The sequence below is a fragment of the Saimiri boliviensis genome, chromosome 17, assembly GCF_048565385.1.
Source record: "Saimiri boliviensis isolate mSaiBol1 chromosome 17, mSaiBol1.pri, whole genome shotgun sequence".
NCBI lineage: Eukaryota > Metazoa > Chordata > Mammalia > Primates > Cebidae > Saimiri > Saimiri boliviensis.
Window position 1 is genome coordinate 7,495,789 of NC_133465.1, and position 71,256 is coordinate 7,567,044.

Consider the following 71,256-nt stretch of genomic DNA (forward strand, 5'->3'; position numbering starts at 1 on the left):
TTCTTCTTCTCATGACCATTTTCCTTGAAGGCTGAGAGTGAAGCTGGGGTGTTCCCTGTGACCCAGTCTGGGGAGAAGCCAACCGCAGAGAAAGATGCTTCCTTTGGGTGCCCTGGGAGCCAAGTGGACCCTCCAGTCACAGCCCAGCCAGCCCCTTTCCCACTGCTGCCAGCCACAAACCCATCCGCTCCAAACCCCTTTCTCGTTTCCCTCAGGATTTGGGACCAAGGAGCAGCTGTCTGGGATTCATGCCTTGCCTCTTTCATGCCCTCCCCTCTCCCTCGTTTGCATGCTACATTTCTCAGTTCCAAATAACCAAGCCACACAGAGATTCGAGTATTTGTTTCTTCTTTTCCTACTCCATTGAAGAGGCTGACAATTCTAACAATGACAATGAATTAGGGAAGGACGTGGGATCTCCGCCCTCCAGGGTCAAGGACTCAAACTGCCTCCTTTCTCTCTTTGCTCAGCTCTTCCCCATACCCCTGTCTCCATTTTTCTTCCTTTCTTCAAAACCCTCAACAGAGAAGCCAGAGCTGGGCAGCTGCGGGCCACGGGTTAGACAGAGGTGCGCTGGGGTCAGGCCACCTCGCCGGTGATATTTCGTTTCTTCTCACACACCCAGCGGTGCACCTGCAGGCAGAAGTCATCGTTCCAGCGGCCGTCTGGCCGGATTTCAGCACAGTCTTCACTTTCGCCCAGCTCATGCCCGTGCCAGTCATCAGGCTGAGTGACAGCCCAGTTCCTAAGGAGGCAAGAGAAAACTCAGGCTCTAACTTCTGCCCCCAGTCCCAGCAACCCTCACCCCAAGCCCCGAAAAGCACAGCCTTGGAGGGTTTGTGAGTCTGGGGAAGAGAGGACTGGAGAATTTGGTCCCTGAGAGATGAGTCAGGGTGGCTTGGCATGAAAGGCCAGGGGGCTGTCCCCAGAGAAATCTAACAAGGCGGGGAGGGAAGAGACCACTTACTTGTAGTTGTGACTGTAGTCTGTGCCATCCACCCATTTCCAGGAGCCATCGCTGTCCGTGAGACCTATCCAGGTGTGAAAGGGGTTCGTGTGCTGTGCGATGAATTTCTGGAAAAACAGACGACAAGGAAGTTTCTAGTCTCCTGTGCCTTTATCCTCCCTCCACGCAGCCATGGAACCGCGGCCCCTCAGCCCTTCCCAGCCTGATCTGCCCCCAGGCCGAAGCATCAGCTCCCAAGAAGACTGCTTCCTAGCTTTTCCTTGTGTCACTATAGTTAGCGTTCAGTGCGCATTTACTGGTCTGGACTTTATGCTGCCTGTGCAAATCGCATTTAATCCTCAGAAGCCCTCATAGATGGACGCTGCAGCAACCACACTTTGCAGGGAGTTGAAGAGCCCAGAGAGCCAATCCTGTACCTGAGTTAGTGGACACTGTCCTGTTCACAGCCCTGGCCCGGCATCCCCCTTCATTCCCAGCTTATGGCTCTACCCAAGCTCTGGTCCTCTCGCTGTCTCCTGCCCACAGCCTCAAATTCCTGGGATTCTGATCCTGGTCTCTGCTCCTACTGCCTCCCCAGACCCCAGACCCACTAAAGATCCCAGTTTCACTCGCCTCTCAGGTACACTGTCCCCTGGTCACTCTCGCTTTAGATGTAGCTGTCACTTTCTGAGATTTGTCAGGCCCGGGAGCCTCTAAGCTTGGACCCGCTGCCCAGGGCTCCATTATGATCTAGCTATGTGGAATCTGGCACTCGGTGCAAAATAGCAAAATACCCAGGTGTGAGCGAGCAGCCCAGTCAGCCAGCAGGCAGGGGCTTGAGTGAAAGTGGCCTTTGAGGGTACAGATAACTCCCCGGGACTCACATGCACCCGCACCCCCCAGCACAGTGGCCCCTCCAAGTGGCTTTCTCTTACACATACAGCTGTTCCTGGGGACTTAGGTCCCATGGTTTGGTAGGGTAGCAGGGGGAGGTGTGGTCAACTGGTTTTGTGGAGGAAGAGCAGGGATGGATCCATTGAGCAATGTGCACAATTCCCTTTGACAGCCGGCGAAGGGAACAGTATTTGAAGGAAAATTGCCTAATTCTACTCTCAGTGCCTAGAAAACAACTAAGGTTCCAGTTATTCACCTCATCTGATTATCAGAAACTGTTGCATCCCTGAAATTCTGGAATCCCACAAATAGGATATTGGAAACAGATGCTCGGTGCTACAAAGAAAAATTAGCACTGAGACACAGGACTTTTCAGCAAAGCAATTTTTACTTCCTGCTGGCAAGGGTACTCTTGCCAGCAGGAAGGGTACCTTCACTAGCCACGAGAGTACAACGAACAAAGGGAAAAGCAGATATATTTATCCCTTACGCATTTGGGGTGGTTCTTACTGCTGTGTCTGATTTTCATTGGTTGGAGCCAGACCTTACAATTTAAACTAAAACCTGATTGCCTAATAAAACTTTTTTAAACAGGTAAAAGCAATGGAGAGCAAAAAGGCATAAGGAAGGCCGGGCGCGGTGGCTCAAGCCTGTGATCCCAGCACTTTGGGAGGCCGAGGCGGGTGGATCATAAGGTCAGGAGATCGAGACCATCCTGGTCAACATGGTGAAACCCCCGTCTCTACTAAAAATACAAAAAAGTAGCTGGGCATGGTGGCGCGTGCCTGTGATCCCAGCTACTCAGGAGGCTGAGGCAGGAGAATTGCCTGAGCCCAGGAGGCGGAGGTTGCGGTGAGCCGAGATCGCGCCATTGCACTCCAGCCTGGGTAACAAGAGCGAAACTCCGTCTCAAAACAAAAAAAAAAAAGGCATAAGGAAGGAGCATAGGCTGCGAGCTGGGACGTGCCTGTGAGCACGTCCGGCACAGATCTCTTGTTTAAAGTACAAGGACATAGAATGTACTATGTGCCTGTGAACATGTCTAACAGCTACATAGGATAGGGCTTAACAAAGAGTTATTAGCGAGAAGGATTTATTCCTTAACAAGAAAGGAAACTCTGAGGAGGAAATTTTCTGCCTTCCACATAGGAAGAAGCAGCATGAAGGGGCAGCCCTCACAGGCAGGTAAGGCTGCCCCAAGTCCAGAGGAGCCAGCAGAGTTGGAAAGTGCCTGGAGACCGGATATGCTCTGTGCTGCTGCCCGCGGGCAGCCCTCCCTCCCGTCAGCACAAGAAACTGAACAACTGGCAGAGATGACAAATTAGCAGCATCCAGCCCTCGGTGTTAAAGAGGGAGAGGAGGAGTCAAATCGTGCCAGATGATCAGAGAAGACAGTCGGGATCATTCATCCCCCTCTTTCCCGGGTGAATCATAGGAAAGAATGCATTGTATCCATTCACAAAAGTAACAGAGAAGGAAAACCATCATGGAACTTATGCCCCCAAAGAGGAAGATGAGGCAAAGGAAAAAGAACTGGGATATCAAAGGGAGGGGTGAAAAACAGACTTCAAAAAGAAGCCTTTCTTCAGAATGTAAGGGGATGTTGGACAACAATTTCTTTATATGCTTAAAAAATTTTTTAATGACATAAAACGTGAAAGAAGACATCAATAAAAGAGACTATGATGATAAGTAAAGGAACTGAAAAGAAAAGTGTGAGCTATATGTTAAAAAAAAAAAAAAAAAAAAAAAGGCCAGGTGCAGTGGCTCAAGCCTGTAATCCCGGCACTTTGAGAGGCTGGGGTGGAGGGATCACCTGAGGTTAAGAGTTCAAGACCAGCCTGGCCAACATGGTGAAACCCTGTCTCTACTAAAAATACAAAAATTAGCCAGGTGTGGTGGTGGGTGCCTGTAATCCCAGCTACTCGGGAGGCTGAGGCAGGAGAATCTCTTGAACCCAGGAGGCGGAGGTTTCAGTGAGCCAAGATTGCGCCACTGCACTCCAGCCTGGGTGACAGAGCAAGACTCCATCTCAAAAACAAAACAAAAAATTTCAGATAAAACACTTGAGGAACCTAGGAAAGAAAATATTCAGGCATATGGGAGTAAGAGGTATCCTGGTCTCCTCACCTTTCCTGTGGAAGTCATACAAACTTTTAGTTTTCAAAGCAGTCATTTTCAGCCTATTATTTAAAGTCATACAAGTAATCACTGGAATAACTCAAAATAAACTACATAGATTCCAAAATTCCAAAAAAGGAAAAATCAAAAAGAACACCTCTCACAGAGCAATTGTAAGAAAATTAAAAAGCATATAAAGCAGAAAAAAGGTAAATACAAGGTGAAGCATATCTGAAATATATGAGATACTCAACTATTATAAGGAAAGGTACTTATTAGAGTTTTTAAACATCAAAAACAAGACCTGCCAGGCACAGTTTTTAGATTACAGTGGTTCACACCTGTAATTTCAACCCTTTGGGAGGCCCAGGTGGGCAAATCGCTTGAGGCCAGGAGTTCAAGACCAGCCTGGGCAACATGGTGAAACATCGTCTCTACTAAAAATACAAAAAAACTAGCCAGGCATGGTGGGGTGCGCCTGTAGTCCCTGCTTCTCGAGAGGCTGAGGTGGGAGGATCACTTGAGTCTGGGAGGCAGAGGTTACAGTGAGCTGAGATCATGCCACTGCACTCCAGCGTGGGCGACAGAGCCAGACCTTGTCTCAAAAACAAAACAAAACAAAAAAACCTATACAGGAGAAATACCTTAAGCTTAGCTGCCCCATGGCACTCCTCAGGGAATGGTCCCAGATAAGGCCAAGATTAATTTAAATTGGCATTTTTAAGGGTGAGACCCAGGAGTTGATACATTTTTTTTAACTCTTAAAGAGATTATAATGTACAGTCAAGACTGAGAATCATTCCTTTAAAACAAATATTTGAAAAGATAAGAAATGAAAGGATAGACAGAGATACAGCAAGCAAATTCAAGTGGAAAAAAATCAAGGACCGGTATTTATATCTCAGATAAATTCAAGGCAAAAAAGCATTCAGTGGGACACATGTCTACCTCATAATGACGAAAGCTCTGTCCAACAGGAAGTTGTAGTGGTCATGAACTTGTTGCATGCCAAGTCACAGAACACTGAAATCAGGTTTAACTGCATGAAACTGACATTTGTAGAGGTCAAAACTGATTAAATGTTGGCAAGTTCAACCTGATCAGTAAGCAAAATACGTTCATACTCACTCTATGTTGTAAAGCACTAACAGAGCCTGACGCAAAGCAAACACTACATATATTCTGGCCCCTGTATCACATGCCTTAACTACTGCGGCAGGAAAATACTTCCAAGTTCAGGCGAGGCACAGTGGCTCACGTCTGTAATCTCAGCACTTTTGGAGGCTAAGGCAGGCATATCACCTGAGGTTAGGAGTTTGAGATCAGCCTGGCCAAAATGGTGAAATCCCATCTCTACTAACAATACAAAAATTAGCCAGGTGTGGTAGCATGCACCTTTTTCTCAGCTATTCGGGAGGCTGAGGCAGGAGAATCACTTAAACCCAGTGGCAGAGGTTGCAGTGAGCCTAGATCACACCATCGCACTCCAGCCTGGGCAACAAGAGTGAAACTCTGTCTCAAAAAAAAAAAAAAAAAAAAAAAAAAAAAAAAACTTCCAAGTTCATACAGAACAAGGCCCTCACAGACCCCACAGGATCAAAGCAGCACGTAGCAGTTGAAGACACTGGCTAAAGAGGCTGGGTAGATCTGAACTGTGGCCCCATCTCTTGCTCAATTTGTGACAAGTTACTTAACCTCTCTGTCCCTTAGTGCTGACATCCCCCACTCCCTGGAACTGGGAATCATACGAGTGTCTGTGCACTGGGATTGTGAGGTTTGAAGAAATGAATGTATGAAAGCACATAGTAAGTGCTCAGTAAATGTTACCATTATTACCCTCCTTTTCCTTTTTTTTTTTTTTTTTTTTTTTTGAGACGGAGTTTCGCTCTTGTTACCCAGGCTGGAGTGCAATGGCGCCATCTCGGCTCACCACAACCTCCGCCTCCTGGGTTCAGGCAATTCTCCTGCCTCAGCCTCCTGAGTAGCTGGGATTACAGGCACGCGCCACCACGCCCAGCTAATTTTTTTTTTTTTTATTTTCTTTAGTAGAGACAGGGTTTCACCATGTTGACCAGGATAGTCTCGATCTCCTGACCTCGTGATCCACCCACCTCGGCCTCCCAAAGTGCTGGGATTACAGGCTTGAGCCACCGCGCCCGGCCTACCCTCCTTTTCCAAAGCTGTCCCATCTATTCTAATGCGTTGATTCTTCTCCGTAAACTTTGCTGTCTGGCAGTGGCCATGGGAAGTGGAGACAGAGCACCTTGGAGGGAACCAGTAACCCTCTGCAGGTGAGTCACTGGGCTCCTCCCTGCTCGGTTCCCTTGATCCAAGTGACCAGCACTCGAAGGCCAGCACAGCAAGAAGGGACCGTCGGCGCCTTCCCTGTGTTCTCCGGCCTGTCCTGGCCCCTTTGCTCATCCTGTCCCATACCCCGTCTCCTGACCTGCTTCGTGTCACCTGGTTGCCTGGCTCCTGTCTCTTTGCCAAGCTCCAGGCTACAACCTCCCACCTCTTAGAATCAGTGGCTGCCTTAAATCAGAAAGCTGAACATATTTAAAAAAACAAAAACAAAAAAGAGTCCAGGCGCGGGGGCTCACGCCTGTAATCCCAGCACTTTGGGAGGCCGAGGTGGGCGGATTATGAAGTCAGAAGATTGAAACCATCCTGGCTTACATGAGGAAATCTCGTCTCTACTAAAAATACAAAAAGTTAGCCAGGCGTGGTGGCATGAGCCTGTAATCCCAGCTAGTCAGGAGGCTGAGGCAGGAGAATTGCTTGAACCCAGGAGGTAGAGGTTGCGGTGAGCCAAGATCGTACCATTGCACTCCAGCCTGGGCAACAAGAGTGAAACTCTGTTTCCGAAAAAAAAAAAAAAAAAGAATCAATGGTTGTTTGACTGAACCTCCCAGAGCTCCACTACAATTCTGCTTCTGGACTCTCTTTTTAGGTTAAAAGGATAAAATAAGCGTGATCCGGCCTCCCACAGCCTGCCTTCCAAGGGCGGCCTGCCTTCGGGAAGCGTGGCCTCACCTGCTCCTCCCAGGAGTTGATGACCGCCAGGTGCGCGTTCTCCAGCTGGCAGTACTTCTCCGCCTCGGCCCAGGCCTTCCCGGAGTGAGAGAACCAGTAGCAGCTGGCTTGGTGCTCCACCCAGTTGACGGGGCAGCAGGTCCTTTGGGAGCCTGAGGGGTCACGGGGCAGGGGGGTGAGATCCAGCCAGAGGGGCGCACCCTGGGACTGCAGATGCCCCACCCCTACCGTTGCTATGGAGGAGCTCCATCTGGCAGGTCAGGAAGCGCAGGTCCATGGGGAAGTGCTTCAGATGCAGGAGCAGGGAGTCGTGATCTAAGACAGACGGGGGAAAGTCCCCTCCTGCCCGGCTCCAGCCTGTGGCTGGGGAAGCACATCCACCCCACAGACTCTGCCATGCATAGACCACACCACACCACACCACACACACCACACACCACACACCACGCACCAGACTCTACCATGCATAGACCACACCACACACACACCACACACCACGCACCAGATTCTACCATGCATAGACCACACCACACACCACACACACACCACACACCACACACCACGCACCACAGACTCTACCATGCATAGACCACACCACACACCACACACACCACACACCACACAGACTCTACCATGCCTAGACCACACCACACACACCACACACCACACACCACAGACTCTACCATGCATAGACCACACCACACACCACACATACCACACACCACACAGACTCTACCATGCCTAGACCACACCACACACCACACATACCACACACCACACAGACTCTACCATGCCTAGACCACACACACCACACACACCACACACACCACACACCACACACCAGACTCTACCATGCCTAGAACACATCACACCACACACACCACACACACCACACACCACACACCAGACTCTACCATGCCTAGACCACACCACACACCATACACACCACATACCACATGCCACACAGACTCTACCATGCCTAGAGCACACCACACACCACACAGAATCTACCATGCCTAGACCACACCACACCACACACCACACACACCACACACCACACAGACTCTACCATGCCTAGGCCACACCGCACCACACCACACCACACACCACACAGACACATATACCATGCCCAGACCACACCACATACCACAAAGACACATATGCAATGCCTAGATCACACCACACACACACACCATACCACACAAACACACACCAGATACATATATCACACAGATCACACAGACCCATCACACACACATTTAGGCCACCCAGACCACATACACACACACACACATATACACCACCCCACACCACCCCACATGCACACACAGACACATCATACCAACACATACACCCACCACACACATATGCATACCCCCCACATAGAGACACACCACACACACACATACACCACATACATCAAACCACACACACCGTACACACTACAGATACCACACCACACAGACCCATCACACACACAAATACCACACACACACAGATCCATCACACACACAAACACACCAAGAGATGCACCACACACATCACATGCAAACACACACACACATGGACCCATCACACAACACCACACATGCACACATAACACACACATATACACACTACGCATGCATCCATGGCACACCACCCCACACGTACAGAGACACAGACACGCACACACTACACACACACCGCACACACACACACACACGCACATGCACACACACACCGCACACGCACACACGCACGCACATGCACACACACACCGCACACACGCACGCACATGCACACACACACCGCACACACGCACGCACATGCACACGCACCGCACACACGCACGCACATGCACACACACACCGCACATACGCACGCACATGCACACACACACCGTGGGCTCTCTGACCTGCTTTCAGGTCCTGCTTCTGTTTCTCCAGCTTGGCTCCCAGAGATGTTATCTTGTCACCCACGCTGCCTCCTGAAAGTGGAAAGCCAACTGTTTCCCTGCTCAGCCTCCGTCCGTCCTCATGCTCCTGGGGCACCAGGGGGCCAGCACCTCATCCTGGGCGTTGCGGGCATCCACCTCCTGGCCTCCACCACCCCGCCCAAGCTCCCTGCACTGCCACAGCGGCTCAGGCCACTCTCCTGCCTAAATTCCTTCAATGGGTTCCCATTTTCTCAAAATAAAGCCTCGCTCTGTCACCTCTCTGGACACCGCTTATCTGCCTGTCCCTCCGATGGGCTCCTGCCACACTCCATCTGCTCACAGACCCAAGACGTGGTGCCTTCCTGGCCTCCAGATGTTGCAGATCCAACCTCTCCACCTGGCACCAACCTCCTCCGTCCCCACCGGCCTCCCTCTTCTACATCCTCCAGGGCACCTGGACGCCCTGCCCAGCCTGCACCCAACAGCGCCCAACGCAGCCCTGACGCAGACTCCGCACTGAACCCAGCAAACCCTGTGCGGATAAACGAGAGCGCGGCCATCCAGCCCCTCACCGTGGCTGCCTAGAGCATAGATCTCCATCAGGGTGCTTGAGGAAAAGTTGCTGAAAGCTTCCTCCAGGGTCCGCAGCTCTGCTTGCAGCCGTGCACCTTGTCAGGTGGCAGCGGGGGCAGGACGAGGGAGAGGGGCTGTGTCCCCATCACTGTCCATGTGACCAGCCCCTCACGGCCCCCACATTCGCCCCACCCCCATCCCTTCCCCTCCCATCACCCCCATCACTGCCCACCACTGCCCGTGTCTCTTCCCCCACTCCTTGCCCATCCCTGCTGGTCCCTGTGACCCTCACTTTGGGACCCAACCACGCAGATCACCACCAGCAGCAGGATGTTGGAGCCCAGGGCAAGCAGACTGAAGCGGACTGTGGAGCAGAGACGCTGTGGCAGGAGCTGGGCAGGAGGTGGCCCTGTGAGAGAGGGGCATCAGGAGCTGGCAGCCAGGGCGCCGGGAGTCAGAGGGTAAAGGCAGGGCCCCGAAGCCTGAGGAGGCATAACCTGGGTGGGGAGATTGGTTGGGGCCATGGGGGAGTCATCACAGGCCTTGACCCCAGCATTTGAGTATTGCACGCGCGCACACACACACACACACACACTTACACCCTCGCACCCATATTGCCATGTTCAGACATACACACGCAGCTACCCGGGTGCACACACCCATGCTCATGACACAGGACATTCATGACACAGGACATTCACATCAGCTGTGTGCAAAGCCCCGATCCTGGAGCTGGGGCACTGGAAGACGCAGAGGGGGCTGGGACAGACCCATCCCTGCGTAGGCACATAGCCAGAGAAGGGGATCTGTGAATGCTCTTCCTCCCAGCCAGCCGGTGGCAGAGGCCTCCAGATCACCTTGGGCCTTAGTCTCAGCTCTTCTAAGGCCCCTGTCCCCTCAGATTGGAGACTCCAGAAGCTGGGTCCTGTGTTCTTACTAAAATCCATACTGGAACAATCCCTCCCCTCCCCAAATTCCATTGAGATCCTTAAGTCTGGTCATTCTGCCATAGCCCACTCTCCAAGGACAGCCCTCCAGGCCCACCTGCTGTCTTCATCCCACCACTCAAGGCCTCCTCCCCAGGGGCCTCGGCCCTCATCCCCCAGAGACCTCAGTCCACTCTGAATTTGCTCCCCTCAGCCACAGGCCACCTCTCAGGTACCGCGCCCGCGCCTTGATCCATCCACACCCTGAAAGCACTCACCCACACATTCACATACCCTCACAAGCTCACACACATTCACAAACCCACACACACTCGCTCTCACAAACTCACACACACTCACATGCCCTCACACACATACACATACCCTCACAAACTCACACACACACATATCCTCACAAACACACACACACCCTCACAAACTCACACACACATGCCCTCACACACACACACATACCCTCACAAACTCACACACACACATATCCTCACAAACTCGCATACACGCATACCCTCACAAACTCACACACACACATACCCTCACAAACACACACACACCCTCACAAACTCACACACACTCACATGCCCTCACACACACACACACATACCCTCACAAACTCACACACACACATACCCTCACAAACTAACACACACACATACCCTCACAAACACACACACACATACCCTCACAAACTCACACACATACCCTCACACACACCCTCACAAACTCACACACACTCACATGCCCTCACAAACACACATACCCTCACAAACTCACACACACACATATCCTCACAAACTCGCATACACACATACCCTCACAAACTCACACACACATATCCTCACAAACTCACATACACACATATCCTCACAAACTCACACACGCACATACCCTCACAAACTCACACACACACGCTCACAAACTCACACACACGTAACCTCACACACACACCCTCACAAACTCACACACTCACATGCCCTCACACACACACACCCTCACAAACTCACACTCACATGCCCTCACAAACACACACACATACCTTCACAAACACACACACCCCTCACAAACACACACACACCCTCACAAACTCACACACATGCCCTCACACACACACACCCTCACAAACACACACACACCCTCACAAACTCACACACACATACCCTCACAAACTCACAGACACCCTCACAAACACACACACACCCTCACAAACTCACATGCCCTCACACACACACACACCCTCACAAACTCACACTCACATGCCCTCACACACACCCTCACACTCACACACACACATATCCTCACAAACTCACATACACACATACCCTCACAAACACACACACACATACCCTCACAAACTCACACATACACATACATACATACACATACCCTCAGACTCACATACACATTCACATACCCTCAGACACACATTCTTGCTTCACTCAAAAACACACATTTGCACACACATGAACACAGGTTCTGTTGTACACACTCACATGTGCACACATATGCTAATACACACATGCGTACACCCTCCCACACACATGCACACACCTCCTGACACACTCACACACGTACACTCGGCACACGTGCTCCTGCACACAGCGCTGGGCTCCCCCCCTGCTGCCTCCAGTTCAACGCCAGTGCCCTAGCCCTGAGCTCCTGTCTGCAGCAGCCGCCTGCAAACAGAATACCTGCTCTTCTTGGCCTCGGACACTGACTGTGTCCTGTCCCCTGTCTTCTCATTTCTATCACCCCGCCCAGCACCACCACATACTGGGGAGACTGAGTCAGGGGCCCAGAATCTTCCTCCCCAGGTCACTGTCCTGAGTCAGACACTGCCCCTGTAAGCGACTCCCACAACCCTTCGCCTTTTTCAGCTCACATGATGACATTCCCCCAGCCCCCGCCACCCAGGCTGCTGGAGAGAAACGCAGGGACTTGGCCACAGCCCTTCAGACGGGCCCTCACTGGCGTCCCTCAGTCCATCAGAGTGAGCTGGCTCTCCCATTAATTTCAGGAATCGTGGCCTCTCTCCAAGCCTCCTGCTCGAACTCGACATTCTCTCACCCTCAGAAGATTCAGCAGCATCCAACATCCTTTCTGAGTGTTCACTATGTACTGGGCACCGTGTGGACGCTGGAGTTGCGGAGGAGAGTGAGGCTGACGGGGCCCCCGCTGGTGGGAAGGCCTGCCAGCCCACTGCAGGGAGAGGAGATGCTGCTGGTGTTCCCGAGCGGTCCCGGGACCACCTATCCCTCCTGTCCCCTGCCCTGCCCTGCCTGGCCCAGCACCAGCCCTCCTTCAGTTGGTTGGCCAGCCTTAGGAATGAGGAGTCCCTCCTCCCAGCCCAGCTAACCAATCTCCTTCATAAGCTCCAAGCCCCTGCCCCTCCTGCCTCCATGGAACCTGGCTCTGCCGCCCGTACCCACACATCTGACACTCCTCCATCCCTGGCTCTTGCCTTCTGCCTAGAACTGCTCAGATCTCTTTCTCACCTTCAAATCTTTTCCCACCAGCCTGGGCAACACAGCAAGACCCCATCTCTACAAAAAATTTTAATTAGCTGGGCACAGTGGTGCACACCTGTAGTCCTAGCTACTTGGGAGGCTGAGGTCGGAGGATGGCTTGAACCCAGGAGTTTGAGGCTGCGGTGAGCTGTGATCCTGCCACAATACTCCCATCTAAAAAAACATTTCCAAGACACCTGGGTCTTTCAGTGGAGAATTACTAGAGAAGGATCCAGAGAAGGGCTCTTGGGAGACGGGGGGAGCAGGAAACTTCTAGGATCTCTGTGCGCCTATTTCCCCCACCCACCCCAACTCACCCCACCTCTACACACACACACACACACACACACAAAATCACACACAACATACACAACATGCACACGATATACACCCACATAACACACACTCACAGAACATACACAACATACAACACACACACAAGATACACACACACAGAGTCCTAGCTGAATCTGCACATATGTGCACAGTCACACACGGGGCACATGTGTTCTTGGGTTGGGGGAAGAGCAGAAGGTTATCTTCCAGATCTCCCCCCGCCTCTGGGCACACACCTTTCCTGGGGTCCTGGTGTAGAAAGGAAGGTGAGGTCAGGGGGCAAGCAGGGGTGTTGGGCCCTCCTCAGTCCCCGTTCAGAGCGGATGCGGCAGAGACCTCAAAGGGCCGGAGCCACCACGAGCCGTGCCAGAGTGGAGCAACGCCACGGAAACTGTACACTTGCCTTTCCAAAATGGATGTACTCTCCTGGGATTCGGCCCGCGAGTGCCTGGCCCCTCACCTCGCTGGAACGGCTGGTCATTTTCCTCCGAGCTCAGCTGCTGGATGTCTTGAAAGTCCTTGGCCATGACGGGCCCGGGCTGGAGCTGGACTGGGCTGGGGTTGCTCTGGGGGCTGGGGCAGAGGTGCAGATTCACGTGGAGGCTGACGCTGGGATGGAGGGCTGGGTGGGTGGCCTGGGTTGGATCTGAGGTTGGCAGGGGGTTTGGGCTGAGGTTTGAAATCCCACTGGTTCCTGTCCCTTCTCAGGAGACCACTTGGGCCTTGACCTGCCCAGGAGACCCCTCCACACACTCATGGACCAGACCACCCAGCAGTTTCCCACAGGGTCCTCACCGTCCCTGAACCGAGGTTTCCTTGTTCCCAAACACCCCCATCCCAGCTGCCTCCCCAGCCTCAGTTACCTGCTAAAGGTGTGGAGAACGGACACCTGGTTCCCACAGGCAGCCCTGGCCTTGGGCAAGGAGGGGTTAAAGCCAGGAGAACTGGGGCAGGTGGCACTCAAGGAGGAGAGGGAGAATGGAGGAGGGGCTGGTCAGGGCAAGGCCTGCGCCCGAACGTCTGGGTGTCCCAGCTCTAACCTGGGACCTCCCGGCCTGGGACTTTGGACGGTAAACACAGGAGGAAACAGAGCTGTAACTCACCTGGAGAGTGGGGGCAGGGGCCAGGGCCACCTCTGTTCTTATCCCCAGAGAAGGGGGTCCCCTGGGCTGCCCTCCTCACCTCCACACACCAGTCACCTCACTCACTGCACCGTTTGGAAGGGGTGACAGGTCAGGAGGAACTGGGGTACAGTTTTCTATTTCCCTTCTCTCCCTCCCCCTTTCACTTCCTGCCTCTGAATTTCCCGGAATTGTGGGTGTCTCCAGATATCCCTGACCAGGATCACAGGGACCAGTTCTCTGCTCTTGCCCAACCCCGCCTCTGAGCCACAGACCCCAGCTTCCCGTGGGCTCGGCCACCAGACACCCAACTCACTTCACTCTCCTGGGGAGTAAAGTCCCTCAAATCCAGAGGCTGCGGCAGGAGGAGGAAAGGGCTTTGCAGGCAAACAGTTCTCCCTGCAGCAGGAGGAATCCAACTTCAGAAAGCCCCGTCGGCCCAGACCCTGCCCCGGCCCAGGCAACACAAACACTGTCCTCAGGCCCGGCCACTGCCCTAAATTCCGCACGGCGTTTTCTCATGTACCACACGCCCCGATGAGACAGGGACTTTTATTATTCCCATTTCATGGAGGAGGAAGTGGAGCCTCGGAGAGTTGAGGCAACTTGCTCTGGGTGGAGGCCCAGGTGGGTAGAGAAATTGGCAAAGCAAAATGGAGTCAAGAGGGGAAAATAGGCCGGGCACAGTAGCTCACTCCTGTAATCCCAGCACTTTATAGGGCCGAGGCAGGCAGATCACCTGGAGTCAGGAGGTCGAGACCAGCCTGGCCAATATGGTGAAAACCCGTCTCTACCAAAAATACAAAAATTAGCGGGGCGTGGTGGCAGGCGCCTATAGTCCCAGCTAGTGGGAGGCGGACACAGGAGAATCACTTGAATCCGGGAGGTGGAGGTTGCAGTGAGCCAAGATCATGCAATTGCACTCCAGCCTAGGAGACAAGAGCAAAAACTCCATCTCAAAAAAAAAAGAGAGGGAGAAATAGGGGTGTGTATCGATCATAGTTTATTTCCCCTAATAATGAATCTGGGTTGTTGCAAACACTACCGCAATTAACGCTATGACTAACGTCCTCACGTGTTCCCATGTGCAGCTAGGTGAGAATTTCTCTGGAAACCGTATCCAGGTCAGGTGTGGTGGCTCATGCCTGTAATCCCAACACCTTGGGAAGCTGCAGTTGGGAGGATCACCTGAGGCCAGGAGTGCAAGGCCACAGGGAACTATGATCACACAACAGCATTCCAGCCTGGGCAACAGCAGGACCCAAAAAGGAAGAGAAAAGGGAGAGAAAGAGAGAAAGAAAGGAACAGAAGGGAGAGAAGAAAAAAGAAAGAGAGAAAGGAAAGAGGGAGAGAAAGAGAAAGAAAAGAAGAGAAGGGAGGGAGGGAGGGAGGGAACGGAGAGTGACATTGCTCGGTCACAGAGTATGATCATACCTAATTCCACCGCGGGCTGCCAGACCGCGCTCCCGCCAGCATCCCAGTTGTTGCCAAGCTGATGCCGTATCCTTGTTCTTTTATTTTGCATTTCTGGCTAACAGTGGGTTTGAACATTTCTTCATCGATGTATTCATCATTTGGGTTTCCTCTTGCATAAATGACCTTTTCATATCCTTTCCCCGTTTTTCTGTGGGCTTCCCTGAATTCACTTTGTTGATAAGCCAATAAGCCAGAATTTCCTGTATGTTCGACTTGTTCAGAAAACGAGACCTTTTGAAAATTAAAAGTATATATATTGTTAACTCCAAAAAATGAATAGATGCTATGAAACATAAAATTTAGAAAATCTTCCAGGAAAAAAAAAAAAAAGACATAGGTTTTTTTTTTTTTTTTAATGATAAAACAGTTAAATTGGAAGAAATTATTTTTTATCTGGTCTCAGGCTATGGAATATATTTCCCACTAGGGAAACTCTACACAATCTCGACTCCCCCCAACCTTCTTTTTTTTTTTTTGGAGACCAAGTTTCCCTCTTGCTGCCCAGGCTGGAGTGCAATGGTGCAATCTCGGCTCACTGCAACCTCCGCCTCCTGAGTTCAAGTGATTCCCCTGCCTCAGTCTCCCGAGTTACAGGCACACTCCACACACCCAGCTAATTTTTGTACTTTTAGTAGAGATGGGGGTTTCCCCATGTTGGCCAGGCTGGTCTCAAACTCCCGACCTCAGGTGATTTGCCCGCCTCCGCCTCCCAAAGTCCTGGGATTACAGGCATCAGCCACCACACGCAGCACAGACTCCCCTTCTTAACCCACTCCTCCTCAGGGGCGGAGACTGACTGATTGGCATGCTTGGCTCCACCCCTTGGGGGCTCCCTTTACTATCTTTTGCCCACAAGGAGCACACCTTGTATTCTACTCTCTGCCTGCAACATAGAGCTGCTCCTGCTTTGCCAAACTCTGCCTGTGACTGGGTGGAAGCATCTGCTTAACTCGAGGTATTCTGATCTAATATTTTAAGTCAAATCCTCCTCGTTGCTTATCAGCAATTATGCCAACATCTTGATAGCCACTAATCTCTCTACTGTGTCTTGATTCTCAATGGATTTCAAACGTAAGAGGAAAAACAAGGGTTCTTTTTCTACTAGCCCCATAAAACCTCCGAAATAACACAAACAATAAGTTCAAAGAATGAATATTGAACTAATAGGAGTTCTAGAAGATAAATAAGAGGAAGAAAAGGGAGAAAAATTATCAAAGAAATAATACAAGGATGTTACTTAGAATTAAAACGGATAGGTCTCAGCCAGGCACAGTGGCTCACACCTGTAATGCCAGCACTTTGGGAAGCCAAGGCAGGGGGCATCACGAGGTCAGGAGATCAAGACCAGCCTGACCAACATGGTGAAACCCTTTGTCTACAAAAAATACAAACTTTAGCTGGGCATGGTGGCAGGTGCCTATAATCCCAGCTACTCATGAGGCTGAGGCAGGAGAATTGCTTGAACCTGGGAGTTGGAGGTTGCAGTGGGCCAAGATCACGCCACTGCGTTCCAGCCTGGCAACAGAGTAGGACTCCACTTCAAAAAAAAAAAAAAAAAAAAAAAAAAAAAGAATAGGTCTCCAGATTTAGGTATTCTAGTAATAGCCCAGCTGAGCTCATTCATTCAAAAATGACCCAAAGTATGCCACCATGAAATTTCAGAATGCCACAGATAAAGAGAAAATTCTAAAAACCGCCAGGGGTGGGGGTAAATCACCTACAAAGAAACAAGAATCAGAATGGATTTCACTTTTCAGCTGTTACACTGAACACAAAGAGACAACAGGATGATGTCTTCAAACTTCCAAGGAAAATTTTTTTCAACCTAGAATTGTAGAGTCAAACCATCAGTGGCATGAGAGGGTAGGCTAGAGAACTGTCAGATACTCCAGTTCTCAGAGGATTTATTTCCTACTGCTATGTCAGGAATTACCATAGAAAGTGAGGAGATAATCCAAAACAATACATGTAGAGGAACATCTCAACATAGCCCTTTTCATTATTAGAAAAGAAAATTTTATTCAGCTCTTTCTATACTTTTTGCTTACAGGCTGACTTTTTTTCTTAAAATGCTAACTGGTGAAATGCCAGAGCCTGGCCAAGATGGCGAAACTCCATCTCTACTACAAATACAAAAAAAAAATCAGCCATTCGTGGTGGCAGGCACCTGTAATTCCAGCTACTCAGGAGGCTGAGGAGAATTGCTTGAACCTGGGAGGTGGAGGTTGCAGGGAGCTGAGATCGTGCCACTGCACTCCAGCCTGGGCAACAGAGCAAGACTCCATCTCAAAAAAAGAGAAAAAAACAGCCAAGATGGAGTCACTTTTGCCTCCACACCAACTGTCCATGGAAACAAGCGGGTTTTGTTTTCCAGAAGAAGTGGATGTTCTTTATAAAAGCAGATGAGATTTTAAAACAAAAACAAAAAGCAGGCTGGAAGGAAGAGAAGGAGGCATTTGGAGAAGAGTTTCTACAGGTGACAGGCCCTCGTCCTCCCCTCTCCCACCTCAGGGGGCAGGAGACGCCCACAAGACTCCCATGAAGTGAAGGCTTTCAGGAGGACCCTCTCAGAAGTTTAGCTATGATTTCAGAAGTAGGTAAAGGGGGCCGGGCACGGTGGCTCACGCCTGTAATCCCAGCACTTTGGGAGGCTGAGGCAGGTGGGTCACTTGAAGTCAGGAGTTCGAGACTAGCCTGGCCAACATGGTAAAACTCCTTCTCTACTAAAAAGACAAAAATAAGATGAGCATGGTAGCACAAGCCTGCAATCCCAGCTACTCGGGAGGCTGAGGCAGGAGAATTGCCTGAACCAGGGAGGCAGAGGTTGTAGCGAGCCAAGATTACGCCACTGCACTACAGCATGGGCGACAGCCAGACTCTGTCTAAAAAAAAAAAAAGAAGAAGAAAAAGAAATAAGCAGGCCGAGCACGGTGGCTCACGCCTGTAATCCCAGCACTTTGGGAGGCCAAGGCGGTTGGATCACGAGGTCAAGGGATAGAGACCATCCTGGTCAACATGGTGAAACCCTGTCTCTACTAAAAATACAAAAAAATTAGCTGGGCATGGTGGCGCGTGCCTGTAATCCCAGCTACTCAGGAGGCTGAGGCAGGAGAATTGCCTGAACCCAGGAGGCGTAGGTTGCGGTGAGCCGAGCTCGCGCCATTGCACTCCAGCCTGGGTAACAAGAGCGAAACTCCGTCTCAAAAAAAAAAAAAGAAAAAGAAATAGGTAAAGGGAATGTTGTGTCATAACTGGAGTTTTCTGAGGGCCAGAGACCTAAGAATGACCTTGCTCAAAGAAAGCCTGAAAGAGCCACCCCTAGCTAAGGTGAAGGGTGTTCCTGCTCAGCAACCCACAGCTCATGGAAGACTGGAAGAGATTTTTCAAGAGTTCCCGTAACCTCACAGTGTAAAGCAAAGCATGAGTGCTACTGATTCTCCCGCTGACTCCTTCTGCTCTCTGAGGATGAACCTTTACGGGTGAGAGTGAGAGTGCTACTGATTCTTCTGCTGATTCTTCTACTGATTCCCTTTCCAAGAGAAAGTCCTGGGCTGCCCTAGAAGGCAAAACGTCAAGCGAAAGAAACCCACCCAGAAGGTGGACACGGTGAAGACCACCGTAGGGACTGAAAAGAATGCATTCCCCCCATAAGGCCATCCACATAAGCCAATCATAAATTCCTGCTAGAGCTGGATCCTGCTCACACTGAATAAATGGTAAAGAATTCTGTGGCCGGGCGCTGTGGCTCACACCTGTAATCCCAGCACTTTGGGAGGCCGAGGCGGGCAGATCACCTGAGATCGGGAGTTCAAGACCAGCCTACCAACTTGGAGAAACCCCATCTCTACTAAAAATACAAAATTAGCTGGGTGCGTTGATGCTTGCCTGTAATCCCAGCCACTTGGGAGGCTGAGGCAAGAGATCGCTTGAACCCAGGAGGTGGAGATTGCCATGTCCCAAGATCGCGCCATTGCGCTCCAACCTGGACAACAAGAGCGAAACTCCATCTGAAAAAAAAAAAAAGACTTCTGTGTTCACCGCAGCACGAAAGTGAAGGAACGTAGTTGCAGTGATAGCGGTGGTTCAGTATTCCATCTATTCAAGTCAACCAAAAAAGAATATGGAATGTGGAAAAATATAGAACCCAAGAAATATGGGCTGTGAGTTCAATCCCATCTGGAGAGCATGGATTTAGCAACTAGAAAGGATAGAGAACTTCTCCCTGTGGCTCCAGGAAAATTATTCTAGTGATGAATAGCCCAGACCCCACATCCAGTGTCAGAACTCTGTCCAGCAGGTAGCCCCAGGCAGCGCCTGGCAACCCCAGCGGACACTGATGTGAATGCTTTTCCTTCAGTAAAGTGTATTCCAAACCTAGGAAGGTGTGAAACTAAATATACAGGCGGTGAAGTAAATCCAACATGTAGTATTAATACATCTGTGCTAAATTTAAGAGCAATCTATATTTGGTATTATAATGTGTAAGAAAATTCAGCATACTAAGAGATTTGGAATTAGCTGGAGATAACAAATCAAAATATAAAATGAAGTACTTGATTTTAAACTCGTGGTTTCTTTTTCAGTTGAAAGGTATGAAATAATTTGATGAGGTTTGTGAACAATATTGGAATGTTGGCGAGACCTTGAGATTCTTTATGAATATTAATTTGCCTTATTTACTTAGTTTTTGATTATTAAAATCAAATCCCTAAAATACACCAAATGTGTAAACTCAATTTAAAATGTTTTTAGGCATTTAACTGCATGGTGAGTGAAACTGATTATTTAAGAGAGTTTTGTATCTTTGATTTTCATTATTATGCATTAATCAGTGAGAAAGTAAAGTTGGTGGCTCCTATTTAGCACAATTTCTTTTTTTTTTTTTTTTTAGCACAATTTCTTAAAAGAATAATTACTGCAGGCCCAGTGGCTCACACCTATAATCCCAGCACTCTGGGAGGCTGAGGCGGGTGGGTCACCTGACGTCAGGAGTTGGAGACCAGCCTGGCCAAAATGGTGAAACCCCATCTCTAATAAAAATACAAAAAATTAGCCAGGTGCAGCGGTGGGCACCTGGAATCTCAGCTACTCCAGAGGCTGAGGCAGAAGAATCATTTGAACCCAGGAGGCAGAGGTTGCAGTCAGCCAAGTTTGTGCCATTGCACTCCAGCCTGGGTGACAAGAGTGAAACTCTGTCTCAAAAAATAATAATTATTATTATGTTTTTTTGTTTGTTTGTTTTGAGCTAGAGTTTTGCTCTTGTCACCCAGGCTGGAGTGCAATGGCGCGATCTCGGCTCACCACAACCTCTGCCTCCCGGGTTCAAGCGATTCTCGTGCCTCAGCCTCCCTGGGATTACAGGCATGTGTCACCACGCCTGGCTAATTTTGTGTTTTTAGTAGAGATGGGGTTTCTCCATGTTGGTCATGCTGGTCTCGAACTCCTGACCTCAGGTGATCCACCCGCCTTGGCCTCCCAAAGTGCTGGGATTACAGGCATGAGCCACCGCGCCTGGCGAATAATTACGTCTATAAGCTGAACTTACAAGAAGCTTAAGGAAAACTAGGTTTAAAATGTACTTTAACAAACTGACTATTATTATTTTAAGGAAACAAAATAGGAACAGTCCATTCAGTACACAAATACCAGCATGAACATGAAAAACTCTCCCTGACTTTAGGATCCACATGCCGAAGGGCGGTGTCCAGGGGCCGCCTGAGAGAGCGCTCACCCGTGCCAAGACCACCTGCAGCAGAGCCATCCTGGACTCCCCTTTTGCCAGGCAAGTGCACAGGGCAGAAACGGACAGGCCCCCAGTGCCAGTCTGAGAGGCCCTGAGGCCAAGAAGGTGGGCTTCCTGCCCTGTCCACCCATGTCCCCACATCAGGAAGCTCTGTGTCCACCCCCTGCCACTCCTTCCTCTCTTTCTTCTCTGCTCTCTTTTTCTCTGTGGTACTCGTCACCATTTGATAACGAATGTCATATATTTAGGTTATTAACTTTCTGCACATACAGGCAGGCACCGTGACAGCGGGGACTTTGTCTCACTCAGTCCTAAATCCCCAGCACCCAGAAAGGTCCCCGTGCTTGGTCTGCTCCCAATCAATCTGTGCTGCATGAAGGCACGGATGGCCTCTGCTCCTGCTCTGTGTCTCTCTCCCTGTCTGAACTGCCAGCTCCCTAACCTCAGGAACGACCTTATTCAACATTCAATCTCCGTGCCCAGCACCAACCCAGAAAAAAAAAATAATAACAAGAGTCTAATCCACATACAAGTGACTCCCTGTGGGAAGCCAGGCAGGCCCTTTGGAATCAAACAAATGTGATTTTCAATGCTGGTTCTGCCACTTACCAACCATCATGGAACCCTGGACAAGTGACCCAAGGTTTCTGTTCTTCAGTTTCTTCAGCTGGAAATGGGGATGACGATACCTGCCTCACTCTGTTCTTGTTGGAATTAAATGGGTTCATGTAAGGCAAAGTGTCTAACGCTGACCGTTTTGGGTCTTTTTTGTTTTGTGGTGGTGGTTGTTGTTTTTGGATAAGCATAGCCCTCTCACTGTAGGTACTCAATGAAAATCAATTCCTTTACTCCTTTTAACCTCCTCCGATTGCTGCAGAGAAAGCTCGGCTTCCCTCCCGCCGAGCTGATGCTTGACTGACATTTACTGCCCTGGGGAGTGACAAGAGTCACTGGGGTGGGCTGGAGGGCCTGGCATCTGTGCTTCGGAGGAAGGCCCCAGCTTCCTGCAGCTCAGGCTGGCGGATGGGAGCAGAAGAATCAGTTCCTGGTTGGGAATTTGGAGACATCAACAATTTGGGGAACTTCAAGGACAGGAAGCAGAGAACGAGACGTGATAGAGAGGAGAAACAGCAGCCGGCCCTTCTAGACAGCCCCTTCCCACTCCCAAGTCACAGAAACGAGGAACCCAGGAGAGCCAACAGGAAGGGACAAAGCCCCCAGATTCCCAGGTCCCACCCAGGCCCATGCTCCAGCCTGGTCCAGAGCTCAGTCCTGAACTCAGCCCCCAAGCCCCACAACTCCATCAGCCCCAGACCCACTAGCCACCTGTCCCAGGCCCAATTCCAACAGAGAAGGGGTGAGGCCCTGGAGAAAATGAGGCTCCCCAATGTTAAACGCGCTCTCTGAATGAAGGGACCCCCCCCCCCAGACAAGCTTTGTGTGAGCAACATGGCTGTTTACTCACCAGGTGCAGGCAGGCTGAGTCCAAAAAGAGGGTCGGGGAGGGCGGTGGGATATGAGTTGGTTTTGTAGATTTGGGGTAAGCAGTGGACAGTTGCAACAGTTACAGCTCACGGCGGTTTTTGCAAGCTGGGAGGGGGTCGTAGGGTCTGGAGTCATGAGGCTGACCTATCAGTTGAGCAAGGTCAGTTACAAAGTCCAGTTGCCTTAACAGTTGAGGCAGGGATAAGGAAAAATAGAAGAATGTCTCAGAGTTAATGAGGCACTGCAAGCGTTGGTCATTCTCCTTTGTGGTTTTCCAGTTACTTCAGACTTTCTAGTTCCAGGAACACATCTGGAGGTCCCAGAGGTCACCATGCAGTCAGCCTAAAAGACCCTACACCCGGCTGGGCGCGGGGGCTCAGGCCTGTAATCCTAGCACTTTGGGAAGCCGAGATGAGTGGATCACCTGAGGTCAGGAGTTCAAGACCAGCCTGGCCATCATGGTGAAACCCTAGCTTAAAAAAAAAAAAAAAAAAAAAAAAAAAGACCCTACACCCGAATCACAGGAGAACTCCCCTGGCCTCTCCACCGTCTGTCTCCACTTCTCCTGGTCTCTGTCTTCCTCCGTTTATCTGCCTCATTCCATGCTTCAGCCGTTTTCTCCACCATAGGCTCTCTCTCTCTGCCTCCCTCTGGCTCATTCGCTCACATATTGCACAGCAGGTCTGCGCTGGGGAAGAGGGAGAAGGCTAGTGAGTAAAAGCAGAGGAAGCAGAGGACAGGGCCAGAGAGAGAGGAAGGGGCTAGATCACGGGGCCTCGGGGGTGTGGAAGTCCTGAGGACTTTTCTCCTCTGTGAAATGGGGAATCACTGATGAGTTAAACAAGGCGACAATGGTCTGATACACATTTTTAAAGTCACCTTCAGGCCGCTATATGACGATGAACCGTTAGGGGTGAGAGTGGGCAGGGGATGTTGGTGCCAAAGTCCCAGAAGAGGGGTGACGATGGTGTTCGGGACCGGAAATGGCTGTGATAACAGTGAGGAGATGTCAGATGAAAAGCAGGTTATGGCCGGGCGCAGGGGCTCACGCCGGTAATCCCAGCACTTCGGGAGGTGGAGGCGGGTGGATCATCTGAGGTTAGGAGTTCAAGACCAGCCTGGCCAACATGAAGAAATCCCGTCTCTACTAAAAGTACCAAAAAAAAAAAAAAATTAGCTGGGCATGGTGGTGGGCACCTGCAATCCCAGCTACTCAGAGGCTGAGGCAGGAGAATTGCTCGAATCCAGGAGGTAGAGGTTGTGGTGAGCCGAGATCGCGCCACTGCACTCCAGCCTGGGTAACAAGAGCAAAGACTCCGTCTCAAAAAAAAAAAAAAAAAAAAAGTACTTTTTGGGCCAGGTGCAGTGGCTTATACCTGTAAACCTAGCACTTAGGGAGAGAGAGACAAGAGAATGGCTTGAGGCTCGTTTTGAGACCAGCCTGGGCAACGTAGTGAGACCTTGACCTACAAACAATAAAAAATAAAATTGGAAAAAAAAAAAAAAAAAGGGGGCCGGGCACAGTGGCTCAAGCCTGTAATCCCAGCACTTCAGGAGGCCGAGGCGGGTGGATCACGAGATCAAGAGGTCGAGACCATCCTGGTCAACATGGTGAAACCCCGTCTCTACTAAAAATACAAAAAAATGAGCTGGGCATGGTGGCACATGCCTGTAATCCCAGCTACTCAGGAGGCTGAGGCAGGAGAATTGCCTGAACCCAGGAGGCAGAGGTTGTGGTGAGCCGAGTTCGCGCCATTGCACTCCAGCCTGGGTAACAAGAGCGAAACTCCGTCTCAAAAACAAAACAAACAAACAAACAAACAAACAAAGGGCAGGTAGATCTTGGAGGAAGAACCATCAATTCAGCACTGGCTGGGGAGGGCCTCTGGGCAGGGAAAGCAGGGCTTCCCGAAGAAGCTTTGGATGCGGCTGAGAAAGTGAGAGCAGTTTGACTGAGCCAGGAAGAGGGGGCTGGAGTGGGTTAAACGCGCAGTGTAAAAGAGGAACTAAAAAAAGCTCAGTTTGGGGTAGACTGTGTTTGAGGTCCCTGTTAGACCCTGAGGTGAGATGCAGGAAGGCAGCTGAATACACAGTCTGGGCAGCGACACACTTACTCCACGCATTAACCCCAATGCCTGAGCTCCACTGACCTGAAGAGACAGTCCTGCCCCTGCCCAGCTGGCCCCTGGTCCCTGGTCACACTGGCCTCAAATCTGTGTCTCCTTCCCAAGTCACTGGCCCCCAGGGCCACTGTCCCTCGGTCTCCACTGGGTGCACTGGAAAGGCAGGGTGAGGTACAAGAAGCCCCATTAAAGCCATGAAATCACCAGGCGCAGTGGCTCACGCCTGTAATTCCAGCACTTTGGGAGGCTGAGGCGGGCAGATCACAAGGTCAGGAGCTTGAGACAATCTAGCCAACAAGGTGAAACCCTGTCTCTACTGCAAATACAAAAATTAGCTGGGTGTAGTGGTACATGCCTGTAATCCCAGCTACGCAGGAGGCTGAGGCAGGAGAATTACTTTTGAACCCGGGAGGCAGAGATTGCAGTGAGCTGAGATCGCACCACTCCACTCCAGCCTGGCGACAGAGCGAGACTTCATCTAAAAAAAAAAAAAAAAAAATGACATCAGCAGCTCAAACACCAGAAAGTCCCAGCTTTTGCAACAGCTCATAAGGACTGGCGCTTCCTGTGAGCAGTGACAGCCTGCAGGATTCTAAGCTCTGCTTTGCTTTGTTTTGTCCTTGAGTGGATCACACCTTCCTAATCTACCGTGTTCTGCATTTATCTACATCCGCAGGGTTTGTGGGCTTGTCGCTACGGGCCTAATTCTCCCTGCCTGGTTTATAAAATCCATGTAACCCAGGATTTTTTTTTTTTTTTTTTTTTTTTTTTTTTGGTGTGGATACTCTATGTCAAAAGATATGCATGCTTTTGAAATGTCACAATGCCCTGGGAGCTGGAATCTGGAACTGAAGGGGGAACGGGTCCCTTGTCCCCCTCACAGGGCTTGCAACAGGAAGAGTGGCTCACTCCTTCAGAGTCCTGCTGCTCAGACCTCTGGGGGTGCATGTAGACCAGCAGGTTGTGGGGCTCCGACCCCTTGGCAGCGTCTGGGGGTGAATGCTTACAGCTCCTGAAGCCCCAGTGGGCGTGTGTTACAGGGTCCTCCTTTTTGGAGGGAGGTGGGGGGATGGAGTCTCACTCTGTCATCCAGGCTGGAGTGCAATGGCGCCATCTTGGTTCACTGCAACCTCCGCCTCCTGGGTACAAGCAATTCTCCTGCCCCAGCCTCTGGAGTAGCTGGGATTACAGGCACGTGCTACCACATCTGGCTATTTTTTTGTATTTTTAGTAGAGATGGGGTTTCGCCATGTTGGTCAGTCTGGTCTCGATCTCCTGACCTTGTGATATGCCTGCCTCAGCCTCCCAAAGTGCTGGGATTACAGGCGTGAGCCAACGTGCCCAGCCACAGGGTCCTCTTTTAGTTTTGCCATCTGTAGGTGGCATGTGTAATCAGCTCTATTAGACCCTCTGTCTTACCACAAGCACAGAGGGCTTTCTGTATCCTGAGGTTCTTGCCTTGGTGTACTGGAAGAATCGGATCACATGTGGGCTTGGAGAATGAGTGCAAGGTTTTTTTATTGAGTGGTAGTTCTCAGCGGGGTGGATGGGGTGGCCAGAAGGGGGATAGAGTGGGAAAGTGGTCCCCCACCCCGCCCCCAACCCCCCCACCCCCGCCGGAGTCAGGCTGCCCAGTGGCCGGGCTCTCCTCCAGCTGCCTCAGTCAAATTCCGCACCGTTCTGCTGGTCAGTGGCCTGCTGGCCTCTGCCTGTCAGTGTGCTCTCACGCTGGTGCGTTCCTCTCCACGTCCAGCCTCTGTGCTTCTACCCGCTAGGGTCTCAGGGTTTTTATAGGCACAGGATGGGGGTGTGGCAGGCCGGGATGCTCTTGGGAAATGCAACATTTGGGCATGAAAACAGAAATGCGCCGGGCGCGGTGGCTCACGCCTGTAATCCCAGCACTTTGGGAGGCCGAGGAGGGTGGATCACGAGGTCAAGAGATCGAGACCATCTTGGCCAACATGGTGAAACCCCGTCTCTACTAAAAATACAAAAAAAAAAAAAATTAGCTGGGCATGGTGGCGCGTGCCTGTAATCCCAGATACTTGGGAGGCTGAGACAGGAGAATTGCCTGAACCCAGGAGGCGGAGGTTGCGGTGAGCCGAGATCGCGCCATTGCACTTCAGCCTGGGCAACAAGAGCGAAACTCCGTCTCAAAAAAAAAAAAAAAAAAAAAAAAATAGAAAACAGAAATGCCTGTCCTCACCCAGGTCTGTGGGCACAGGCCCCGGTGTGAAACCCTAGCCAGAGACCTGCCCTTCTCTACCCAGCACATCCCTGCCCCACTCCCATATCAGAACCAAATGGTTTTCTGTCGTCTTTACATGATCACAAGGGTCTATGAGGCCAAGCACAGTCAGAGGAGCCTGGGGGTGGCATCATGTGCCCACAGGATGGCAGCTCTTGCCTGTGTCAGAAGCACAGAAGTGAAGGGACCCTGCCTTCAGAAAGACCACAGTTAAGTGGAAAATATACAGGTTCACAAGCTCGGAGTGAGTGGATCCCAGAAATAAGGCGTCCAAGCATGCCATTCTGGAGAAATGCTTCAACCGCCCCCAGAAAAGCCTCAGTCCAGAGCCTCATCCTCCAGACTTCCCACCCACACACCTGCCTGTCAGAGGAGAGCAAATGCCAGGAGAGCCTCTGGCCACAAGTATATGGTATCTGATATATTTGTTTGTTTTCATATAAAATTAATTGTGAATTAAATATTCCTGGATGATGAGGAGTTGCCTAATGGGTACGAGGTACATTGTTTGGGGGATGGATACCCGAAAAGCCCTGAGCTCACCACTCCATATCAATGCATATAACCACATTATGCTCGTTTCCCATAAATTTATAAAAATAAACAAATAAAGCTAAGAAGCAACGCTTTTGAAATAAATACTACTTGAGTTAAAATGAACTAACCAAGAAAAAAATGCTCCAGGCTGGGCGTGGTGGCTCACACCTGTAATCCAGCACTTTGGGATGCCAAGGCAGGCAGATCATGAGGTCAGGAGTTTGAGACCAGCCTGGCCAATACGGTGAAACCCCATTGCTACTAAAAATACAAAATTTGGGCTGAGGCGGCCGGACGCGGTGCATCATGCCTGTAATCCCAGCACTTTGGGAGGCCGAGGCGGGCAGATCATGAGGTCAAGGGATGGAGACCATCCTGGCCAACGTGGTAAAACCTGGTCTCTACTAAACACAAAAAATTATCTGGGCATGGTGGCACATGCCTGTAGTACCCGCTAGTTGGGAGGCTGAGGCAGGAGAATTGCTTGAACCAGGGAGGCAGAGGTTGCAGTGAGCTGAGATGGCATCACTGCACTCCAGCCTGGGCGTCAGAGCAAAATTCCATCTCAAAAAGAAAAAAAATGCTCCTGACACAGGATCAAGTAATGCTGTAATACCAGGTTAACATATGTTAAGAGCTTATTATATGCCAGGCATCATACCCAGTGCTCTACATCCATTATCTCAATTAAGCCTCATAATAGGCCTAGGGGAAAGGGTCTGCTGTTATACCCATTTACAGATGAGCAAACTAAGGCCTCGAGAGAAATTAAGCAACTTCATTGAAGTCACTCATGAGGATGGGTGCGGTGGCTCACACCTGTAATTCCAGCACTTTGGGAGGCTGAGGCAGGCAGATTGCTTGAGCCCAGGGTTCCAGACCAGCTTGGGCAACACAATGAGACCCACCTCTACAAAAATAAAAAATCAAGTCAATCATAAGTGAGTGGCTCCGCCAAGATGCAGACTGCTATGATCTGAATGTTGGTATCCCCCAGAATTCATGTGTTAGAACCCAATACCCAGTACGATAGTATGAAGAGGTGGGGCGGTTGGGATGTGATTTAAGTCGAGGTTTGCCCTCATGGATGGGATTCGTGGCATTATAAAAGAGGCTGGAGGGAGCCGCTTTGCCCCTTCCCTCATGCCCCTTCCACATCGAAGTTGCTGTCTGTGGCTGGGCGTGATGGCTCATGCCTATAATCCCAGTACTTTGAAAGGCCGAGGTGGGCAGATCACCCGAGGGCAGGAGTTCGAGACCAGCCTGGTCAACAGGGTGAAACCCCATCTGTACTAAAAATACAAAAATTAGCTGGGCGTGGGGCACACGCCTGTATTCCCAGCTACTCAGGAGGCTGAGGCAGGAGAATTGCTTAACTTTGGGAGGTGAAGTTTGCAGTGAGCTGAGGTCACACCATTGTACTCCAGCCTGGATGACAGGGCAAGAGTGCGCAGGCCCCGCCAGCGGGAGCCCCGGCGCCGGCACCATGTCAAAGAGAAAAGGATTGAGTGCAGAAGAAAAGAGAACTTGCATCATGGAAATATTTTTTGAAACAAAAGATGTATTTCAATTAAACGGCTTGGAGAAGATTGCTCCCAAAGAGAGAGGCATTACTTCTCTGTCAGTCAAAGAAATCCTTCAAAGCTTAGTTGATGATGGTATGGTTGACTGTGAGCAGATCGGAACTTCTCATTATTATTGGGCTTTTCCAAGTAAAGCTCTTCATGCAGGGAAACGTAAGTTGGAGGCTCTGGAATCTCAGTTGTCTGAGGGAAGCCAAAGCATGCAAGCCTACAGAAACGCACTGAAAAAGCTAAAATTGGCCGATGTGAAACGGAAGAGCGAGCTGTGCTAGCAAAAGAACTTTCTTCACTTCGAGACCAAAGGGAACAGCTAAAGGCAGAAGTAGAAAAATACAAAGATTGTGACCCACAAGTCGTGGCAGAAATACGCCGAGCAAATAAAGTAGCCAAAGAAGCTGCTAACAGATGGACTGATAACATATTTGCAATAAAATCTTGGGCCAAAAGAAAATTTGGGTTTGAAGAAAGTAAAATTGATAAAACTTTTGGAATTCCAAAAGACTTTGACTACATAGACTAAAATATTCCATGGCGGTGAAGGATGTAAATTTTTTTTTTTTTTTTTGAGACGGAGTTTCGCTCTTGTTACCCAGGCTGGAGTGCAATGGCGCGATCTCAGCTCACCGCAACCTCCGCCTCCTGGGTTCAGGCAATTCTCCTGCCTCAGCCTCCTGAGTAGCTGGGATTATAGGCACGTGCCACCATGCCCAGCTAATTTTTTGTATTTTTAGTAGAGACGGGGTTTCACCATGTTAACCAGGATGGTCTCGATCTCTCGACCTCGTGATCCACCCGCCTCGGCCTCCCAAAGTGCTGGGATTACAAGCTTGAGCCACCGCGCCCGGCCAATGTAAATTTTTAAACTATTATCTAAATAAGTGTACTGAATTTGCCTGTAACTATATGTATCCTTTTGTTAATGTTAAATAAAATGTAAAATGCAAAAAAAATAAAAGAAGAAGAAGAAGAAGAAATTGGTGTCTGTGACGAATGGTTCTCATCAGGCAGCGAACCTCCTGGTGCTTGATTCTGGCCTTCCCAGCCTCCAGAATTGTGATCAACAAACTTTTGTTGTTGATAAATGACCCATTCTAAGGCATCTGGCTGTATCAGTACAAATGAACCACAGACCCAGTTCCATCCGACTCCAGAACCAAAGCTCTTGCTCCTCTGCACCCCTGGGGTACATTCCTGGCATCGCAGACCTGCCTCTGTTTCGGCAGTACAAGACACGAAAGGTCCAAACCCCCTGCACCTACCTTTGAGCTCCACACATGACCAGCTCCAGCCTTCTCGTGTGCTGAGTCTCTGGAATCCCAGGCCAGGCATCCATCTCATGCCCTTCAGCTCATCTTCCAGGATGTGACTTCAGAGGAGAGTAAACTCCTCCTCCAGGAAGCCTTCTCTGACTTACCAAGTAGAGCTCACCAGGCCCTCTCGGGCACCACCTCCATGCAGGAATATTCTGTCATCTTTGTTTGGGGACACTGTCTATCTCCCCTGCTGCACCAGGCCAGGCAGGACCTGGTCATTTCTGTGTCTCTAACATCCTGTCCGTACAGCACGCAGCTGGCCCAGACTCCTCAACTTTGCCCTTAGAGTCATGACAGAGGAAGGCTAGGGTTTTGGTGTAAACACTGGAAAAGTCTCAAGAAACAGCTCACCAAAAAGTAAGGAGCAATGCGATTCATCCATCAGCTTTATAATCATTTGCATTTGGTAAGCTGTTAGGGCTCTCCAAGAGGATTTGCATTCTCTCCCTGTTAGGGCCAAGTAGAAGTCACCATTTAGGGGGTAGACAGGGTTTCAACAGAGGCCCCCCTCAAGGGCTCTCTTCAGCCCCATCTCCACTGCTCCCCACTTACCCCCAGCACCTGTCCAACATATTCTATTCAGTGGATGACCCCATAGAATCCTTGAGATCCCAGGTCCCGGGGAAGTGAGGCTTTTCATGGTCTTGCTCAGTGCTGTGACCCTGCAACATAGAAGAGCATTTGGCACAGAGTAGGTTCTCAAGAAACATTAGTTAGGCTAGGCACAATGGCTCACACCTGTAATCCCAGCACTTTGGGAGGGCAAGGCAGGTGGATCACTTAAGGCCAGGAGTCTGAGACCAGCCCAGCCCACATGACAAAATCCCCATCTCTACAAAAAATATTTTAAATTTGGCAAGATGTAGTGGCATGGGCCTATCATCCCACTACTCAGGAGGCTGACGTGGGAGGATCTTTCGAGCCCAGGAGTTCAAGGCTGCAGTGAACTATGATTGAGCCACTGCATTCCAGCCTGGGTGACAGAGCCAGACTCATCTCAAAAAATACAAATAAAGAAATTCTGGCCGGGTGCGGTGGCTCACACCTGTAATCCCAGCACTTTGGGAGGCTGAGGTGGGCAGATCACAAAGTGAGAAGTTCAAGACCAGCCCAACCGACATGTTGAAACCCTGTCTCTACTAAAAATACGAAAACTAGCCAGGAGTGGTGGCACACGCCTGTAATCCCAGCTACTCGGGAGGCTGAGGCAGGAGAATCGCTTGATTCTGGGAGGCAGAGATTGCAGTGAGCCAAGATCATGCCACTGCACTCCAGCCTGGGCAACAGAGCGAGACTCCTTTGCAGCAGGAGCTGCTGCGGGAAACAGATGTCACGAACACTGAATGGAGGAGGAAGTTTATTCCAGCCCTGGAACCTGAGCGATACTTGGTCCAAAGCTCAGCTCATCTAACAAAGGAAGGTTCCAACTTTATATAGGCTTATACTTTAGATATTAAACATGGAAGAATCTCGGGTTTACAGTCTTAGGACTGTCATATGAAATGGTTCCAGTTTACAGTTTTAGGACTCACATGTGAAACTCTTGTTACAGTTTTAGGACTCAAATGAGGACTCTTGCTCCTCTGCACCCCTGGGGTACATTCCTGGCATCGCAGACCTGCCTCTGTTTCAGCAGTACAAGATACGAAAGGTCCAAACCCCCTGCACCTACCTTTGAGCGCCACACATGACTATCTCCAGCCTTCTCATGTACAGGTTTCGGGTTTGATCTTGTTTTAAACAAAAAGTGTCTTCCGGAGAGTTTCCCCAAGACCAAGCCTGCCACCTACAAGAAGGTGAAACAGGAGGCGCCAGTCCGTCAGCCTTTGTTTCTGTAGAAATGCGGTGTGATAGTCAAAGGAGAAGTTGATCTCAGATGCCTGGGTCTCCTTCTTCACTGTCTCAAAATAAATAAATTCTGACACGTGCTAAACCATGGATAAACCTTGAAGATATTACAGTGAGTGAAATAAGCCAGTCATCGCACGGGGATAAATATTGTATAATTCCATTATTAAGGTAGTCAAGTTCAGAGAGACAAAAAGTAGAATGGTGATTGCCAGGGGATGGGGTTGTGGGGCAGGGAATGGAGAGTCACTGCTCAATGGGTTCAGAGTTTCAGTTTTGCAAGATGAAAAGAGTCGTGTGGATGGTCGTACAACCATCAATGTGCTGCATGCAACAGAAACGCATGCTTAAAAATGGTTAAATTCTACGTCATGTGCATTTTACCACCATGTTTTATGCAAAAGGCAAAGTTTTAAAACATTACTGCAATAGGTGTTAAACCTTATTTCGTATTTCTAGAAGTTTACTCTTTCACCACTTAAGAAGTTGGGTTTACGCCGGGCGAGGTGGCTCATGCCTATAATCCCAGCACTTTGGGAGGCCAAGAGGGGCTGATCACCTGAGGTTGGGAGCTGGAGGCCAGCCTGACCAACATGGTGAAACCCGTCTCTACTAAAAACACAAAATTAGTCAGGCGTGGATGGCGCATGCTTGTAATCCCAGCTACTCGGGAGGCTGAGGCAGGAGAATCACTTGAACCCAGGAGGCGGAGGTTGCAGTGAGCCGAGATCGCGCCATTGCACTCCAGCCTGGGCAACAAGAGCAAAACTCCGTCTCAAAAAAAAAAAAAAAAAAAAAAAAAAAAGTTGGGTTTTTTTTGTTTCGCTTATGTTCCCAACATCGGGATAGCAGCGCCACCGTGTGGTCACAGCTGTAAATGCCAGTCTGCAAGGACAGAGACTCCCCTGCCAGCCAACTATTTTTTACTACAGGTTGAGCAACCCTAATTCAAAAACCCAAAATCCGACAGGCCCCAAAATCCAAAATGTTCTAAGCCGCAAGTGGAAAATTTCACATCTGGCCTTCTGTGACAGGTTTCAATCAAAATGCCATTGAAACTGTTTCATGCACCAAATTATTTAAAATATTGTATAAAATCACCTTCATAGACTGGACAACATAGCAAAACTCTGTCTCTAGAAAAAAAATTTAAAAATTAGCCAGGTCTGTGTGGCATGCCTGTAGTCCCAAACTACCGAGGAGGCGGAGGCAGGAAGATCACTTGTACCCAGGAGTTTGAGACTAGAGTGAGCTATGATCGCACCACTGCACTCCAGCCCAAGTGACAGAGCAAAACCCTGTCTCAGAAAAACATTTTTTAATTTAATGCTTTGCGTGTAAGGTATATATGAAACTTAATAAATTTTGCATTTAGACTTGGGTCCCATCCCCAACATATCTCATTATGTATATGCAAATATATTCCAATTTTTTTTTTTTTTAATTCAAACTCCAAAACACTTCTGATCCCAGGCATTTTGGATAAGGGATACTCAACCTGCATTATGTTTCTAAGTAGCTGAAGTGAAACATTAAACAGTAAAGAGATTTCTTTCTCTTTTTTTTTTTTTTTTTTTTTGAGAGTCTGGCTCTGTGGCCCAGGCTGGAGTGCAGTGGTGCAGTCTCAGCTCACTGCAACCTCTGCCTCCTGGGTTCAAGTGATTCTCCTGCCTCAGCCTCCCAAGTAGCTGGGATTACAGACTTACACCACACCCAGCTAATTTTTGTATTTTTAGTAGAGACAGGGTTTCACCATATTGGTCAGGCTGGTCTCAAACTCATGATCCACCCGCCTCAGGCTCCCAAAGTGCTGGGATTACAGGCATGAGCCACTGTGTCTGGCCGAGATCATTCTTCTATAGCTAAGAGTACTAAATCATTCAGCTCCTGAGAACCATTTGACAACTCTTGCCTCTCATCTTTTTTTTTTTTTTTTGCCAACTTTTAACTCATTCTAGCTTGAATCACAAACACTTTCTAGTTCACATCTTAGAGTGGAAAAAGGCTTGTGAATCCTCTAAAGATGCTGAGGCAGCTCGGCATGAGAAGTTGAGAGCTTCTGTTTCATGGCCAGATGTATTCAATGGAGTTCAGAAATCAGGACAATTGCGTTTTTAAGCCCCAGATTTAAAAGACTCTTTGAAAAATAGCTCTTTGAGGTTTACTTTTGACAGAAAGACTAAATGTAATCCACAGCCTCTCTGCCCTAACAGATTTGTGTGTTCCTTCTTGTTAGGCCTCCAAGTCCGGGCCTGGCCATTTTAGCCTTGGTGACCTGCACCACCTCTGGAAAGTCCCCAGGAGCCAGAAAGTCTAAAGTAACCACAAATGACCAGGTGGCCACAGAAAGAAGTAAAACAACTTGTTCCTGCCTCAACTAATTGCTCTGCAAACCTGTACCCATTGTTCCTGTTCAGCCTTGCAAAAATTTCCCCCAGACATTGGGTTTCTCAAGACCCCCACCACGTAACTATGTAATCTACTGCACCCTCCCCTCTGACTGCAACCAATACTCCCCACCCTTATGATCATGCCTGTTTGTAATAAATGACCCCCACCTTGTGATCATGCATCCCGTGACGCCTTTCCCTTCCCCAAGGTAATTACCACCTCTAACTGACCACTTGCTCCAACCTGTAGAACCGACTCCTGCCCCACCACCCTCCGCTGACGCTCTTTTCAGCCTCACCCTGCCTGCACCCAGGGGAATAAACAGCTATGTTGCTCACACAAAGCCTGCCTGGTGGTCTCTGCACAAGTAGCACACATGACACTTCTCTTTCTCTCTCTCTCTCTCTCTTTTTTTTTTTTTTTTTTTTTTTTTTGAGACAGAGTTTTGCTCTTGTTGCCCAGGCTGGAGTTCAGTGGCACAACCTTGGCTCACCACCACCTCTGCTTCCCAGGTTCAAGTGATTCTCCTGCCTCAGCCTCCCGAGTAGGTGGAATTACAGGCATGTGCCACCATGCCTGGCTAATTTTGTATTTTTAGCAGAAACGGGGTTTCTCCGTGTTGATCAGGCTGGTCTCAAACTCCTCACCTCAGGTGATCCGCCTGCCTCAGCCTTCCAAAGTGCTGGGATTATAGGCATGAGCCACTGCACCCAGCCGGATTTTTTTGAGATGGAGTCTCCCTCTGTCATCTAGGCTGGAGTGCATTGGCACAGTCTTGGCTCACTGCAGCCTCCACTCCCCCGGGTTCAAGCAATTCTCCTGCCTCAGCCTCCCAAATATAATAGCTGGGACCACAGGCATGATACCACACCCAGCTAATTTTTTGTATTTTCAGTAGAGACACTACATCTGAGACTGTAGCCTGTTTCTCATTGAGTTTTCTAGAGGTATGTTTTTGGAGTAATTTCTCAGGCCAACCAGGGTCAGTGGAGAATCTGTCCTCTTTTGGCAAACTGCAGTCCTTCATTTTCCTGAGTCCCCTGGCAGGGTGGGGGGAATTCTGCCTCAGGACCCTGAGGGGTCTTTGGGGTAGGGTGGCCTTGTTAATGCAGCCACTAAGAACAGGACTTCATTCAAAGCCATAATGGAGTAACCAGAGTGATCTTCAAGTAAGATTACACCATGAGATCATTGTTGGAGGAGGGCTCCTTGTCAAAGACAGGAACACAGGATTCCCAGCGCACCACAGCGCGTCCGCTCACCACTGCTTGTTAGGAACTGCTGTCTCACTCTGTGGGTCACAAGTTAAAAGAACACAGTTTCTGTGTGCCTGCAGTTTCGTGGTCTTCCTTTTGTTACTAAGTTATTTTCTGGAAGAACAGCAAAAATATCTTCAGGTTGAAAATGGAACTTTGCAAGTGCTACTGAAATTCCACAGAGAATGAAGTTGCGGTGGCGAGTATCTTACCCTAGAAACATCCTAACCTGTATCCGAAAATATGTCCTTTTATTTTTTTAAAAGATCAATAAAATCAAGAGAAGCGGGGGGGGGGGGAAAGGCGGGGGGCCGGGCCGCCCCTCCCACGGTGCGACCGCTCACCCACCCCCTCCCCGTCCCCCCCAGCAATGGTCGGAGGGGGTCCGCACGTGGTGGCCAGGCTGGTCTCAAACTCCTGACCTTGTATCTGCACACCTCAGCCTCACAAAGTGCTGGGATTACGGGCGTGAGCCACCACGCCGGGCCCGGCAGCTCGATTTTGCAGGCTGCTCTTGGTTAGAAAAGAAATCATCTGGGGGCTGCTTTTTGTTAAAAGGGATGCCTTACGGAAGACTCTCTTATTCTCACCAACTGCCTAAGTAATTTCTTTTTAGCTCCTCTATTACTTTGCCAGATCCACGGTGACTACAGCAGAGCCAGAGCAGGGGGGGGGGCCTCTGGCTGAGTAGGACCCGTTTGCTGCAGCAGCATCTGGTGGCAATCACAGAAACAGGAAGGCAGTAGAGGCCAGACACAGTGGCTCACACCTGAAATCCCAGCACTTAGGGAGACTGAGACGGGCAGATCACCTGAGGTCGGAGGTTCGAGACCAGCCTGGCAAACATGGCAAACCCAGTCTCCACTAAAAAATACAAAAATTAGCGGGGCGTGGTGGCAGGCGCCTATAATACCAGCTACTCAGAAGGCTGAGGCAGGAGAATCACTTGAATTTGGGAAGCAGAGGTTGCAGTGAGCTGAGATTGTGCCACTGCATTCCAGCCTGGGTAACAAGAGTGAAACTCTGTCGCAGTAGAGAACGGAGCCTGTTGGTGGACTTAATGAATTCTCAAGAAATCTGTCTGCAAAAGGTCTGTGTTTTTTTTTATTTTTTGAGACAGGGTCTGGAGTGCAGGGGCAAGGCCATGGCTCACTGCAGCCTCAACCTCCCAGGCTCACGCAATCTTCTAACCTCAGCCTCCCAAGTACATGCCACTACAGGCCAATGCCACCACACTCCCCAGGTCTGGCTCTTTTAAACTGCGTAAGTCTCCATATATTCTCCAAGAAATTGGGCAAGGGACTTCCCATTAATCTGGGCTTATGAGGACTTGAGCAATAACTTTGAATATTAAAAAGAGACATAACCTCACTTGTAACCCAAGCTGGTGAAGCCAGTCATGTGCGTAGCAATTAACGGGTCTTGTTTCCCCTCCTCCATTGCGTGGTAAAGAGACTGACCATAAACCTCGAAGTAGGAGAGAAGAAGTAGGCTTCCAGCCTCCACCGTGCTGCGACTGAAAGACCTTAGTCAAGTCACTTAGGACTCACCCAGGCTGGAGTGCAACGGTGCAATCTTGGCTCACTGCAACCTCCACTTCCCGAGTTCAAGCGATTCTCCTGCCTCTGCCTCCTGAGTAGCTGGGATTACAGGCATGTGTCACCATGCCCGGCTAATTTTTTCTATTTTTAGTAGAGACGGGGTTTCTCCATGTTGGTCAGACTGGTCTCGAATTCCCAACCTAGGCGATCCGCCCGCTTCAGCCTCCCAAAGTGCCGGAATTACAGGTGTGAGCGATCACGCCCGGCCTAGGACTCAGTTTCTTCATCTATAAAAAAAAAATTTCTTTTGAGATGGAGTGCAGGAGACCAGCTCGGTCGTGAAGACCCCAACCCAGGCAGCGCTGAAGGAATTAAGAAACAGACACAGAGATAGAGCTCAAAAAGGAGCGGGACAACAGGGGGCCTCAGCATTCCCAGCTGAGAGCCTCGAACAGAGTCTGACTCACACATTTATTGACAGCAAGCAAGTGATAATCATTATTTAACTAAAAGGATTCTTCACGGGGAACAAAGCATTCTTTACAATGGCAAGAAACAGGCTCTGGCTCGCTTATCTACGGCAGCTAGAACATGTCGCTCATGCTATTGTCTATGGTTCAGCTCACTGCAACCAGGTTCAAGCAATTCTCCTGCCTCAGCCTACCGAATAGCTGAAATTACAGGTGCCCACCATCACACCCTGGCTAATTTTTGTATTTTTTTTTGTAGAGACAGCATTTCACCATGTTGGCCAAGCTGGTCTTGAACTTCTGTCCTCAGGTGATCTGCCCACCTCGGCCTCCCAAAGTGCTGGAATTATAGGCGTGAGCCACTGTGCCCAGCCCATCTGTTAAAATTATAATCATCTCACCTACCCAGTAAAGTCATTGGAAGGATTGAGACAGAGTGTACGCAAAATACTGAGCAACTAACAGACCCTCAAGTAAATGAGTTACAGCCTTCCTTCAAGACAGGCACCAGGCCTGTAATCCCAGCACTTTGGGAGGCTGAGGTGGGCAAATCACCTGAGGTCAGGAGTTCGAGACGAGCCTGGCCAACATGGAGAAACCCTGTCTCTACTAAAAAATACAAAATTAGGCCTGGCACGGTGGCTCACGCCTGTAATCCCAGCACTTTGGGAGGCCAAGGCGGGCAGATCACAAGGTCAGAAGATCAAGACCATCCGGGCCAACATGGTGAAACCCCGTCTCTACTAAAAGTACAAAAAAAAAAAAACCTAGCTGGGCGTGGCAAGGCACGCCTGTAATCCCAGCTACTTGGGAGGCTGAGGCAGGAGAATTGCTTGAACCCAGGAGGTGGAGATTGCAGTGAGCCGAGATCGTGCCACTGCACTAGAGCCTGGGTGACAGTGTGAGACGGCGTCTCAAAAAAAAAAAGAAAGAAAGGAAAGAAGCGGAGGCTGTTGGCCCAGGCGGAGAAGAAGGCTGCCGGCAAGGAAGAGCCCACCTGTCCTTGCGAGCAGGGTTAACCCCGTCAGCACCTTGGTGGAGAGCAAGAAGCTTCAGCTGGGGGTGACTGCACGTGACTCCCATTGAGCTGGCTGTCTCCCTGCCTGCGCCGTGTCCTACACTGGGGGTCCCTTATCGCATTACCCAGGGGAAGGCAGGATGGAGATGCCTAGCCTGCAGGAAGACCCCAGGAAGACTGTCACCTTCACACAGGGACACCAGGAAGAAAGCAGCTCTGGCTAAGCTGGTGGAAGCTATCAGGACCGATTACAATGGCAGATATGACGAGATCCGCAGTCACTGGGGAGGCAGTGAAACCTCCTTTGCAAAAGTTATAATTCAGGAAATGATGACAGTGAAAGAAATCAGACCTAACGGACTCCATCTTGCTTCTAACCTTTAAAGCTGTCCTTGTTCATTCCTGGGCATAGGCTGAACTAACTTTAGGAAGGAATTTAGTTCATGCTTTGACTCTGAAACCAAATTGATAACGGCCCTTTCCCGAAAAGTTCTCCTTCTTGCTCAGGGTTCAGTCTGCCTTTGCAGGACCAACAAATTAGCTACAAGATTAGAAATCACAGTTTGGGGGTCACTCTGGCTCCAAGAGTCTGACCTTCCCCAAATCGCTCCTGGGAATAACATCACTGCCGGAAAACCTAAGAGCCGCGCTGGAGATATTTTGCAGACCCTGCACCGATGGAGCCGCTGACACCACCCAGACCCCTAATCTGACCCAACCAGTTCTGCTGTCGCACCCAGGAACAGAAGACAGCAAGGAAATCTCACTTTGACCCCCTAGGATTCCATCTCCAACCTGACCAATTGTAGGGTCCAGCCCTACAGGGTCCCGTGAGCCCCTCTCTGCAGGTGTGGAGATGAGAAACTGTGGAAATAAAAGACACAAGACGCCGAGAAAGAGGTAACAGAGTTTGGGCCCGGGGGGTCCACTGCCAGCGAAAGCGCAGAGTCCGGCAGTGGCCCCGAGTGCCTGGACACTCGGACTTTTATAGAGTACAAAGCAGGGGCAGGGAAGGTGGGGTGATGCAACGGTGGTCAGTAACAGGTTCAGGTAAACCACGTGTCTTGGAGGACAGGGGCCCGCCACTTTGAAGAAGCCGAGGCCAGGAGAAAACCTAAGGCTCAGCACTTTTTTCCTACTTGTCAAGAAATAACAAGGTCACTAAGATTTATGTTACTATTACTAATTCTTGTCTTCTAAGAAAAAGAGGACTGAGGTGCAGAGGCAGAACTTGAAAGTGGACGTGGACGTGACCGCTGAGGCGCAGCGTCACACAGAGACAGTTGAGCCCCCGGATGTCTGTGGGGCTCCCCAACAGCCATCAGGCCCACCGCAGGAGCTTGGGGGAGTGGAGTTTTCTCCTCACTCCGCCAAGGAAGGAGACGTCTCGGCCATCTTGGGCATCTCCTCCCCCAGCTGGCTAAACAGCAGGCGCCTTCACAGCGCTGACGCTGTGCCACAGCCAAGGCGTCCTCCAGCAGCTTATGCGGGTGTGACAGAGGGCTCAGAGCATCTTGCCTTAGGGTCACCTCTTTCCCAGTGCCACTTCAGTCCCATCCTTCTTGACCTGAGACTTAATAGTAAGATTAAAGATCATATGATTATATAGATGCATATGTTTATGATTACATATGAATAGCTATGTGATCATTTATGATTATACATAGGAATAACTATGTAACTATATCTCTAGTTATTTTCTAATTCTGTATTTAAATGTGAACAAGCTGAGGCTTCAGACCCTTGCCTTGGCTCTTGTGGGGTTTCCCCCCGACAACCAATCAGCATTCCCCACTTCCCAAGCCCCTACCTGCCAAATCATCTTTAAAAACTCTGATCTATATCCTGAGAACAACATGGGAAAAAGAAAAAAATAATAAAAATTTAAGTTTAAAAAAACCTCTGACTTCTGGAGACTGATTTGAGCGATAGTCAAATTCTGGTCTCCTGCACAGCCGGCTCTGCATGAATCGCTCTCTCTGCGTTGCAATTCCCCTGTCTTAATAAATCGGCTATATCTAGGCAGCGGGCAAGGTGAACCTGCTGGTGATTACGGCAATGCCCGGGGTCCAAAATCTGTGGCTCAGACATCACTAAGCTAGAAAAGGCAAAGGCTAAAGAACTTGCCACTAAACTCGGTTAAACATCCACTGTTGAGTTTTCTGTACATAATTTTTTAAAAGTCTCCTTCAAAAAAAATATTGGTCCAGCGAGATGGCTCATGCCTGTAATCCCAGCACTTTGGGAGGCTGAGACGACAGGATGGCTTGAGCCCAGGAGTTTGAGACCAGCCCAGGCAACATAGTGAGATCCCCCTCTCTCTCTACAGAAAAAAAAAAAAAAAAAAAAAAAAAAAAATTAGCCAGGCTTGGCAGTACTGCCTGTAATCCTGTCACAGGGCAAACCCCAAAATTAGAGGTCAGCCCAGGGGGTCACATGGGTTCTTGGCTTTACACAGGAACTCAAGAGGGAGCCAACAGCTCACGCCTGTAATCCCAGCACTTTGGGAGGCCAAGGTGGGCAGATCACCTGAGGTCAGGAGTTCGAGACCAGCCTGGCCCTGAACCAGATGAGGCAAACATGGTGAAACCCCATTTCTACTAAAAATACAAAAATTAGCCAGATGTGGTGACGTGTGCCTGTAATCCCAGCTACTCGGGAGGCTGAGGCAGGAGAATCACTTGAAGCCGGGAGACAAAGTTTGCAGTAAGCTCAGACTGCTGCCATTATGCTCCAGCCTGGGCAACAAGAGCGAAACTCCATCCAAAAAAAAAAAAAAAAAGAAGAGGAAGCCAACACAACAGAGTAAACTGAAAGCAAGTTTACTAAGAAAGAAAAAGAGAGTTTACTAAGAAGGAGAAGGGAGTGCCTACACCATAGGCAGAGCAGACCCAAGGGCGGAGGGCCACTAGTTGGCTATTTTTATGCTTATTTCTCTTTTTTTAATCTTTTTTTCAAATGGGGTATTATTTCTTGATCATATGCTAAACAAGGGGTGGATTACTCATCGTGTTCAGGAAAGCGGCAGGCATTTCCTGGAAGGAGGGTTCCTCCCCTTTCAGACCACTTAGGGTCACTTCCAAGTGTTGCCATGGCATTTGTAAACTGTCACGGCTCTGGGGGGAGTGTCTTTTAGCAAGCTTATTGATTATAACGAGTGTATGAAGAACAGTGAGGACAGCCAGAGGTCACTTTAGTCATCGTCTTGGTTTTGGCAGGTTTTGATCCGATAATTTACCACATCTTGTTTTAGCAGCCGGGTCCTTGTGACCTGTACCTTGCAAAAGCAGTCCTGCCGAACTCCCGTCTGGGTCCCAGCTACTCAGGAGTCTGAGGCAGGAAGATCACTTGAGCCCAGGAGCTCAAGGCTGCAGTGAGCCATGATTATACCACTGCATTCCAGCCTGGATCACAGAGCAAGACCTTGTCTCAATAAATAAATAAATAAATAGGCTGGGCGCGGTGGCTCAGGCCTGTAATCCCAGCACTTTGGGAGGCCGAGGCAGGGAGATCACCTGAGCTCAGGAGTTCGAGACCAGCCTGACCAACATGGAAAAACCTCGTCTCTCCTAAAATTACAAAATTAGCCGGGCATGGTGTGTATGCCTGTAATCCCAGCTACTCGGAAGGCTGAGGCAGGGTAATTGCTTGAACCCGGGAAGCGGAAGTTGTAGTGAGTCTAGATCATGTCACTGCACTCCAGCCTGGGCAACAAGAGCAAAACTCCGTCTCAAAAAATAATAATAATAAATAATAAATAAAGGCACAAAGATTTCCCATATATTCCCTGCCCCCACCCCCTACAAACACACACGAGCACACACACACACACACACACACAACCTCTCTCTGTAGATTTGTTGTTAGTGTTTGTCTGTGTAGGTTGTATCTCTGGTATGTAATTTATGTTTTAATTGTTTGTAACAAGTTAATTTGTTTTTAAACATGCAATAGGCACTTTCCCAACCCCAGAGAGTGCTGATAATGAAGAGTTAGTTTGTTGCTAAAACCAAGCCAAGTTTTCATTTCACCAATGGGAGTGTTATCCTCTGTGTTTTGAGGTCATTAAATGTTTGCAATAAAAATACAATTAATCATTTAGTGTACCTAAATGATGCCTATGTTGAAGGATTTATAACCTCCCATGAACATCAAACCGTATTACTCAACTGAGCACCATCCTCTCGAGGAACACTGAAGAATCTTTATTTTGTTTCTAAACAAAATAAAGGATAATAACTCCAGTTATTAGATCAGTGAAAGGAAAATAAATCTCTGGGCCGGGCACAGTGGCTTGCTCCTTAAATCCCAGTACATTGGAAGGCTGAGGCAGGTTAAGGTCAGGAGTTCAAGACCAGCCTGGCCAACAAGGTGAAACCCCATCCCTACCAAAACTACAAAATTAGCCGGGCGTGGTGGCTGTCACGTGTGCTGCTCACGTAAAGAGACCACCAAACAGGCTTTATGTGGGCAACAAGGTCATTTATTTTGTGCTTGGGTGCAAGCAGGCCAAGTCCAAGAAAGGAGTTAGGCAAAGGGGGTAGGAGAGGGGATTGATTATATAGGTTGGGGCAAGTGGTCAGCTAAAGGTGGTCATTATCTTGGGGAGGGATTATCTTGGCATCACGGGATGCATGATCACAAGGTAGGGGTTATTTATTACAATCAGGCATGATCATAAGGGTGGGGGAGTAGTAGTTGCAGAGGGGAGGGTGTGATGATTACATAGTTACAAGGGTCGGGGGCTTGAGAAATCCAAGGTCTGGGAGAAATTTTTGAAAGGCTGAGCAGGAATAACGGGTACAGGTTTGCAGAGCAATTAGTTGAGGCAGGAACAAGTTATTTTACTTCTTTCTGTGGCCACCTGATCACTTGTGGTTACTTTAGACTTTCTGGCTCCTGGGGACCTTCCAGAGGTATACGTGCAGGTCACCAAGGCTAAAATGGCCAGGCCTGGACTTGGAGGCCTAACAGTGGCGCACACCTATAATCCCAGCTGTTCTAGAGGCTGAGGCAGGAGAATTGCTTGGACCCAGGAGATAGAGGTTGCAGTGAGCTACATGCCTCTGCACTCCTGCCTGGGCAACTCCATCTGAAAAAAAAAAAAAAAAAGATAAAGAAATCTCGGGACCCCAAAATCACTAAGCCAAAGGAAAAGTCGGGCAAAGGTTTGCCTGACTTTTTATTCCTCCCGTTTTATTCCTGAATCTGAATAAGATAGCTACAAAGATAAAAAAGCCTACATACCTCCCTCACAATTTGCCCACACTGAGCCAGACTAAATTGTGTATTCAGTGAAAGGCTGATCAGATCAAAGACTTAAAAGGATGCAACCTTATGTCTCTTATCTGGAAGCCCCTCCCCCCTCCCCTTCTGTCTCATGTCTCCCTAAAATGTATGAAAGCAAGCTGTACCCCAACCACCCTGGGCATATGTCATCAGGCCCTCCTGAGACTGTGTCATGGGTGCGTCCTTAACCCTGGCAAAATAAACTTTCTAAATTGGTGGAAAACTGTCTCGGATATTATGGATCCACAGATAAAAAGTGTTACGGTCAATTGAGCGTTTTGGATTGTGGGTTTGTGTAAACTGTTCTCTACTCCACAAAATCAGGAAGTGTGGCCCTGCGCTGGAGAGCGGGGATCAGCCCAGTCACCTGAGCAGGGAAGCCCCCAAGCCCAAGGAAAAGAGAGGGAGCAGAGAGAAAGAGAAGCTGCCAAGCCCACTGCCCTGCCCAGAGCCATCCACCAGCCTGGAACTCCTCTGCAGAAAAACCAACCACAGAAAATACAGCTAAAGCTTTTGATGGCAAAGGCTTCCCTTTGCCTTGTGGATGATGGAATGCAGATCGCTATGACTTAGAGGAATTTATTCAAAGGAAAGAAGGAATTTCCTCCATGGAGTGACCTAGAAAATGCAGAGAAAAACAAAGGGGGTGGGAGTCAAATCACTTCAAAGTAGCCATAGAAGAATGGCCCAGAGCAGGTCTTTTTTTTTTTTTTTAATTTTTATTTTATTTTATTTGAGACGGAGTTTCGCTCTTTGTTACCCAGGCTGGAGTGCAATGGCTCGATCTCGGCTCACTGCAACCTCCGCCTCCTGGGTTCAGGCAATTCTCCTGCCTCAGCCTCCTGAGTAGCTGGGATTACAGGCACGCGCCACCATGCCCAGCTAGTTTTTTGTATTTTTAGCAGAGATGGGGTTTCACCATGTTGACCAGGATGGTCTCGATCTCTCGACCTCGTGATCCACCCGCCTTGGCCTCCCAAAGTGCTGGGATTACAGGCTTGAGCCACCGCGCCCGGCCGAGCAGGTCTATTTTTTAAGACAGAGTCCCGCTCCTTCACCCAGGTTGGAGTGCAGTGGTGCAATCTCGGCTCACTGCAACCTCCACCTCCAGGTTCAGGCGATTCTCCCGCCTCAGACTCCGGAGTAGCTGGGATTACAGATGCCTGCCACCACATCTGGCTAATTTTTTTTGTATTTTTAGTAGAGACGGGGTTTCACCATGTTGGCCAGGCTGGTTTCAAACTCCTGACCTCAGGTGATCCACCCGCCTTGGCCTCCCAAAGTGCTGGGATTACAGGTGTGAGCCACTGTGCCCAGCCTGGAGCCGGTCTTAAAAGGACAAAAGAGCGAACTTCATTTCTAATTCTCCAGCTCGGCGCAGCTGTGAAAGCAGTGATACCATCTTACCCTGGCCCTTTTTGCCAACTCTGGAATCTTGCCAATGAGGAACTTAATCAATCAAATATGGGTTCTAAAATAGGAATTCATTAGCACAAATCTTGCAGGATGCATTCCTCACCTGCAGGATTTTATTACATAATAATTCTAATCTTTGTATGAAGAGAAATGTTTATTGGTGGATTTGGTTATTTTCTGGCAGCACAGGGGTTTTTTTTGTTTTGTTTTTTGTTTTTAGATGAAGTCTCACTCTGTCACCAGGCTGGAGTGCAGTGGTGCCATCTCGGCTCACTGCAACCTCCGCCTCCCGGGTTCCGGCAAATTCTCCTGCCTCAGCCTTCGAGTAGCTGGGACTACAGGCGCATGCCACCACCCCCAGCTAATTTTTGTATTTTTAGTTGTGGGAAGTAGAAAAGTTCCTCTTTAAAGTTTCCTTTTCTTGTTAAAGAATACATGTGCTTAAAAAAAAAAAAAAAAAAGATAAGTGTGCTAATAATTTTGTTAAGCCCTATCCTATGTAGCTGTTAGACATGCCATGCTTACAAGCACATAGTACATTCTATGTCCTTGTACTTTAACCAAGATATCTGTGCTGGACGTGCTCACAGGAATGTCCCAGCTCTCCATTGCTTTTACCTGTTTAGAAAAGTTTTAAGCTGTTAGCCAATCGGGGTTTAGTTTAGATTGTGAGATCTGGCTCCAACCAATGGAGACCAGACACAGCTGTAAGGACGACCCCAAATGCATAAGGAATAAATATGTCTGCTTTCCTTTGTTCATTGTACTCTTGTGGCAAGATGGCTAGCTAGAGTACCCTTCCTGCAGTCCAGGAAGTAAAAATTGTGTTGCTGAAAGATCCTTTGTCTCAGTGCTGATTTTCCTTTGTGGCACTGAGCATCTGATTCCAACATAGCAGAGATGGAGTTTCAGTGTGATGGCCAGGATGGTCTCAATCTCTTGACCCCGTGATCTACCCATCTCGGCCTCCCAAAGTGCTAGGAATACAGATGTTAGCCACCGTGCTTGGCAACAGCACAGGTTTTTTGGGGTTTTTCTCCTTTTTTTTTTTTTTTTTTTTTTGAGACAGAGTCTTGCTCTGTCACCCAGGCTGGAGTGCAGTGGCATGATCCTGGCTCACCACAACCTCTGCCTCCTGGGTTCAAGAGATTCTCCTTCCTCTGCCTCCCAAGTATCTGGTATTACATGTGCCACCACACCCTCCCTGGATATTCTGTGACTTGAAAACCAAAATGTAAAGCCAATCACTTCCAACACTTTTTATATGACATAGGAGGGAAAAGGGGAAGAAAAGAAATAATTAATTAATATATACATATTTATAACAAGCAAGAAAAGATACCCATGTTTGCTAAAGCACTTATTTCTACTGTAGTTGATGTAAATTCCTTCTTTTTTTTTTTTGAGATGGAGTCTCCCTCTGTTACCCAGGCTGGAGCACAGTGGCATGGTCTTGGCTCACTGCAACCTCTGCCTCCCGGGTTCAAATGATTCTCCTGCTTCAGCCTCCCAAGTAGCTGGGATTACAGGTGCCTGCCACCATGCCAGGCAAATTTTTGTATTTTTAGTAGAGATGGGGTTTCACCATCTTGGCCAGGCTGATCTCGAACTCCTGACCTCGTGATCCACCCACCTCAGCCTCCCAAAGTGCTGGGATTACAGGCGTGAGCCACCACACCTGGCCAACAGCACAGGTTTTTAAAGATGACCACATGCTTTGTGTGCACATCAGATACAAAGTTGATGAGCAAAGAATCCTATGGCCAACATAAGGATTTGCTTCCTGGGCAAGCAAAGCCTGCCACTGGAGATTGCTTCTGTGTCTGTACACAGGTAGGGGCTGGTCTCTGGAAATACATTGTTCTTTCTGTGACTTTTACCCACCCCCCAACCCTGAAAAAGTGATTGCACTCTCACTAATTGCTATCTTGGGCCCTTGAAGGAGGTGGCACTCTTCGGCCCCAGGAGGTCATTCTTGGTGTCTCTGGTCATAAGTGTTCAGAGCGAGATAGGAGACGTACAGTCCACAACGTCCTCCCCACCTGTCCTGAGAGATGCATGTCTGGCTATTCCCCACCTGTCCAGGCCTCTCTTGGCATTGCTGGTCCAACCCCTCCACTATGGAGATCTGCCTAAGTGTCTCCTCCACAGACCACCTTGAGGTACTCTGGGATAACCTACAGCCAAAGCAGCTCTGATGAATCAGCTGTAGGTCATACCAGAGAGCCTCAAGGCGGTCTGGGCAGGAGACACAGCTTAGGCAGATCAGCCTGGCCAAGATGGTGAAACCCCATCTCTACTAAAAATACAAAAATTTGCCTGGCATGGTGGCAGGCGCCTGTAATCCCAGCTACTTGGGAGGCTGAAGCAGGAGAATCATTTGAACCCGGGAGGCAGAGGTTGCAGTGAGCCAAGACCATGCCACTGCACTCCAGCCTGGGTAACAGAGGGAGACTCCATCTCAAAAAAAAAAAAAAAAGAAGGAATTTACATCAATTACAGGAGAAATAAGTGCTTTAGCAAACATGGATATCTTTTCTTGCTTGTTATAAATATGTATATATTAATTAATTATTTCTTTTCTTCCTCTTTTCCCTCCTATCTCATATAAAGAGTGTTGGAAGTGATTGGCTTTACATTTTGGTTTTCAAGTCACAGAATACTCAGGTAGAGTTGTGACTGAACTAGAAGAGAAATTAACCCACCCAAAGACGGATGAGGCGAGAGATGGGAATTTTCCGTCTTCCCTTTTTGGGGCACCTCTGATACCATGTTGTACCATGTTAGGTGGTAGCATGATATTACTGTTATTATTGTCTGTAAATGAGAATGGGTGGAAGAGTGATCATCACAATGAGTCATTCTTGCATATCCTAAATAAAATCCGTTTGGCCAAAATGGTCTTAATTCCTTTAATGTATTGCTAGATATTATTTGCTAATATATTATTTAGGATTTTTGCATCTATATTTATATCTAAAATAGGTAAGCAATGCTTGTGTAGTTTTTATTAAGCTGTGGAATTAATAACACCCAGGCTTTTTTTTTTTTTTTTTTTTTGAGACTGAGTCTTGCTCTGTTGCCCAGCTGGAGTGTGCAGTGGCATGATCTTGGCTCACTGCAACCTCCACCGCCTGGGTTCAAGCAATTCCCCTGCCTCAGCCTCTGGAGTGGCTGGGACTACAGGCTCACGCCACCATGCCTGGCTAATTTTTTGTACACACACACACACACACACACACACGCACGCGCGCGCACAGAGAGACAGAGAGAGAGAGAGAGAGATGGAGTTTTGCTCTTATTGCCCAGGTTGGAGTGCAATGGTGCAATCTCAGCTCACTGCAACCTCTGCCTCCCAGGTTCAAGCGATTCTCCTGCCTCAGCTTCCCAAGTAGCAGGGATTACAGGCGTGCTCCACCATGCCCGGCTAGTTTTGTATTTACTTTTGTAGAGATGAGATTTCACTATATGTTGGTTATTCTAGTCTCGAATTCCTGATCTCAGGTGATCCACCCGCTTGGGCCTCCCAAAGTGCTGGGATTACAGGCTTGAGCCACTGTTCCTGGCCTATGCCCTGGGTTTTTAAGAGATAATTTGGAGCCAAGAGAGTAATTTCTAATGTTCTTGCCACAGAAATGCTAAATATTTCAGGGAATAGGTAGGTTAACCAGCTTGATTTAATCATTTCACACTGTATTCATACATCGTAACATCACATTGTACTTGATATATTTATACAATTATAAATTGTCAATTTACATTTTAAATAAATAAACAAACCTAAACAACAACAATAATAATAATTTAGAGATTCTTTTCTTCTCTTTCTCTGTGCTCTGGAACAGTATTTGCATAATCTCCTCTAAAAGTTTGTTAGGCCAGGCACAGTGGCTCACACCTCTAATCCTAACACCTGGGAGGCCGAGGCAGGAGGATCGCTTGAGCCCAGGAGTTCAAGAGCAACCTGGGCAACACAGCAAGACTCTGTCTCTACAAAAAAATTAAAAATTAGCCAGGGCATGGTGGCATGCGTCTGTAGTCCCACCTACTCTAGAGGCTGAGACATAAGGATCGCTTGAGTCTGGGAGGTCAAGGCTGCAGTGAGCATGGCAGGGCCACTGTACCCCAACCTGGGCAACAAAGTAAGACCCTGCCTCAAAAAAATTTTTTAATTAAATAAAAATAAAGGTTGGTTAGCGTTTTCCTGTGCAACCATCCAAGTCTCTGAAAACTTTCTGGGTTTCCTTTATAGACATGTTTGTTTATATTTTCTCTCTTCTGGAGTATTTTTTATAAATAATGTTTTCCTAGGAAATGATTTCACTTTTTAAATTTGTTTTTTAAAAACAACGAATAAATTGGCTTATATCCACATCTTCCCTCATTCTCTCTCTCAATTCTACCGACTAACTTTCGTTTGAGTCTTTTTGCTGCTGTTGTTACCCAGGCTAGATTGCAGTGGCACAGTCTCAGCTCACTGCCACGTCTGCCTCCCATGCTCAAGCGATCCTCCTACCTCAGCCTCCTGAGCAGCTGGGACTACAGGGGCAAGCCACCACAGGCGGCTAATTTTTGTATTTTGTTGTAGAGACAGGGTTTGCCATGTTGCCCAAGCTAATCTCAAACTCAAGCTCAAGTAATCCACCTGCCTCAGTCTCCCAAAGTGCTGGAATTATAGGTGTGAGTCACTGCACCTGGCCTGTTGTAGTCTTAGTTCTGTGGTAAATATATTAAACATTCGCTGCCTTCCTTTTGCTAAAATTTCCTTTTTGCTAGCCCTTAGTTGAGTCAAGTTTATCCTCCTGTCATGTCCTCAAGAAGGGTTCGTGAGAACTGTATTTCCTAAGATTGTGCATTCTCAAAATTGTCTGTGGTTTAGAGAACAAAGAGAAGCCACAGACTAGGAGAAAATGTTTGCAAAACACATACCTGATAATGAGCTTGTATTCAAAATTTACATTAAACTCCAACAATTCAACATCAAGAAGACAAGCCACACAATTTTAAAATGGGCAAAAGATCTGAAGAGATGCCTCACCAAAGAAGGCATACATAATGGCAAATGGCATCTGAATAGATGCTCAGCATCAGATGTCAGGAGGGAACTTAAAATTAAAGTAACATTTGGAGGGTCAGGCATGGTGGCTCACACCTGGCAGGCCAAAGCGGGAGGATCACTTGAGCCCAGGAGTTTGAGACCAGTCTGAGCAACACCGGAAGACCTCCCCACTTCTCTACAAAAAAAACTCTTTAAATTAGCCAGGCTTAGTGGCACACACCTGTGGTTCCAGCTACTTGGGAGGCTGAGGTGGAAGAGTTGCTGGAGCCCAGGAGGTCAAAGCAGCAGTGAGCAGTGATCGCACCACTGCACTCCAGCCTGGGCAGCAGAGTAAGACTCTGTCTCAAAAAAATAAATAAATAAATAAAACAGTTGAACTCTACTACAAACCTATTTAAATGGCTCAAATCTGAAACACTGACAACACCAAATGTTAGCAAGAATGTGGAACTGGAGAAACTCTTATTCATTGCTGATGGGAACACAAAATAATATACCCACTTTGGAAGACAGTTGGGGAGTTTCCTATAAAGCTAAAAATAGGCTTACCATGCAATCCAGCAATCATGCTCCTAGGTATTTACCCAAATGAAATGAACTCTTCTCTCCACACAAAAACCTCCACACAAATGTCTATAGCAGCTTTCCATAATTGCCAAAAATTGGAAGCGACCAACAGATCCTTCAGTACACGAAATGATAAGCAAACTATGGTACCTCCGTGCAATGGAAAATTATCCAGCTAAAAATGAATTGCACTATCAAGCCATGAAAAGACATGGAGGAAGCTTAAGTGTATATTGCTACATGAAAGAAGTCAGTCCAGGCTAGGCGAGGTGGCTCATGCCTATAATCCCAGCACTTTGGGAGGCCAAGGTGGACAGATCACCTGAGGTTTCAGACCAGCCTAACCAACGTGGAGAAACCCGGTCTCTACTAAAACTACAAAATTAGCCGGGCATGGTGGCGCATGCCTGTAATCCCAGCTACTCGGGAGGCTGAGACAGGAAAATTACTTGAACTCAGGAGGCGGAGGTTGCAGTGAGCCAAGATCGCGCCACTGCACTCCAGCCTCGGCAACAAGAGTGAAATTCCATCTCAAAAAAAAAAAAAAAAAAAAAAGTCAGTCTAAAAAAGCTATAAACTATATACATCCACTGTATAATACTATATTCTGGAAAGCCAAAACTATCGAGATGGTAAAAAGATCAGTGGTTACCAGAAGGAGGAGAGAGGGGAGAGGGAAAAAATTGTTATGGTCTTTTAATGAAATCCTTGACTCATGTTTTCTTTCCTTGAATATCTTGCTCTGTCTCTGTAGAAAGTAGAAATGTTCCTCTTCAAAGTTTCCCTTCTTGTTAAAGAATAATAATAACAGGCCGGGCGCGGTGGCTCAAGCCTGTAATCCCAGCACTTTGGGAGGCCGAGGCGGGTGGATCACGAGGTCGAGAGATCGAGACCATCCTGGTCAACATGGTGAAACCCCGTCTCTACTACAAATACAAAAAAAACTAGCTGGGCATGGTGGCGCGTGCCTGTAATCCCAGCTACTCAGGAGGCTGAGGCAGGAGAATTGCCTGAACCCAGGAGGCGGAGGTTGCGGTGAGCCGAGATCGCGCCATTGCACTCCAGCCTGGGTAACAAGAGCGAAACTCCGTCTACAAAAAAAAAAAAAAAAAAAAAAAAGAATAATAATAACAATAATAAACATTAGAAATCGTCTCTTTTAAAGACTTTCTTCAAAGCCTTTTTGCTTTTTCCTAGTGACTGTTAAGCCCTATCCTGTGTAGCTACAGCTGCTAGATATAAAGGAATAAGTATATTCTATGTCCTTTAACTAAGATATTTTATGTTCTTTAACAAAGATATTTGTGGTAGACATGCTCACAGGCATGTAGTATAGTCTATGTTCTGGTTTTTTTTTTTTTTTTTTTTTTTTTAGATAGAGTTTCACTCTTGTTACCCAGGCTGGAGTGCAATGGCGCGATCTCGGCTCACCGCAGCCTCCGCCTCCTGGGTTCAAGCAATTCTCCTGCCTCAGCCTCCTGAGTAGCTGGGATTACAGGCACGCGCCACCACGCCCAGCTAATTTTTTGTATTTTTATTACAGACGGGGTTTCACCATGTTGAGCAGGATGGTCTCGATCTCTTGACCTCGTGATCCACCCGCCTCGGCCTCCCAAAGTGCTGGGATTACAGGCTTGAGCCACCGCGCCCGGCTAGAAAAGTTTTAAGTTGTTAACCAGTCGGGCTTTAGTTTAGATTGTGAGGTCTGGCTCCAACCAATGGAGATCAGACACAGCAGTAAGGACAACCCCAAATGGGTAAAGGATAAGCATGTCTGCTTTTCCTTTGTTCACTGTACTCACGTGGCAAGATGGCTAACAGCAACACCCTTTCTGCGGAAGGTAAAATTGCCTCGCTGAGAGATCCTTTGTCTCAGTGCTGACTTTTCTTTGTGGCACCAAGCATCTGTTTCCAACAGTCTCTTCCGTCATTCAACATGGGTCTGTAGACATCCAGGGCTAGCCTAATTTTTATCCCCTAAAAGAAAAACAGAGTTGATCTTTTTTCCTGGCTGTTCAAAAAGTTCTTTATTTTAAAAACTCTGTAACTTTACTAGGCTAGATCTCAACAGAAACATTCTCAATCAGTTTTTCCTGACATCTAGCTTTCTCTTTCAGCATAGATTCAAGCCTCTTTTGTTTCAGGAAAGCTTTCTATTCTTTTTAAAGTAGAGACAGAGTCTCACTATGTTACCTGGTCTGGTCTCAAACGCCTGGCCTCAAGCCATCCTCCTGCCTTGGCCTCCCAAAGTGCCAGGATTACAGGCATAGCCATCATGCCTGGACAATTTCAATAAAACTTTTTTGAATTATAGCTTTAGCTGTATGTTTTATCTGTTGTTTTGGGTTTCTTTTTTAGAGGTTTCAACTATGAATATATTGCATATTGAATTTCCTTTGCATCTCATATAGATATATATGTATACATAATTTTCTCGTGTTGTTTTTAATCTACTGTATTTCCACTTCATTAGTTTACTTTTCTCATTTCTATTCTTTAGTCCTTCACAGTGTTTTACATAGTAACTGTTCTCATTTATGCTCCCTCCAATTTCGTTTTTCTTTTTCTTTTTTTTTTTTTTTTTTTGAATCAGAGTCTCACTGTGTTACCCAGGCTAAAGGGCAGTGGTGCATTCATACCTCACTGCAACCTCAAAGTCCTGGGACAAAACCATCCTCCTGCCTCAGCCTCCCAAGTATCTGAGACTACAGGCATGTACTGCCATACCTGGCTCATTTTTAAACTTCTTGTAGAGAGCAGGGTCTCATTATGTTGCCCAGGCTGGTCTTGAACTCCAACACTCAAGTGATCCTACCACCTAAGACTCCCAAAGTGCTGAGATTACAGGCATGAGCCACTGTACCCGGCCTCCTTTTTCATTACTCTGGTGTGTGGTTTTTCTTCCGGTTCTGAAATTGAGCTTCCATTTCATCTGTTCCTGTTGTCCCATAATCTCTTTTATGAGCTCTTACATTTCTGCCTTATTATCTTCCTGCATCAGGGTAATTACCTTTTTTTGGGGGGAGGGGGTGGGGGAGTGTGAGTCTTGCTCTGTCACCCAGGCTGGAGTGCAATGGCACAATCTTGGCTCACTGCAACCTCCACCTCCCGGGCTGAAGTGATTCTCCTGCCTCATCCTCCCGAGTAGCTGGGAATAAAGGCATGTGCCACCGTGCCCAGCTAATTTTTGTATTTTTAGTAGAGACAGGGTTTCACTGTGTTGGCCACACTGGTCTTGAACTCCTGACCTCAGGTGATCCGCCCACCTCAGCCTCCCAAACTGCTGGGAATATAAGCGTAAGCCACCACGCCCAGCGAGGGGGATGACTTAATTAATTTTTTTAGTTCACAGCAAAATGTTTAGTCACAGTTTTCAACTGCTCCATGGCAACATTTTTTCTGGTAAGTATTCTTCATCTACTGCTGAATTTTATTCCTGTTTTCCACATTTTTTTCTTTGGCATATCTTATCAATGCTGTGGGAGTTACTTTTTTAGACTCATCATTGAATGGACTGGATTTGTGGGGAGGAATATTTGCCTGGTGGCCTGCCCAGCATCGCCACTCGAAGGCTCCCTCCTTGGCTCTGAAGGGACGGGCTGCTTTCCTTACACAAGGCTCAACCGTGGGATTGAGTAGCTCCAATCCCTCCACTTCACTGGACAGTCAGTGAACAGAACACTGCCCTCAGCCCCGTTTCTTCCAATGTCAGCTACTTGCTATCCCCAGGGATACACCAGGGAGCCTCTCACCTTCAGGAGTGTATTTTTGCTGTGGCTTCCAGAGAGCTGCGGCCCCTTCACCCTCGGACACATTCCCTGCTTCCCCTCCTCCTCATCACAGTTTCTGCGAGTCGGTGGGTATGTCTGTTTTCGGGTTTGCCTTAAAAGGAAATCTTCCGTGTTTTTTTTCATTCTCCTTATTTCTTTCATGTGATTTTTCAAGCAGAGTTTAAAGCTGAATTGTGCTGGGCACAGTGGCTCACACTTGTAATCCCAGCACTTAGGGAGGCTGAGCCTGGGAGGCTGAGGCGGGCGGATCACGGGAGGTCAAGTTCACGACCAGCCTGAGCAACACGGAGAAACCCTGTCTCTACTAAAAATACAAAATTAGCCAGGCATGGTGGTGCGTGCCCGTAATCCCAGCTACTTCGGAGGCTAAGGCAGGAGAATTACCCGAACCCGAGAGGCAGAGGTTGCAGCGAGCCCGGATTGTGCCATTTCACTCCAGCCTGGGCAACAAGAACAAAACTCCATCTCAAAAAAAAAAAAAAAAGCTGACTTGCACAAACTTGTTCATAGCCGCAGTCCCACCCCGAGTCCTGAGGAGGTGAAGACAGAGTTGCCTCCAGCAGAGGTGGGTCTGGGACAGCAAGACCCATCTGCAGAGAAGGAGGCCGTCCTAACCACATTTGGGGTCCTCCCAGGAATCTCAAAGATCAGTTCTGCCTCTGCCCTTTACAGGAAGTGGTTTTATGAGTTAATACATTCTTTCTGTCTCTGTCACTTCCAAACAGGGAGTTCTGATTCATACAGGAAGTGGCTGCGCCCTCTGCTGATCTTGCCTCCTGGGCTGGGTTTCTCCAGTCAGCACTGCTGTCCTGGCGCTTAGCACACTATGGCTGCTGTCACACTTGGGGAGCAGAAGCCTGGCCACCAGCTGTGGACAGGCATCACAGATGCCAGGACATGGGGACAGTCCCCTTTTGAATGCTCCATCCTGCCACCATCCTGCCACGTCAGTGTCCACTCTCCATGCTGACCTCCCCTCTTCCCCACCCTCCTCCCTCAGCTCTACATTCCCAGTCCCCCACGGACACCACGTCCAGGCCTCGATGCTGCTCCCAAGACTGCAGCTCAGTGCCCAGAGCCACACATGGACCAGTGGGCTGGGCCCACAGAAAAGCATTTTAAGGATAGAGGGGTTTGTGGCAATAATAAGAGATTCAGTTCACCTGGAAGATCTGATGACTGTAAAATTATATGAATTCAATAAAATAACTTCAACAGGCCAGGCGCGGTGGCTCATGCTTATAATCCCAGCAATTTGGGAGACCAAGGTGGGTGAATCATGAGGTCAGGAGATTGAGACCATCCTGGCCAACATGGTGAAACACCATCTCTACTAAAAATGCAAAAAATTAGCTGGGCATGGTGGCAGACGCCTGTAATCCCAGCTACTCTGGAGGCTGAGGCAGGAGAATCACTTGAATCTGGGAGGTGGAGGTTGCAGTGAGCAGAGATCACACTACTGCATTCCAGCCTGGCGACAGAGCAAGCCTCCATCTCAAAAGAAAAAAAAAAAAAAAACTTCAACAAAAAAGGAAAAACCTGATAGATTCATAGAAAGAATCTGACAAATTCACCACCAGAATGGAGAATTTCAACATATCTCCCACGATTATTGAAAGATCAGGCCAGGCACGGTGGCTCAAGCCTGTAATCCCAGCACTTTGGGAGGCCGAGGCGGGTGGATCACGAGGTCAAGAGATCGAGACCATCCTGGTCAACATGGTGAAACCCCGTCTCTACTAAAAATACAAAAAATCAGCTGGGCATGGTGGCGCGTGCCTGTCATCCCAGCTACTCAGGAGGCTGAGGCAGGAGAATTGCCTGAACCCAGGAAGCAGAGGCTGCGGTGAGCCGAGATCGCGTCATTGCACTCCAGCCTGGGTAACAAGAGCAAAACTCCATCTCAAAGAAAAGAAAAGAAAAGAAAAGAAAAACAAAGAGGCCAGCCACAGTGGCTCATGCCTGTAATCCCAGCACTTTAAGAGGCCGAGTGGATCCCTTGAGATCAGGAGTTCAAGACCAGCCTAGGCAACATGGTGAAACCCTTGTCCACTAAAATTACAAAAAATTAGCCAAGCATGGTATGGTGGCACATGCCTGTAGTCTCAGCCACTCTGGAGGCTGAGACAGGAGGATTCCCTGAGCCTGGGAGGTCAAGGCTGCCGTGAGCCATGATGGTGCCACTGCCCTTCAGCCTGGGCAACAGAGTGAGACCCTGTCTCAAAAGAAGAGAGAGAGAGGAAAAAAAAGAAAAACATAAAGACTAAACATCCTTCTTAAAAAGTTAGAAAAAGAATAACCCACAGCCAATGGAAAGGAAAAAAAAGGCCAAGAACTAAAATTAGTTACATAGAAAACAAAGACTCAGTAGAAACCATCAGCGAAGCCAAACGTTACTTCTTTGAAAGTAACACAATCTGAAAACACTGATCAAGAAAAAGAATGGAATTTAAAAAGAGGCATAATCCAGATACAGCAGAGATTAAAAAGAAAATGGAATATTATAAACAATACTGAGCCAATATTTTTGACAATGTAAACAAAATGGACAAATTACTAGAAAAAAAATACAACTTTCCAAAAATTACTCAATACGAAATAGAAACCTTGAATAATTTGTAACAGCAAACATTGAAAACAACCTAAACGAGCTTAAAGATAAAAACTGAAGTGGTAGGAAGTATAGTGTAATCAAACAATGGAACACTTTTCTTGCTTTATACTGAAGTGAAAATATATCTCCATATATATATATAGTGTGTGTATGTGTGTGTGTGCGTGTGTGTGTGTGTGTTTGAGAGAGAGTCTCACTCTGTTGCCCAGGCTGGAGTGCAGTGGCATGATCTCAGTTCACTGCTCCCGGGTTCAAGTGATTCTCCTGCCTCAGTCTCCAGAGTAGCTAGGATTACAGGCATGGGCCACCGTGCCCAGCTAATTTTTGTTTTGTTTTGTTTTGTTTTGTTTTCTCAGTAGAAATGGGGTTTCACCATGTTGGCCAGGCTGGTCTCAAACTCCTGACCTCAGGTCATCCTCCCACCTCAGCCTCCCAAATTGCTACGATTACAGGTGTGAGCCACCGCTCCCAGCCAACTACATGTATTAACATAAATAAATCCCAAAAGCAAAATGATGAGTGAAGAAAAGCAATTCATAGATTAATGTTAAGTAGAATATCACTTAGAGTTTAGAAACATGCAAAACAATGCTACTCACTGGTAATGGGCACGTATACAAAAAATTAGAATATAAGAACACAAAAACTTGACAGCCGTACTCAGCAACTTCAGGAGTTTTCTACACAGCGCGAGAAGGGACGGGGATTGGAATTGGAGAGGGAGCCATTGCTAGTTTTAAGTGTGGGTGCCTCATTTTTCAACTGTATCAGAAATACATATGGCCAAATATAAAGACATGAAATCTAGATGCTAGGTATATGGCTTTTTTGTTTGTTTGTTTTGTTTTGTTTTTTTGAGACAGTCTCACTCTGTCACCCAGGCCGGGATGCAAACTTGGCTCACTGCAACCTCAGCTTCTGAGGTTTAAGCAATTCTCCTGCCTCAGCCTCCCGAGTAACTGGGACTACAGGCGCACGCCACCATGCCCGGCTAATTTTTTGTGTTTTAGTAGAGATGGAGTTTCACCATGTTGGCCAGGATGGTCTCGATCTCCTGACCTCGTGATCCGTCCGCCTTGGCCTCCCAAAGTGCTGGGATTACAGGCGTGAGCCACTGCGCCTGGCTCACCTGGCTAATTTTTGTACTTTTTTGTAAAGGCCGGGTTTTACCATGTTTCCCACGTGGGTCTTGAACTCCTGAGTTCAAGTGATTTGCCTGCCTCAGCCTCCCAAAGTTCTGGGATTACAGGAGTGGGCCACCACGCCTGGCCTGGCTGTTGATCTTCTAAAATCTGTTTCTCTACACTTTTGTGTAGGTCTGAAATATCTTAAAACATTAAATTTTTTTTTTGAGACAGGGTTTTGCTGTGTCTCCCAGACTGGGGTGCAGTGGTAATGTCACAGCTCACTGTCTTGAACTCCTGGGTTCAAGCAATCCTTCCTCCTCAGCCTCCTGAAGTGCTGGAACGACAGGTGGGAGCCACCTCACCCAGCCTCGTCATATTACTTTTTAAATTAAAAAATAATAGAGGATGAGGAAGTGAAAAGAGTGAAAGGAGTTTTGCTCTAAAGACAGCAAAGAAGGGCCGGGTGCCATGGTTCATGCCTGTAATCTCAACACCTTGGGAGGCCGAGGCGGGCGGATCACCTGAGGTCAGGAGTTTGAGACCATCTCGGCCAACGTGGTGAAACTCTGTCTCTACTAAAAATACAAAAATTAGCCAGGCATGGTGGTGGGCGCCTGTAATTCCAGCTACTTGGGAGCCTGAGGCAGGAGAATCACTCGAAACCAGAAGGCAGAGGTTGTAGTGAGCTGAGATCTCACTGCTGCACTCCAGCCTGGGCGACAAGAACAAAATTCCATCTAAAAAGAAAAAAAAAAAAAAGACCAGGCATGGTGGCTCACGCCTGTAACTCCAGCACTTTGGGAGGCCGAGGCGGGTGGATCACAAGGTCAGGAATTCGAGACCAGCCTGATCAACATAGTGAAACCCCCATCTCTACTAAAAAATAGAAAAATTAGCTGGGCGTGGTGGCATGTACCTGTAATCCCAGCTACTCAGGAGGCTGAGGCATAGAATTGCTTGAACCCTTGAGGCAGTGGTTGCAGTGAGCTGAGATCGCTCCACTGCACTCCAGCCTGAAGGAAGAAGTGAGACTCCATCTCAAAAAAAAAGGTTGAGTTCGGGACTCTCCAGACAGTCTCCACCACACGTAGCAGGAGATCAAGAGATCACGTGAGCCCTTGGCTGCCATTTTCCCTGCAACATTGGAAACAAAGTCATCAGTTGAGAGTGAGAAAGGATCAGAGCAAGGAGAACACTTGGAACCGTGATTTCAGAGAAACAAAGAGTGGATGGATGTATAGGGTCTGTAGGAACGTTGAGGAGCGCTGAAAATTCACTGGAGCCAATGTCAATACTTGACAGTGTATTCTGATGCATTTACACATTTAAAAATGCATTGGTGGCTGGGCGCAGTGGCTCACACCTGTAATCCCAACACTTTGGGAGGCCAAGGCAGGTGGATCACTTGGGGTCAGGAGTTCAAGAACAGTCTGGCCAACATGGTGAAATGCCATCTCTAGTAAAAATACAAAAATTAGCTGGGCGTGGTGATGGGTACCTGTAAACTCCCAGCTGCTTGGGAGGCTGAAGCAGGAGAATTGTTTGAACATGAGAGGCAGAGGTTACAGTGAGCTGAGATTTCGCCACTGCACACCAACCTAGATAACAGAGTGAGACTCTGCCTCATAAATTTTTTTTTAAAAAGTTAAATAAATAAAATTAAAATGCCATTGTTCCATTAACAGTTCAAGAACTTGATGTTTTAAAGAGTCTTCTTACGGAAATGGGTACTTTTAAAAAAGTATTGTTGGCCGGGCGCGGTGGCTCAAGCCTGTAATCCCAGCACTTTGGGAGGCCGAGGCGGGTGGATCACGAGGTCGAGAGATCGAGACCATCCTGGTCAACAAGGTGAAACCCCGTCTCTACTAAAAATACAAAAAGTTAGCTGGGCATGGTGGTGCGTGCCTGTAATCCCAGCTACTTAGGAGGCTGAGGCAGGAGAATTGCCTGAGCCCAGGAGGCGGAGGTTGCGGTGAGCCGAGATCGTGCCATTGCACTCCAGCCTGGGTAACAAAAGCGAAACTCCGTCTCAAAAAAAAAAAAAAAAAAAAAGTATTGTTTATAAACATAGGACTGTATGTATTGTAAGAACAGTAAGCCTTAGTTTTGACCTCCCAGAATATTAGGAAATTCTTAGAAATGAATTTACTTTTAATCGAATTTACTTTTAATTTGTTTCAGTTAACAAAAATAGCCAGGCATGATGGCCCATGCCCGTAATCCCAGCACTTTGGGAGGCTGAGGTGGGAGTAGTCTGTAGTGAGATCCCATCTCTACCAAAAAAAAAAAAAGTAGCTGCATGTGGTGGCTCACCTGTGGTCCCAGCTACTTGGGAGGCCAAGGTGGGAGGATCACTTGAGCCCAGGAGCTGGAGGTTGCAGTGAGCCAAGACAGCACCCCTGCACTCCAGCCTGGGTGACAGAGCGAGACCCTGTCTCAGGAAAAAAAAAAAAAAAAAAAAAAAAAAAAGTACACCCTTTACCACTTGCTGGAAAGGTGAAATGATGGTTGTTTAAAAATAACACAGAGAATGCATCAAGCCCCAGTGGTGGTGGACACACCTAAACATGTGGAACCCCAGTGCCAGGCAGCCAGGGCCAAATCCACATCCCCCCAACATCAAGTACCCTGGAGGTTCCAATCCCGGCCACCCACCACCCATTAATCCACCCTTTCCCCCAGGCCCCTTGCCTCCGCCCCCAGGGCAATCCAGAAGCTCCCCAGGGCAATCCAGCTTTCCCCCCAGGTGGGCCGCCTCCTCCTGTGCCACAGCGAGGGGATCCAAGATGCCAACCCTCAGTCCCTACCCTCCTCCATACCCACCGCCTGCCCCTGGAATGGCTCCTGTGAATCCCTTGGCTCCTGGCATGGTCAGAGATGCACGAGAAGATGCAGAAGAAAATGAAGAAAGCTCATGACAAGAGGCACCAGCACCACAAGCATGGTGAGCATTCCTCCTCCTCTTCCAGCAGGGACCCTTCCCTCAAATCTCACCAGTGCTGCTCTCCCATCAAGCTTCAGATGCCATGTTGCACTGGGGGAAAATGGCCCTTGTGCTCCCCTCCCCACCCCTACCTGAGCCTCACTCTGCTGTTCAGCCCTGAGCGGCCAGGGAAAACGGGGAGAGGATTGCCATGCTGTGGCCGTCTTCTTGCTGCTGGCATAGATCATGTAGCGAATGAGTTTAGCAGGGTAGCTGTTTTTTGAAGATGAGGAACTAAATGTTGAATACAAGTTTGAGATCTGTCAAATGCGATTTTTACTTCCTCTTCTAATACTTGTGATTGGGGAGGTTTGTGGCAGTTTAATTATGATGAAAAACCTCTATCTTTTTTATAACGTTGGCTTGGAGAATTTAGTGGCAAATACGTTCCCCAGCAGGCCTTTTGATGGTTGCGCTAGCTGCAAGGTTGTTGGGAAGTAGAGTCCGTTTGGTCGATGAGTTTTGACTGACATTTTGGAACCTCACTTCTCCTCCTTCGCCCAGTATACACTCTCAGGTCCTTTTCCCATTCTCCAGCTCTCAGTCCGAATAAAATTATTCCACCTGATCCAAAAAAAAGTTTAAAAATTTAAGAAAAAACAACAGAGGCTGGAAGTCACTGTTTCAGAACTGGCATAGTACTTACATTTAAAAATATAATACTGATATGAATGTGCATTTTATTTCATGTTTGGTACAAATGTAACTATTAAGAAAATAGCTTTATACTGGGCATGGTGGATCACACCTGTAATCCTAGCCCTTTGGGAGGCCAAGGTGGGTCGATCACCTGAGCTCAGGAATTTCAAAGCAGCCTGGGCAACATGGCAAGACCCCAACTCTACTAAAAATACAAAAAAAAAAAAAAATTAGCTGCAAGTGGTGGTTCGTGCCTGTAATTGCAGTTACCTGGGAGGCTGAGACATGAGAATTACTGGAACCCTGGAGGCAGAGGCTGCAGTGAGCTGAGATGGTACCACCTTTTTTCCACTCAAAAAAAAGAAAGAAGGAAGGAAAGAAAGAAAGAAATAGAGAGAGAAAAGAAAGAAAATAGCTTCCTATTTATATCGAACGTATAAGTGAAGAAAACTAAACTTGAGGCTTTGCAATGACTACAAAACAGTCTTATTTAAAAATGGAACTGTCTCCTGCCCTTTTCCTGGTTACAATAAATATTGTGTCTTATGAAGACAAAAAAAAGGCAGGCCATCAGATCATGGTGGTTTTGTTGTTATTGTTATTAGATAGCCACAGTCAGCCACTCAGGTGCAGAATGGCTTTTTTTTAGCCACTCAGGAACAAAGTAAGAAAGAGGAAGCATTTAACCAGGGTTGGGGTTTCACCTGGCAAGAGACAGAAGGAAAGAGGAGCAGGAGAGTTCAGGATATGAAAGGAGTGATCAGGATCTGAAAGGAGTGATTATAATGCTACACTGAAGACTTCAGGGGCAGTGAGGACAGGACAAGGGCAGGCAGGGTTGCTGAATGCCTGGGGTTCAGTCTAGGTCCACCTGACGGAAAGCCAATCACTGAGACGATGGGTATTACCAGGAAAGAAAGGCTTTTATTGTGAGTGATGTCAGCCAGGAAACAAGTCTCAAATCCATCTCTCCCACCACTAAAGTTAGGAGTTTATACAGCAAGGAAGAAATAGAACGACATACAGGAAAACAGGAATTAGGGTGAAATAAGGAAAAAGAGTTGGTTAACACCCAGTGGGTGGTCAGATGAGAGGTCCGGCACCTCACTGTCCAGATGCAGTGATCTGGACAGTTTCAGCCGGCCCATTACACATACTATCTAGGATGCCCGATGGTCAGTTTCCTGAGAAAGGAATTCAGAGAAGACAAATGGAAGTTTCTTGAGCTTTAAGACCAGGAGGGTCAATTTCTATGTCTTATTAAACACACACACACAATCAGTTTTGTGGAAAAATTGGGCTGATTCCAGAAAGACAGTGGGAAAAGATGGCTCAGAGCCCCCACAGTGTCCTCAAGAGATAAGCCCAACAGAATGGCTCTGTCCAGCCAGGGAATCTCTGGGGAAAGTTTGAGTCTCCGGACCTTGCAGAATTTGCTACAAAGTAGCCATATTTACGCAGGAATCTGGGTCAGATGCCTAGGATGGCCACTCCACTGTCCGTCACAGGTAGCCCTGGATAGGGCACAGGTGCCATATTCCAGGAGGCTGGCACTTTGGCTGCAACAGCTGGGGAAGGTCGTTTTGTATTTTTTTTTCTATTTCACTTTGCAAACCATACTGGGTACAGCAAAGTTGACTGGAAGCAAGTAGAGGAGGATGTGAATACAGCCAAGGAACGGGTGAAAAGCCCTAAGAGCAACCAGATAACGGTTGATGGCACAGCAAAACGAGGAGGTGGGATCATCTGCGAGGAAGAACGTCCCAGTAACTGGAGGATTTGGGAGGCTTTCTACTTGCCGTGGCGACCTAAAGAGAATGACTTCACTTCCATTCTGCCTGGTTTGTTTGGGTTTTGCTGCTGTTGTTGTTTTCTATTTCTTCTTTCTCTCATCACACTGTGTTTGGGTGGTCTTCTTTCCTCCTCCTCCTCCTCCTTCTTCCTCCTTCTTCCCTCCTCCTACTCTTCTCCTTCCTCTTCTTAGTCTTCCTCTGCTGCTGCTTCTTCTCTGTCATCACATTGTGTCAGTTGACTTTTTCTTTTTCTTTTCTTTTTTTTTTTTTTTTTTTTTTTTTGAGACGGAGTTTCGCTCTTGTTACCCAGGCTGGAGTGCAATGGCGTGATCTCGGCTCACCGCAACCTCCGCCTCCTGGGTTCAGGCAATTCTCCTGCTCAGCCTCCTGAGTAGCTGGGATTACAGGCATGCGCTACCATGCCCAGCTAAGTTTTTGTATTTTTAGTAGAGACGGGGTTTCACCATGTTGACCAGGATGGTCTCTTGACCTCGTGATCCACCCGCCTTGGCCTCCCAAAGTGCTGGGATTACAGGCATGAGCCACCGTGCCCCAGTTGACTTTTTCTAACCAGCAGCCTCTACACAGCATCACAGGAGATTGAATCTCTCCTCCTCCTCTTCCTTGGGTCTTCCTCCTGCAGTGGCAAATCTGAATGGTTTTCTATAGGGATCTGTTGGTCCAGGTTAACTGATGAGGTCCTAACAGGAACTTGATGACAATGGAAGAGCTGCAACGCTTTGCCCCTCTCCCACAACACTCCTCACCTGGTGACTCTGTAGCTTAGCAAGAACATTTCTTCTCCCCCTATATAAGACGCTTATCAGAACACATTGCAGCCAGGTGCAGTGGCTCATGCCTGTAATCTCAACCCTTTGGGAGGCTCACGTGGGCAGAGCACTTGAAGTCAGGAGTTTGAGACCAGCCTAGCCAACATGGCAAAATCCCATCTCTACTAAAAATATATTTTTTAAAAAAATTAGCTGGGCGTGGTGGCACATGCCTGTAATCCCAGATACTTACGAGCCTAAGAAATGAGAATCCTTTGAATTCAGGAGGTGGAGTGTATTATTCTGTTCTCTAACTGCCGTTGAAGACATACCTGGAACTAGGTAACTTATTAAGAAAAAGAGGTTTAACAAACTCACTGTTTCACATGTCTGGGGAGACCTCACAGTCATGGCGGAAGGCAAAGAAAGAGCAAAGATATGTCTTACATGGCAGCAGCCAAGAGAGCGTGTGCAGGGGAACTCCCATTTATAAAAGAGTAAGATCTCATGGGACTTACTCAGTGCCACAAGAACAGCACAGAAAAGACCTGGCCCCATGATTCAGTTACCTCCCACCCGGTCCCTCCCATAACACGTGGGGATTATGGTAGCTACAGTTCAAGATGAGATTTGGGTAGGGACACAGCCAAACCATGCCATTCTGTCCCTTGCCCCTCCCAAATCTCATGTCCTCACATTTCAAAACCAATCATGCCTTCCCAACAGTCCCCCAAATTCTTAACCCATTTCAGCATTAACTCAAAAGTCCATAGTCCAAAGTCTTATATGAGACAAGGCAAGTTCCTTCCGCCTCTGAGCCTGTAAAATCAAAAGCAAGTTAGTTATTTCCCAGACACAATGGAGGTACAGGCATTGGGTAAATATGCTCATTCCAGATGGGAGAAATTAGCCACAATGAAGGAGCTACAGGCCCCATAGAAGTCTGAAATCAAGCAAGGCAGTCAAATCTTAAAGCTCCAAAATGATCTCCTTTGACTCCATGTCTCACATCCAGGACACACTGATGCAAGAGGTGGGCTCCCATGGCCTTGGGTGGCTCTGCCCCTGTGGATTTGCAGGGCACAGCTCCCCTCCTGGCTGCTTTCATGGACTGGTATTGAGTGTCTGTGGCTTTTCCAGGCTGACAGTGCAAGCTGCTAGAGGATCTACCATTCTGGGGTCTGAAGGATGGTGACCCCCTTCTCACAGCTCCATTAGGCAGTGCCCCAGGGGGGACTCTGTATGGGAACTCCAACCTCACAGTTCCCTTTCACTCTGCCCTGGCAGAGATTCTCCATGAGGGCCCTGCTCCTGCAGCAGACCTCTGCCTGAACATCCAGGCATTTCCATACATCCTCTGAAATCTAGATGGAGGTTCCCAAACCTCGATTCCCACCTTCTGTGCCACCAGCAGGTTCAACACCATGTGGAAGCTCCCAAGTCTTGGGGCTTGCACCGTCTGAAGCTAGGCTGCACACAGCAAGGGGACCCTGGGCCTGACATAGAAAACCATTTTTTCCTCCTAGGCCTCTGTGTCTATGATGGGAGGAGCTGCCACAAAGGTCTCCGACATGCCCTGGGGATATTTTCCCCATTATCTTGGTGATAATGATTCAGCTCCTCGTTACTTACGGAAATGTCTGCAGCAGGCTTAAATTTCTCCCCAGAAAATGAGTTTTTCTATTTTTTTTTTTTTTTTTTTTTTTTTTTGAGATGAAGTTTCACTCTTTTTGCCCAGGCTGGAGTGCAATGGCACAATCTGGGCTCACTGCAACCTCTTCCTCCCGGGTTCAAGCGATTCCCCTACCTCAGCCTCCCGAGTAGCTGGGATTATATGCATGTACCACCACGCTTAGCTAATTTTGTATTTTCAATAGAGATGGTGTTTCTCCATGTTGGTCAGGCTGGTCTTGAACTCCCAACCTCAGGTGATCCACCTGCCTTGGCCTCCCAAAGTGTTGGGATTACAGGTATGAGCCACTGTGCCTGGCCAGGTTTTTCTATGCTATTGCATCATCAGCCTGAACATTTTCCAAACTTTTTTTGCTATGCTTCCTCTTGAATGCTTTGCTGCTTGAAAACTCTTCCATCAGAGACCCCAAGTCATCTCTCTTAAGTTCAAAGTTCCACACATCTCTAGGGCAGGGACAAAAAGCTGCCAGTCTCTTTGCTAAAGCACAGCAAGAGTCACCTTTGCTCTAGTTCCCAACAAGTTCCTCAACTCCATCTGAGACTACATCAGCCTGGACTTTATATCACTATCAATCAACATTTTGGTCAAAGCCATTCAACAAGTCTCTAGGATGTTCCAAACTTCCCCACATTTTCCTATCTTCTTCCGAGCCCTCCAAACTGTTCCACCTTCTGCCCATTACCCAGTTTCAACGTCACTGCCACATTATCAGCTATCTTTACAGCAGCACCCCACTCTACCAGTATCAATTTACTGTATTAGTCTGTTCTCACATGCTGATAAAGACATACCTGAGACTAATGTACAAAGAAAAAGAGGTTTAATGGACTCACATTTTCACATGGCTGGGGAAGCCCCACAATCATGGCAGAAGGCAAAGAAGGAGCAAAGATATGTCTTAAATGGTGGCAGGCAAGAGAGATTTTGCAGGGCAACTCCCATTTATAAAACCATCAGATCTCGTGGGACTTCTTCGCTATCACGAGAACAGCACGGGGAAAGACCTGCCCCCATGTTTCAATTGCCTCCTACTGGTTCCTCCCACAACACGTGGGGATTATGGGAGCCACAGTTCAAGATGAGATTTGGGTGGGGATGCAGCCAAACCATATCACGAAGGTTGAAGTGAGCTGAGATCATGCCACTGCATTCTAATCTCGTTGACAAAGCGAGACTCTGTCTCCAAAGAAAAAAAACCACACACACACACATTGTAAGATGACTCATCATTGGGGGACAAGTAGATCCTCAAAGCTTGGCCCAAACGGTTGCTTTGGAAAAGAAACAGTAAGTGCACAGATACCTTGTTATGATGCTGCCTGGAAAAGAACTAAATGCATTTGGCTTTAAGTATGAAATATTTTTGGTATCTTGGTGTCTACTTTCTTTTACTGTTGGTTTTGGATTACAGAAAGAGAGCTATTTATACCTGTTATTATTATCCTGACAAAAATGACAGCATAAGCACTATAATTGAAAGATCTGAATATAGAATGAATTTATATTAAAAGTATCTGTTGTGCTGAAGGCATTGTATTTAATGGAAAGGCCTTTAGGGAGCCAACTGATAGAAATACATCATGGAACGGTTCATTTTAGCAAATAATTCCAGCAAAGCATTAAGACATTAGCCATGGGATGTTTTCCACCGTACAGGTTATACATTCAGTAGCTGTTTCAAAGGGTTTATTTATGGTAAAGCAAGCAACTTTAGATGGCGAGGGAAGAATTTCTTGAGTTCTTATGTCATAGAAAAGGAGCCATAGCTCTTTGTACTGATTCTACCATTTCTTTATTCAGTTAGCACAAAGTATAATCCTTTAACAAGGATGTTTGAGAAGTATTATCCCAGGCATTCAGAATTGAGAAAAAAAAATCACACATAAGAAATATATTATTGCTGGGCACGGTGGCTCATGCCTGTAATCCCAGCATTTTGAGAGGCCAACGCTGAGGCAGGTGGATCACCAAGTCAGGAGTTTGAGACCAGCCTGGCCAACACGGTGAAACCCCATCTCTACTAAAACATACAAAAATTAGCCAGGTGCGGTGGTGGGCACCTGTAATCCCAGCTACTCGGGAGACTGAGGCAGGAGAATCACTTGAACTAGGGAGGTGGAGGTTGTGGTGAGCTGAGATTACACCACTGCACTCCAGCCTGGGCAACAGAGAAAGGCTCCATCTCAAAATATATATATATAATTGTCATCAAATGTTACAAAAAAAAAGTGATGGGATCAATAGATGGGACAGTAACGTCCCACGCTCCCACCACCATTTACTCATCTTTTCTCTTCTGAGTTGAAACTCCTCCTTGGTTAGCTACTGAATTCCTATGTGCACTTGCATGTAAGAGATGGCTACTGTTTGACTTTCCCTCCCCCGTGTCCCACTCCCAACACCACCCCCACGTTTTTCTGAACTCTCCCCTCCTTCCCATGTGGTCACCGCAGCAGCCATGGCGTGACCTCTGGCTGCAATTGAACATGCCAGTGTTAGTCAGCTGATCCAACAGAGTCAATTAGCATCTTCCCCAGTACTTTGGGAAGGAGAGAGAGAGAGAGAGAGAGAGAGAAAGAGAGAGAGAGAGAGAGAGGAGAGACTATTAGGTAATCACCTCAGATGGTCAGTTTTCTGCTGAAGGTACCTACTCCTTATCTTTTACTCTTCATCACTCTGCATTTTTGAATTTAATCCTATCCTTTGTGCTCAACTTTTGCGTGCTCTTAAAGTCAGCTCTATCCTAAGGAAATCTGTATCTACTTTAAAAGACTGAAAATAGAAAAAAAAATAAATCTTTGCCAAATCCTTCAGAGACTGCTGTATTTACATATGGTTTAAAATCAAATGTCGTAAGAACTTGTTGATTAAACTATTCCTCATTATTACATTCTTTATCTCTTCTGCAGTATCATTTTGCGAAAAGACTTCCATTTTGAAATACTGAATATATGTTCTTGTGCGTTTGTTTCACCTTTCCACACTCAATTCAGGTGTGTTAAAATAAATCTAGCACTTTAATTTTTAAAAAGAGGCAGGGGGAGTAGGGAGAATCTGCAAGCTATAAAACTCGGGAGTTTGGCATTTTGGGTTGGATGAAAAAATTAAAAAGCAAAAAAGAAAGAAATGGGGAGTGTTGTAAAGATTTGAACTGAAGAGCAGAGAAGCCAGTCCACCATGAGAGGAAAGAGCAACCTGGTATGGTGGCTCATGCCTGTAATCCCAGCACTTTGGGAGGCCAAGGCGGGTGGATCACCTGAGGTTAGGAGTTCAAGACCAGCCTTGCTAACATGGCAAAATCCCATCTCTACTAAAAATACAAAAATTAGCTGGACATGGTGGCGCATGCCTGTAAACCCAGCTACTCAAGAGGCCGAGGCAGGAGAATCACTTGAACCCAGAGGCAGAGGTTGCAGTGAGCCGAGATTAAGCCACTGCGCCTGGGCAGCAAGAGTGAAACTCCATCTCAGAAAAAAAAAGAGAGAGAGAGAGAGAGAGAGAGAGAGAAAATCACAAGAGAGAGAGAAAATCGCAAGACAGAGCATCTGAACCCCTGAAAGAGGTAGAGCTCATGTACAGAGAGAATGTCCTAGGTCCCTGACAAAGCACCCATCCCCATTTTGACACAGGCCCAGTTGCAACCCTGCCTAGAGACTCCCAAGATATTCCACTATCTTTCTGATAAACTCCCTTCTTTTTTTAAACTATTTTATTTCAATAGCTTTTAAGGTACAAGTGATTTTTGGTTATATGGATGAATTGAATAGAGATGAAGTCTGAGATTTTAGTGCACCTGCCACCTGAATAGTGTACATGTATCCAGTATGTAGTTTTAAATTCCACACCCCCGCTTTTATCCACCACCCCACTCAGCCCTTCTGAGTCTCCAAAGTCCATCATATCACTCTGTATGTCTTTGCATATTCATAGCTCAGCTCCCACTTGCAAGTGAGAACATACGGTGTTTGGTTTTCCATTGCTGAGTTACTTCACTTAAAATAATGGCCTCCAGCTCCATCCAAGTTGCTGCAAAATACATTATGTTGTTCCTTTTTATGGCTGGGTAGTATTTCATGGTGTATATATGCCACAT

At 47.9% G+C, this 71,256-nt stretch overlaps 1 protein-coding gene and 2 pseudogenes across 4 annotated transcripts; 2 read left to right on the plus strand and 1 right to left on the minus strand.

Moving 5' to 3' along the window:
• Nucleotides 1-331: 331 nt before the first annotated feature.
• On the minus strand, nucleotides 332-31,003 carry ASGR2 (asialoglycoprotein receptor 2). 4 transcript variants are annotated; one of them, XM_074388109.1, is made up of 16 exons: nucleotides 30,845-31,003; nucleotides 25,573-25,695; nucleotides 23,075-23,782; nucleotides 22,219-22,654; nucleotides 15,825-16,097; nucleotides 14,707-14,789; nucleotides 14,133-14,330; nucleotides 13,730-13,915; nucleotides 12,494-12,625; nucleotides 9,778-9,894; nucleotides 9,485-9,580; nucleotides 8,892-8,963; nucleotides 7,223-7,309; nucleotides 6,995-7,146; nucleotides 968-1,074; nucleotides 332-745 (listed from the first exon to the last, which is right to left on the minus strand). In XM_074388109.1, the coding sequence occupies exons 8-16, from the start codon at nucleotides 13,794-13,796 to the stop codon at nucleotides 580-582; spliced, it is 996 nt and encodes a 331-aa protein (XP_074244210.1). In that variant the 5' UTR covers nucleotides 13,797-13,915; nucleotides 14,133-14,330; nucleotides 14,707-14,789; nucleotides 15,825-16,097; nucleotides 22,219-22,654; nucleotides 23,075-23,782; nucleotides 25,573-25,695; nucleotides 30,845-31,003; the 3' UTR covers nucleotides 332-579. The 4 variants fall into 4 exon arrangements, with proteins under 4 accessions (XP_074244210.1, XP_003929180.1, XP_003929179.1 ...); XM_003929131.4 differs by lacking the exons at nucleotides 12,494-12,625; nucleotides 14,707-14,789; nucleotides 15,825-16,097; ... (2 more) ...; nucleotides 25,573-25,695; nucleotides 30,845-31,003 and having other exon boundaries at nucleotides 13,730-13,842; XM_003929130.4 differs by lacking the exons at nucleotides 12,494-12,625; nucleotides 14,707-14,789; nucleotides 15,825-16,097; ... (2 more) ...; nucleotides 25,573-25,695; nucleotides 30,845-31,003 and having other exon boundaries at nucleotides 13,673-13,842.
• Nucleotides 29,489-30,105, plus strand: LOC101027441 (meiotic nuclear division protein 1 homolog pseudogene; annotated as a pseudogene).
• A 30,849-nt stretch (nucleotides 31,004-61,852) lies between the features above and the next one.
• Nucleotides 61,853-62,451, plus strand: LOC120366781 (proline-rich protein 13 pseudogene; annotated as a pseudogene).
• The last annotated feature ends 8,805 nt before the right edge of the window (nucleotides 62,452-71,256 follow it).

Excerpts from the sequence above, each read along its gene's own strand:
- ASGR2 (XM_074388109.1), bottom strand. The coding sequence starts at position 13,796 with ATGGCCAAGGACTTTCAAGACATCCAGCAGCTGAGCTCGGAGGAAAAT. Across the intron at positions 12,626-13,729 it reads TGACCAGCCGTTCCAGCGAG|TGGGCTGGCAGGCCTTCCCA; the intron begins GTGAGGGGCCAG and ends CTCTCCCTGCAG. Across the intron at positions 1,075-6,994 it reads TCAACTCCTGGGAGGAGCAG|AAATTCATCGCACAGCACAC; the intron begins GTGAGGCCACGC and ends CTGTTTTTCCAG.